We start from the raw sequence: 72089 nt of genomic DNA, 5'->3' as shown, positions 1-72089 counted from the left end.
GTCGTGACCACAAATATCAAATTAAATTAAATCACTCCATTCAATACCCAATATCCCTGGACTATCTAGATTCAAAGATATTCATCTAAGATATTTTCAATATTATTTCCTCAGCCCGATTCAACCACACAAAGTACCCGGCAATCTGATCAACCCTAATTCTTCAACCTATTAACCGCAAGCTTTATCTTAAACCCTCTCACGTCCACTCGAAAACTATTTGTCCAATCCTAAATAATTCGTACCAGAGAGAAAAACATCCAATTCGCTCAACGTCACGTAGCTTGCATTTAAGTTTATCGTGTCCGCGTCCAGGAATTAGTTGCGACATTGATCGATGTCGGTGAGTTTGGGAAAGTCGGTCTAATAGACCGCTTCCCGCGTTTAAGGGTTGAAATACACTCACATAATGTTCAATTAATTAGAGATTAAATTCAATTAGGAATCAAGAAGAGGACACAGTTTGAATCGTAACGTATGATTGTGGAAAACTGATTAATTAATATATTAGGTGATTTCACTCAATTTATTTACCAGCAATAATACATTTAGATACTCCTTTCTATATTAAAACAGTTTAAAGAGCCTAGTCAAAGATATATAGATAGAAGCTTCTGTCCATAATTTTTTTTTGGTATTGACAATCTCAGTTGGTATTGACTTTGCAGTTTAAGATAGCAATGGGCTAATCTGTTAGATGTATGGTAGTTATATTAAACCCAAATTCCTAATCGGTTTCTACGCGACATCATACGCTAAATCGCTTGGCGGTGACTTTGAGTAAGGTGGTAACTAGCGACATCTGAACTCTTCTATTAGGCCAGGACAGATAAAAGTCAGAAATTAAAAATTTCCATAATATCCCCTGCCGAGAATCAAACCCGGGACCTCCCACTTCTAACTACAACGCTCAACAATGCGTCAGGGAGGTCGTTAAAAATATCTTTGACATATCAATAGGTTTTTAATTTTGCCATTCGATTGAAAATTTTTGTCAATAACTGAACCATCATACAAAGAATATTTATTATCAAGTAAAAAGAAAACATCTTTGCTCAAATTTATATAATGCATCTAAAAATAACACTGATTCAGGGTAGTCATTAAAAACAACTTTGACATATATCAATACTATAGATTTTTAATTTTGTCGTCCGTTAGAATACTTTTGTCCAAACTGTACATTCATACCTAGCTATATATATTATCAAGTAAGAAGAAAACATCTTTGCCCAAACGAAAATAATTATAAAGTCAGTTTAAGAAACTTGAAAGCCCATTTCTTTAATTTGTTATTCCCGGCATAAAGTAAATGTCCTTGAAATCCTGACATTAATTTAACTGAAATTAAATTGACCAGAAGTTCACACACTCAAAACATTGCGAATTTCTCATTACACTCTAAAGTACGCGCACACGTTCCCATATTTCCCATGTTTTATAATAATTTATGAGTGCTACCCTATTATATATGTGAGACCATGCACGATCAATTGAGTGTTATAGAAACCATTAAACATCGCTAAATACAAGTCAACACGCCCTGTAGTTTACATTTCAATTTGATTTAAATCACAACCATTCTAAACAACTATAGCTTTTAACTCAAGCGTTTAGGAATCAAAGTTTGTTGCGTGTAAATAATTTTTTTTATCACATTTTATACACGCGTCTTCACAGATGAGTAGATTTGTGTCGTTTGTCATATTTAAAAGTCTAATCTCTGGCGTGAGAAGATTTTTCGTCAATTGTAATTGTTATTTAAATTTGATTTTGTGCATTCATATTTGAATATTAGTTATAACTAGAATTTCCTCCTTTATTTCAAGGCCTTGAAATAATAACTAAGCTTTCAAGCAAAGGTCTGGGTTATAATGGTAAAACCCGGGTTTACCACTTTGACCTTAGAGAAAAGACGCCTGTACCTAGCTGTAGAATATAAATAGGTTGAAGGTGATGCCGATAGAGACAAATATATAAAGTAAATAAATTAAGACACAATTTTTTTTTTAATTTAACTGCCTCTAGGGGTACATAACCTAATAGGAGTCTGGCAGATATATTATACCCCTTTACCCCCTTTTAATTGATAATGTGGTAGCTAGCCAAGCTCAAAGCCTCCCACCAGACCAGGGGCCCGAGTTATTGCAATTATCTCGATAGTAGCTACTAGGTAGAATTGTATTAATAATAAAACTGTAGATGAACTGTCGTTAAAATATATATGCAGCATATATTATATATATTCGTAGAAATTTGTTTAAAGTATGTTTCTTGATAAGCATTGCACGCTTTTTCCTTGAATATTCTATCAGTGAGAAAACTCACGAGTCAAAAGTTGACAAAATTTGATTTGGTACCCACAATACCAAAGGTAATTTGGCAATGATGTTAATTAACTTTTTCCACCTTTTATAGTACTTCTTGTTGATGATCGACGACTGACACACAATTGTAATAGCAGACAATGGGGTTCAGAACAGAGAAAATTCGGATATGAAAAACACCCAAATTTACTCTGCCTGGAATTTATTCCAAGACTACACACATTATTGACCAAAGTGAGGAGGTCGACAAAAATATAAATATAATAATAAAATGAGTTTTTAAAAATCACAACATTTATAACCTAACGAAATATTTTATAAAAGTAATTGTGTCAGTTCTAGTTTCACTCACTACTCTTGTAGACTCACTCTGCCGAAATTATCATGTCAACCAATTACCGGCCCACTACTGGGCACAGGTCTCCTCCCACAATGAGAAGGCTAGGTTTAGTCCAAAACGCTGGCCAAGTGCTGATTGGTGGACTCCACACACCTTTAAGTACATTCAGGCAACTCTCAGGCATGTAGATTTCTTCACGATGTTTTCCTTCACCGTTGAAGCAAGTGGTATTTTAATTGCACGTAACTTAGAAAAGTTAGAGGTGCGTGGTTGAAATCCCAGATTTCAACTCGGCCCCCCGATAGTGAAGCATACCGTATAAGCATGATGGTGCTCGTATATAAATCATAGATATCCTTGGGCATTCACAACACAAGCAGTACATTACAATGCCCAATATTATCACTACATCTGAAACGGATATGACTGAAGACACCTTATACATCAAAGGCATTGATAGATACATACCGACAGAACACTAATTGGATTATTCGACTGCAATATTAGTTCAATATCCTAGCGTTGTCGTACAGTGACCCTTGCACCTTGGACAATCGATGGGTCCCCTCGTCCGAGGCGTATAGTTGTGGGGAAGTGATGAGACGAGCGTGTTGTAAGGGTTAGATTTAGGGGGAATCTATTTATGAAAATATTTATACGTGATTTGTCGGATTCTCTATTTTTATTTAAGGTGAAATTGATAAATATAAACGATATTCTTAAGATCGTTTTATGATCTAACTATATAGAAGCAGACGTTACTTTGCGTAATTCCATGACGTACAATTACAGTTTAAATGTACGGTAGCACGGTTTAATTAATAAGTTTTTCAATCTTTATACTACACAGAAAACAGATCTTCGGAAATAAAGCTTAACTTTTATTGTTTATGATCGTATTTTACGATTTTGATTTATTCTGATATGAAGCAATTATCCGTTTTAATAAGAAAATAAAATGAAACTGCCAAAATAATCTGTAATGTCTACTTACTGTGGTGCATTTTGATTTCATTGAGTTTCAAATTACAACAATACTAATGCCCCTTTTCACTAACGATGGATAAGGCAATACCTAAGTAAGTAACGCCTAATCAAAGAAGATTCCTAAACATTCATTTACCTTGCGCCAATCGATTTTTACTAGGCAACTCATATAAGCTTACTTGTTTATGGTTCTTGCCACAAGGTGTGGTTCTCTGTGTTTGTATTATCATATTTTTAATTCTTCATATGGATTTCAGGTTATTAAAAAAACCCAATTTATATTTATTTAATCTGTCAAGTGTCAGTTTACAAGTCTCATATACTTTACGATCCGCCGACCCAGTTTCGTAACTTTAGAAGGCACCTAACGTTATCATATATATTTTTAATTTAATTTTACACCTATATTTTTGATTTAATTTTACGTCCTCACATTTATTTAATTTCAGATGTACTGATAATATTGCTATAATCCACGTTCATAAAACGATTTTTTCTCTAGGAATCTCCTAAATACTTAGGCATCCGACAAGGCGTTTCCTAGAACCAGTGGAAACGGGCATAAAGAACTCGAATTTCGAAAGTAACTTGATACGTTAGAGGTAGAATTGTAAAATTTGCTCACAATCTGTTCGCATTTGATATAAGACACTCAAAAAGGAACAGTTGGACAAAACACACAAAGTTTTCCCGCGAATGAATGATGAGCCACGCTCACGGATAATGGATCGCTGGGCGCTTGACCGGCGATGTATCGGGCGGAAATTTACATACATCTGCGAAGATTTATGATGCCACCGCTCATGATTTCGAACGGGCAAACGATAAACTGGTAATGGGCAAAGTTGCGAATGGGGTAACGTTTAAGCAATCTAAAGTGGTATTGCAAGCTCAGTCAGTAAGTAGCCTATTGGGTAAGGCTTCGGCTTCACTTCCGGGGGACCAATGAACCCCACGGCTAGACACAGGCATAAGAATATCTAGAAGATTTTAAAAAGATAGAAGAGGCGTTCTTTTCGGAATTCCAAATACACCATTGAACATTAATCTTAACTTGATAAACTTAATCCGCGAAAACCAGGAAAGCCTGAAATCGATACCAGTTCTTATCACTCATTATAGTTTAAGGCCATCAACCCGCATTGCAGCAGCGTGGTGGGTCTGTGCAATAAAACCTTCAGTCTACACCAAACAGATCCTCCAAAATGTTATTCTCTACGCACGTTTCACTCCAACACGGCGCAGGCCGCCCCTGCTGGCGGTGCCGCGCGGACGAACCAACTTGCTCAACAAGGCGCCGCTGACGCGCGCGATTCGCACCCTAAACGACATAGCTGAGAGAACGGATCTGTTTTGTTGTAATCTGACTGAACTCACAAAGGTTGCTTTGTCGTGCACTTGCTACTCTGGTAAAGTTTAGTGTGTAGGTAGGCATCAGTATCTACGCTAGTGCATTAGGAAATTCCTGTAAACTAGTCGTAAGTTGGAAATAAATAAATAAATAAATAAAACACCGGAGCATCCTCGATAGATTTTATATAGTAATAATTGACGGAAAACGCAGGAGCACGTCGTGCAACATCCCTCCATGTGTCCATCAATTTGAGGAGTAGGTGTTAAGCGTCATATGCCTGTAACTACACCAGAAACCATGCCCTTCAGACAGGAACGCAGCGTTGCAACAATGCTGCTTAGCGGCAGAAATAAACATGGCGACAGTACTTCTTCGGACTAATATTACTAAAACTACTTATACGAAAAATCTGACGATGTTTACTATACAATAAACAACTGAAAAGGATATCTACATATCGTAGAATATACTGCTTGTACACCAATTTTATACTTCCGAATGTAGAGTAGCTTTATAACATTACAACTCCTGAGTGACACTTGACGCCTTCAGAAGATACTAGTATCTGTTTAGAAATTTTAATAACCTTCAACCTTCCCAAGTGTCGGCTTTCCATTCTAATTGGCAGATTACCCTGACATCTCACGTTTTGTTTTTTTTTCAAGCAATTCAAACACGGATTCGATCGTGACTCAAGACTGAAAACTCTGGAGATAAGTCTCAAGTAATTGCTCTCGTTTTTTAACGACCTTATCTGATTTTTCTACACCACCATTCATTGTAAAACTTTACAATTTTCAACTCTAAATGATGAAAATACGGTTGAGTTTCGTCAAGCAGTTAAAGGATCTTTTAACAGTATCCAATGTGTGGACATCCATCAGGATGGACTGTGGACAAGCATTTTGTGGAATAGGAAATCGGGCGATGGTCGGAACGTTTTATATCGCAGCGATTTACGGTGATATTAATAGGTGGAAACGGTTTAGAAAGAATTTGTTCATTCGGCGGTCTAAATTCATTGATCTTTTCTTCTTTCTATTTTCCATTTTTTTTCATTCATACTCATACATATCATCTCGAATTTTACCCTTATGTTCCGCGCTCCACGCTTTTGGTTGCCTGAAGCGATAAGCATACATATCGCTACGTAGAGATAATACTCAACAGTCAACTGTATTCTATCTTAGTTGACAGACAATATTTATATTTCCGTTATTTTTGTCTGTGGTGTGCACTAAGAGATTTTTTCAGTCATTCAAAATTTTTTATTATTTTTATTAATAAGTAATTGATAATTGCTTTCATCGATTTTATGAATAACGGAAACTTATTTTTTTCATCTAATGCAGAAGACAACATAGGCTACTGGAATTTGAAATAAAGCTGGAATAATAATAATAAGTTGGCGTACGAAGTTATCACCATCCCCTTACAATTATGTAAACATATATGTATGAACGCTTCATATGTGGCTGTGATAGGCCTACATGAATAAAGAAATTATGAATTTGAATTTGAATAGAGTAGAACTAATTAGTAGATTTGGTTAACAAAGGCGGAGCCGCGGGTTTAGTTAGCTTCTTTCTGAAACATATCAGTTCGTGCACTACGTAAGTTTAGGTTTTATAGGCCCCTCTTTCAAGTCATCCAAAGTACGAGTAAGATGCCATTTTGTACACCTAATATCTTAGAAACCAATGTCTATGGCTGGCGTCATAAACTATAGATTTGTGAGCTCACAGACAAATATTTAAATAATTCATGCCCGAAAAGGGATTCACTGTATGCAATTAATACACATTACAAGTGATCCGTGCAACATGCAGTGTGTTATGTATGACAGCGCCTACATAATGTTGGATTATAAATTATGTATGTTAACACTTTGAAAGCAATTACCAGGTTTCCATTACATAACTCAGCGATATCTTACTTGCTGGTAAATAAGTATGGATACCGACTCAACAAGTAAAACAATCGCATAGTTTTGGAGGTGCTAGTTGCCGTTTCCATGTTTAGTACTGGATGCTTATTTAGAAAACAGTATTGTCAATAGATGGCGCTCATTCAAAGCCGTATAAATCGTAGTTAACTTTCACGTAGATCTGATATTTAAACGAATGTAGAAAAGCTTTATTTCTCAAAAATCTAAATTTCACTCAAACTTGTTTTATTTAAAATAAACTTTTTTATTTTTTTTTGTGTTATTTCTTAAGATTATTAGATTTACATCAGTGATTTTCAATTATATCTACAATTTTTACAAAAACAATATAGTTTCGCAGTGGTTTTAGTACATTATTGAGTTTTACTAACAAAGAGTGCAATTTTTATTTTCGATTTCCTCAATAAAAAGCAGTTTGTTCAGAAAAGTGACCATACTCTATCGAATGCATACATAAAAATAAACAAATTCACAATAGAAAACCCACATAAAGTGATTATTTTTGGTACTTTTCATTAGAATACCCTTTTCAACAACAACAGCTTTTAATTAAAAAAATGTGTTATCTGTCACTTGACGCCTGACCAATGTGCATAAAAGAAAAGATTACAACAGGAATCAGATGTGGCATAGTGAAAAGATAAACCTTTACAAAAGCGTGATTTTAGTTCCTTTGTAGGAGGCTGCTCTTTCACTTCCTGAATTATCACTGACAGACATATTTTATTGTTAAAAATAGTTTTTTAAGTAATACACAGGCTAACCTTACATGTGTAATGTAGTCAACAATACTGTATACATTATACACACTACTACGTATAGTATATATAGCGTGGCGATGCGTCGCCACGGCATGTAGCGCCACGCCAATAATCAGGTTAACCCTCGCGTATAAATGTTTGACATCAAAAGCCGTGTTCATAACGTGCCAGCATCTGAACCTATGTCCACTCCTCTAATAGCGGTCTACTGAATAATAATCAAACTCACATAAAATTTCAATAATGGCGCCGCTAACTGCCTCCGAATGCAAATCCCTGCGAATACGGTGCTAAGTAACGCTGCTCTGTAAGTTTTAATTGTTTTGCGAGGGCTCGTAAATTTTAACACTTCATTTATTTAACATTCATTCGATTGTCGCCGTCCGAAACTAAGTTAGGCACGGTTCTTCCCAGCTTTGGTTTTGTATAATCTCTAGATATTGTTACACTCTAGAGTTCAGGAATTAGATTAACAACACGAATGCTTCCTGGTACCATTTTTTTTTATTTACTAAATAATAAAAAACTACACCACGACAATACACACATCGCCATCTAGTCCCAAAGTAAGCGTAGCTTGTGTTTTGGGTATAAGATAACTGATGAATAGTTTTATGAATACTTATAATATACATATAAAACCCAGACACTGAAAAACATTCATGTTCATCACACAAACACGTTATGGGAATCGAACCCACGGCCTTGGGCTCAGAAAGCAGGGTAGGGCAACTGCGCCAATTGGCCGTCAAGCATTCGGCCGTCTTCATTAAAACTACTTATGCGCTACCACTTTCTAGAATCTCCAAACATAAAGACTTTTACAGTTTCACCACTCCAGTCTCTATTTCTAGTTTCCGCTTTATTGGGATACGAACTGAACTAAGGACTCGCATATATAGATACGGACGTTGATTCGTCCAGAACTAAAGTTTTGTAATAAAAATGTTTTGTTCTAAATTTAAATTGACTATGATACTCTGAGATTTCTCGAAAGATCTGCCAGATACTCCATCTCCGCAGCTCCATTCTTAAATCACCAAGTTTTTATAGTTATTTGCTATTCTAATGTCGACAGGGGCAGATGCCTAAATTATGCTTCTAGTCCACCTAAGTAAACGTTCGGTAATTCAATTATGTACTTTAACTTAAGATTACGTAAAAGTATATTTAACAGGCATGAGTCAAAAATCACTAACTAAGAATAATTAATACTCTGTTCTGAGTTATAGACTCTCATTATCAAAATAAACAACTCGGAATAATGAATGAATAAGAGATTCTGTGTTCGATATACGTGTTGAAAGTTACCCGATATTTATGAATTAAATAAATATAAATATACTACGACAAAAAACACATCGCCATCTTGCCCCAAAATAAGCGTAGCTTGTGTTATCGGTACTAAGATAGCTGAAGAATATTTTTATGAATATAATACACATGAATACTTATAATATACAGATCAACACAAACACATACCGGCTGTCAAATTGTAAAACAGAAACATTCTAAATGAACCAGTAGCACCTTAACTTACGCTTTGCGCGCTGTAATGAGAATAATCTGAAAGTTATTGCTGTTTATTCGGAAATGGCATAGGATCCATACAATGAAATTCATCTAAGCGCTCATTTTGCACGAGAGTCGCATCGAAAACGCATTCCATTTCGCTTCGTGACACATTTAGTCTGAAATAGTTCTGTTGTATGCACAATAATGGCATTTTCACATTATCTGATACGATAACAGGTAGGATGACAATAACGAAGAATCGCTAAAATATATTATTATCTATCATATTATGATTTATGAAAAACGTATTTTTATTTATATTCGAAGTGAGATTATATAATTCATTTTCAGTAAATAAAACTACTAAATCTAGCGATCAAGACAGGTGAAACACCGAATTCAAAATTGTAACATCAACTTGTCATTAGAATTTCTTAATGACAAGGTTGCTTGGAAGCAAGTCGCTCCGCTTTCATATCACACAAGATAGAACAATTGTAAGAAAAATCTCTGGATCCATCTGAATCCGGTGGACCGTTCAATCATTTAATTCCTTTTCTTTTTCGTCACTACGTCACCCGTTCTTGATGCCCGCGCTGACTCGAACTGCCTTTTCCACTTTTGTTTTTCAACTACCCTCTTTTCATTTCCTTTAAATTAAACAAAGCTGGATTGCTTCTAATATTACAGCGCAAGACCAACCTAACACAATGATTGTTAAATTGTAAAATGATGTTAAAAAAAGACCAACTGCTGAGTTTCTTGCCGGCTTCTTCTCGGTAGAATCTGTGTTCGGAACCGGTGGGAAAGTCACTACAAAAAGATACATTTGACCTTTCAAAAGTGTTGATATTAGGCCTACTTGAAATAAATGAATTTTGAAATTTAATTTTAATTACTATTTTGGTTTTAAGTGAAACATGAATATTTTTGTCATTCCCAAACTCCATGTTCGTATTTTAATAGAAAAACTTATGACCTAGCTTATAAGTTCAGTTTATTGCGCAAAATCGTGTGAATCAGCACTAAAACTGTTCGCAGAGGTTCAATTCAAATTAGAAATCTAATTTTCGTGTCCTCCACTAGCAAACAAAGCTGTTTTATTCGTTCGAGACGAGCATTGTCCAAAAACGACACGAAATTTGTAGCTCAAAGTCCAGTTCATAATAATTGTGACCACGTTTTAATCAAATCGTGTACAAAACACAAAGAGACATTCCTTGAGCTCCTAGCTTGATCATAATCCATTCCATATATAATATTACATATTACAAAGCTGCTTTCGACTGTCTGAGGGAAACAAAGACGGCCTTTCGGAATTCTGCCTAAGCATTGTCCACTTTGCTGCGGGCAAGACTGACCTAACCATTTAAACCTGAGCCCTGTCATTCAATTTATTGCCTTCAATAACGTTTTGCTCGCTACGTAAAGTTAGGCACGCCTGATACCAACATAAACTGGGTGCAATCCGGTTTAAACCAGATGTAAGGGGAATGAACTGGTATATTATGGGGTATAGGAGCAGAATGCGGTTTCCGTATATGAAACAGTGACATCTGATACGTGAGGTGTTGTTTGATGTTGTTTAAATGCAAGTAGAGACAAATGTTAAAACATTAATTAAAATTCTTATGTTGTACATTCTGTATAGTGATCATTCGTTATTGGATTTGAAAAATCCAATAACGAATGATCACTAATAATGTTATGTATATGTGCCATGCTATGCACATGGCAGATCAGAACATAGTTGTGACCACCCTCCTCATCCAGAGGTTATCATACGAGGTGACTCTGGTAATAATGACGGTCAAAGGGCAGTAGCGTCCTCTGTGCTACTACTACCACTTACTGCGATCCCCAACCTGTCGCCTGCTGTGATAATGATGAACAAACTCTCTGATATAGACTATTGATGAAAATTGGGAAAATTAAGAGTCTGTGAGCTACGAGTATCAACATTCCGCGGGTTTGAAGTCAGACGTGCGCGGGCCGTTTTCACTGTGGACACAATGCAGTTCATGCTATAATGGTATATGCCTGCATCAGAGTGAATTGAGAACCTCTGGTTAATTCGAACGACTATTCGAAATTCTACATATAAATAGATCCGTCTTATAGTAGTATCCAAGTTTGTTCCAAGAAGGAAATTCTCATGACTTTTAAAATTCACTAGTTTTTTTTATAGTACGTAGAATGTAAGAGTGTACATTTTTGGGTTATTTTCGTGAAACCTCCCTATCGCAACGGTCCCAGGTTCTATTTCCGACAGGGGCAATTTGGGAATTCACAATGTCTGAATTCTCTCTGGCCTGGTCTGGTAGGCGGCTTTGGCCGTGGCTACTTACCACCCTACAGACAAAGACGTGCCGCTAAGCGAATTAGTCTTCCAGTGCGATGACGAGTAGAAACCGATTAGGGGTATACCAAACTCCCTAGCAGGTTAGCCCGCTACCATCTTAGACATCACATTGCATCATTTCTTACCACCAGTTGAGATTGCAAGAGCTAACTTGTAGTGGAATAGAAAAAAATATATTAGAAAAATGGCCAAAAACCAGGGATCTTACTTATAAAGCCACTGCACTCATCACTGCACCAGAGAAGTCAAAATACATAGTACATAATAGTAAAATAGAAACCGTACATAAGCTCAAATCAATACCTAAGTTAGGGTTCAACGCTCATTAGGAGTGAATGCCTATATTGCGGATGGCGACATTTAATTAGATCTGTAACCGGAGGCGAAATGGACAGATCGACCGTGCGACCAGCGATTTGTGTTTGATAAATGTGAATAGTTCAATGGAGATAGACTATGGATGGATTATTTACGAATTACTATTAACGTTTACTTACCTACTTTCAGTGGCGTGCATAGAGGGTATGCATCCAGTACGAGTTACGAAAACTTAAGGGTAGGCTATTATCACATTAAAATCTTTATTTGTGTGATCGCAGGTTAACAAATTTGATTTTATAATAAAACATAACAAGTTCCGTGCTACAATCTGCCATTCTACGTCTTGCAATAATTATAAAATTATTTTTGCATTACATACAAAATGTCAGAAAGTTAAGGTATAAAAACTGTGAAAAAAAATAACAATGTTAACTTTTATGTGTATATATATATATATATATAAATATATAAATATATATATATATATATTATAGGCAGAGATTTTATAACTCTTACAATGCCTTTAGATTTTTATCACTCGTACTGGATTTGTTTTTTTTCTTGTCATCTGCCCGCTTAGCGCATACCATGTGCATACCCTGTATGCACGCCATTGTCTACTTTATACCTACATAGAACGCTATCAAGGAGAGTAATTTTAAATAAATATTAATAATTAATGTATTTTTGATGACCACCGTAGCGCAGCGATGAGCGCTGCGGTTAGAACTTGGATTCTTGGCAGGAGAAATTTTAAATTTATAATATCTTTCGTTATTTAATATCACATCATATATCATTATAAACACAGGGAGGTCTCTTGACGCCGTCTGAGTCTCTTAACAAAACTGATTAAGTGTATCGTAGTATCATATCCTGCGAATTATTGCTCTGTGCAAAGGCGAAAGGTTTCAAATTACCATCAGGTGGGTCTGACAGTAATAACTAAAAAAAAAGACTCCTTGAGAAAACTAAAACCCTGAATTTTCAGACCAACTAAATCACTCTTCACTATAACAAAACTACCTATTTCCCCGTCTGTAACTTGTAACTACATCTGCCTCAATACCCCATAATCCGGGCCTAAATCACTCTTAAGGAGTTCGCACTTTGTCTTCCCGCGATGACAGTTTTATGACCCGGCGCGGTGTGAACACATAAAATATTAATACACAATTTGTCCGAGTGGCCGTCTGTTAATCTACTTTTATAGAGGTTCAGCTCGGATTAATTATGGTGCAAAGAATATACGATAAGCAACGGATTCTGGCATTTTTGTGGCGAGATTGCATTTCGTACACTTTCGTGCGCTTTAGTAAACTTATTTAGATGTTGCTTGATACCGTTACATGTACTTACTGAGTACATGTAACGGTATCAAGCAACAGGTATTTTTTTATAATAATATTCGCTTAAACCTTCTGTTATTGTGTGAGAAAATAATGTCATTTAAGTCCTTGACCGCAATAATTTCTCACTCTAAGTTGGTCTAAAAGCGCATGTCCACCTCTTTGAAGGCCAACCAACGCTGCCTTTGTTACTACAATTGGACACTTGTATACAGCAAACTGCCTCGTTGATCGATTGGTTAGCATATTCAATTACGGATCACGGGGACTTGGATTCGAATCCCTGTTCGAGCCAAAGATTATTAGGTATTGTTTTCTCTGTTAAAAGAATGTTCAGTACCAGCACGCATCTAGCAAATTAGTGGTGTCCGCTCCAGTGCATCGGAGAACATAAAGCCTACCGACCCGCATTGGAGCAGCGTGGTGGGTCTCTGCTCTAAAACCATAAATCCTATGAGGGCCTGTGCCAAGCTATGGGTAAGCTGCCAGTATTGATAACATAGCTATGGGATTAATAAACTGCGGCATGATGATAATATGTCGCCACACTTACATCCATTGATTTAATATTAATATGTTATTATCGCAAAAGATATTAAATATCACATGATTTACCGGCGAAGGAAAATATCGTGAGGAAACTTTCATGTCTGAGAGTTCTCAATAATAATCTCAAATCCGCGAACCCCTCGTATTCAAAGAGGAGACTTGTGTACATGAGACCCAGTAGAAGGTCGGTTATGGCTGATGATGAAGATTGTAAAAGCTCACTGCCATCGTTAAAATGACGACAATCAAGACAAAAACAATGTAACAGCAGATAGAAATAAAGGTCAATGTATTCAATATGTACCTATGCTGTTATGGTTTCCCGCTGACAACAGATGTCACCTCTAATTACGAAGAAGCGACACAGGCATTCCGATTAAATTGCTCTGATCACTGGCCGTAATGTTACTAATTAGATTACTATTCAGTTAGAAACTAACACTGCGTTAAGCTAATTGGGATTATAGGTAGGTAAACCTATTTGCGTTGTCCGGCCTTCTTCGTGCAGCGGTGCGTGCTTTAACTGGGAGTTTGGGGGTCCTTACTTAGCGTGTTTTGCATAGAAAATCATGGATGCCACTGTCGCCAAGTGCCCAGATATTAATATTAAGATAATAAGTAAGATATTAAGTATGTATAGATAATGTATATAGCGAATATTTGAGTTAACCTATCATCATCATCAAATCGACGATTGACGTCCACTGCTGGACATAGCTCTTTTGTAGGGCGTTCCAAACTCCACGATTCTGGGCCGCTTGTATCCAGCGGATCTGCGCGACTCGCTTGATGTCGTCTGTCCACCTGGTTGGGGGTCGACCTAAGCTGCGTTTACCGGTGCGAGGTTGCCACTCCAACATCTTGGAACCCCAACGTCCATCGGTTTTCCGAGCTATGTGCCCGCCCATTGCCACTTCAGCTTCACCACTCGTTGAGCTATGTCGGTAACTTTAGTTCTTCTACGTATCTCCTCATTTCTCCTCATTTGATCATGCAGAGAGACTCCTAATATAGCTCTTTCCATCGCTCGCTGAGTGACTCTGAGCCTTCTTATGAGGCCCACAGTTAGCGACCACGACTCTGTTCCTCAAGTCATCACTGGCAACACGCACTGTTCGAAGACTTTGGTCTTCATGCACTAAGGGGTTTTGGACGAAACGATGTCACGAAGTTTCCCGAACACTGCCCATCCGAGTTGGGTTCGGCGGTTTACCTCTTTCTCGAAATTGTACCTAATCTATAATAAGTCACTAAGGCATATGTGGCGCTTAATCTGGTTATTTACCCTGCGTTAACACCACGTTTGTATATTCTAAGTATCTGAGCGTTATACGTCACAAATATATATAAACATGTGACGCTGAGAAGAGCATAAATAGATGGTTACTTAACCCAAGCCGTTGGTCTTTACTGATTATCTGAGCTATACGTCACATGTTCATACACGTTTGTAAAGAATACGCTCCGAAAGTTCTGGACCGATTCTAACCACCACGGATAGGAAATCCTTCGAGTTGCATCACCTGCGCTTGCTACTCTTAAGGGGGCAAAAAAGATTTTTCGACACTTGTGATTTAATTAGATAGGTACAGAAGTCGTTCGAGTGGAAAATTATTTTAACACGTCTAAACTTAATATTGCATATTTGGGAATTGAGACTAATCCTATCTAAATTGATATTAACGGGAATTCAAATTAACACGTAAACTCCCTCAAATTTGCATGTTTACCACACCGGGCATTATTCGATTTGGCCGGTTAAAGCTGTATTTCCACCAGAAAGCTAAGAAAAAGCGGTGCGAGCGAAGTTGGTTTATAATCCATGGCTCTTCTACAATATCTTTTATCGAAGGTATCGTAGCCTAATAATGGGCCTATTTTGATTGACATTCTCATTTCTGTTTGATAACGACGACATACTCCTACTTCCTAGCATACTCCTTTGTGTTATATAAAATCCTCCTCTGTATATACATCTAATAATATAAAATATGTTTTAGACGCTTCAGCTAAGCTTGGCCGGATAAGAGTTTCATCTCTCGCACCGCTTAGTTGCCCTGGACATAATTTGTAGGCAAGCTTTAGGCCCTTTAGGTCACTTAGCACGATTTGAATGGATCAAACAACTGAAAAATTTATTTGATATATCACGTTTAAATATTCCAAAATTTAAATATGAAACTTGTATTCAGACGCTGCAGCTAAGCTCAAACAACCATATTTAACAATAACACAGCATTGCAAAGCGAAGCTTCTCTATCGCAACGCCTAATTACCCTGGAAAATCATCGGTGGGCAACCAGCTTTAGGCCGTTTAGGTGATAAATACATTGTCACTTAGCACGATTAAAATCGATGAAACATCGGCCGACACTCGCGAATTTATTTTAATGGCATCCATGGCAATAAAGTCGGATTACTGGCAATGCTGTCATAGCTTTTTATTAAGATTGCCCAATTTCCGAAACGAACATTTTTGTCATATTGTATCATAACTTTATTAACATTGACCGTTAGTGCGTTGTTTTTCGGCGTAATTTTTTTGACGGTCTCCCTAGGTCAGCGCGAGGTTACGGGTTGCTCTAGTGGAGGATATTAATCCTAACTAGTATTATATATAACGCTATGTAGACATAAGGCGACCAAATTGTACTCTCTTGCTCTATGTGCATATAAATAAATAAAATAAAAAAAAAAATAAAAAAAATAAAAAAAAATAAAAAAAGATAAATAAAAATAATATAAAAATAAAAAAATATAAATACTCTGTAAATACTTTTTTCTTTGGTGTACAATAAAAGTGTTTTCATTAATTCATTAATACATTATAAATGCTAAAATGTTTGTTTGTCCTTCCTCCACGTCCTTACTGAGCAACAATTAACTAAATTTTGGGCATAGAGTTAGTTGGAAACACGGAGAGTAACGTAGGCTACTTTTTATTTTATTTTATTAAAAAACTTTTAATTCCAGGAAAACAAACGATTCCCACGGAAATTGTGAAAAACAAAGAAAAAGGGTAACAGCTAGTGAATTTATAATTTCTGAATTTTCTCTCGACAAGTCTGCTGCGAGTCTTCAGCTAGTTATGGCCCTCCCAACAAATATGAGCCGCCAAGCGATAAAGCGTTCCGGTATGATGTCGATAAGAAACTGATAAGGGCTATAGGTATAATAGAACTGCCATACCCTCAGGTTAGCCGCTTCTATACCAGACTGCATTATCAGTTTCAGCACTTACTAAAAAAATATTTCTGGATACTTTTTTTTCTTCTCAAGCTTTGTAAGGTAAATTAATTTAGTACTGCGGACGTAAAATTGGTTGCCTGTAAAGTCGGTATACGGGCGAAAGTTTTACGTGACAACGACTTTGAGTGGTAAAATAATTTTAATGTGAATATTCATTCGTATAGTAGGAAGAAGGATGAAATAATAGTAACAATTTAAAACATTTATTTATACAAAGAATTATATTTAAAACATTAATTTATACAAAGAATCTCGCACTGAATTTCATATTAACAAAATTTTATTTTTACCTTTACACATACATACGTATTTATATACAAATATACATACAATAACTTGCAATACATTTGCGTACAATGAAACAGCGTTTACTACAAAGGGACGCGTGCCTTTCACTTTTTATGTCTGTCTCTCTCGCTCTTAGGCGGGCTAACCATGCCCGAGTGGAAGGGACGCGTGCCTCTCACTCGCTCTCATTGTGAGCGCATAACGTGAGCGGAGCGTAACGCAGTTTCTTGAAGTGTCACCCGGCAAACCAATTTATAAGACGTTGTCACGTCAAAACATTTGTTCTCTCAAAATAAGAGTAGACTTTTGTCGCGAACCACGGAAGGTATGTGAACATTAACAATTCAAATGTTGATAAAAGCAGAAATAAACTGTTAAGTACTAAATATAAACTGTTTATATCTTTACCCTCCTAAAGGGGTAAGAGGCAATGAAAAGTTTATGCTAATAGCACCCGATACGTTCGAAGTTTAAGATGACTGCGGTAAAACGCTAAATTATTCTCTTTGACTATACGGTTAAGTGATTTTCACTTATCAAAGCAGTTACTTTTGTAATTATTGAGATAAATATCAAGGTTTTGTAAGGATCATCTTTACTTATATTAATGAAAAATACTAATAAAATTTGATCTCGTGATAGTTGACAGCAACGACAAAAAGAGAAGTCCGTCATTAATATCTATGTTTTATTTGTTGCATTACATAAACCTATTCCCGGCCCACTACAGAGCACGGGTCTACTCCCACAATGAGAAGGAAGAAGAAGAAGAAGAAGAAGAAACACTTTATTGCACGTATAACATACAGGAAAAGAAACAGTAAGGAGTATACAGTACACAATGTAGACATGCAAAGGCGGCCTTATTGCTGCAAGCAATCTCTTACAGGCAACCTTTGTAGATAGGACTTACAGCAAGAGAACGGGATAGTGCCAAGAGTGTTGATAGATATACATAAATACCAAAATGTAAAGATACAAATACATATATAATTTAAATAAATATACGTAATATATAAAATATACATGATATATAAATAGAAAATATACATAGTATATATAAATATATAACAAACATAATATATATAAGTAGATTTTAACACACAGTTAAAAAAAAAAAAGAATATAAAGAACCTACTTCAAATTTCATCACTCAAAGAGAGGTAGTAGTCCTTCAGACGACTCTTAAATATCGGAAGGGAACTACTTCCACGGATTTCAGCAGGCAGATTGTTCCAGAGCATAATTGCTTTAAAGGTGAAAGAATTACTGAAGAACTTCGTTTTACTAAAAGGGAGTACCAGACGGTTACCAAGGCGGGATCGAAGGTTGGAATGAGAAGATGAGTCAGAAATAAAGCGAAAACGATCCCTTAAATAAGAGGGAGATAAATGACTATTAAGAATAGAATAAAAGAAGGAAAGTAGATGATTTAGGAGTTAAGGCCGTAGTCCACACTGGCCTAGTGCTGATTGGTGGACTCCACATACCTTCGAGAACATTATGTAGAACTCTCAGGCATGCAGGTTTCCTCACGATGTTTCCTTCACCTTTGAAGCAAGTGATATTTTAACTTAAACGCACATAACTTACAAAATTCAGAGGTGCTTGCTGGGATTCGAACTCAGCCCCCCGAAAATGAAGTCGAGCTCCCAATGTTCTATCACCGCTTGATAGCGCATCATTAGCTTTATTTGTTTAATTATTATTAATTAGTATTATTTGTAGCATTGAAATAAAGGTGAATTGATGATTTTTGATTACCAGGATTGGTTTAATTTATTGGTTTAATTTTACAATAAATATAAATTAAAACAAACCGCAAAATCCCCCTTTGCAATGTGCGTTAAAATATACAATAAATTAGATGTGTTTCTATGTAAGTGTTTCTATGCAATATCCGAGTATCTGAATTAAAAATGATATTATTTTGACATTATTATGATAACATTAATATTTAAATTATACAGGTAATTTAATAAATAACTTTTCAATGCTTGCTCAACAAGATTATGCAGACATGTGTAATGATTGTTCTTGTTGTGCATTTTACATTTCGCATGCTTAATAGTAGAATATGGAGGAATGTTATATTATAATAAGACCCTATGTAAGCTCATATTCAGCGAATAAATTTCATTTCATTTCATTTCATTTCATTTCATTTCATTTCATTTCATTTCATTTAAAATTTAATATAATTTTATGTATGTTGTAGTACTAGCACACAACCAGACCGACTTTTCAAATAATTTTGGACCGTTGCGTCTGCTAGCTGTTGGATTTATAGCTCTCGGAAACTCTTAGTCTGATTTGATAAAAAAATAGAAAATGGTAAAGAATACGATATCTTTGTTTCCCTGTGAAGAACTAGTTAAATAGATTATTAATAGTGTGTATTCCTTCAATCTCATTTAGCAGCACTTAAGAAGTACACCTTAAGAAGTATTTTATTTTCTATATGATATAACAACCAACAAGCGCGCACTTAAATGTTACTTCAGGGAGCACTATATCTTGTGGAGATTTGAAAACGGCACCAAATGTACCGGCGACAGCATTTGTATGAAATTTACAATGCTTTTAGTTTCACTCCACCGGTCGGCCCGCACGTTTGCAAGCTATACATTTTGGAAAACAAGAACGTTTGAAAATTAGATGTGGCATGTTTAGTTTAAAAAAAAAAAGTCATAGTAAGTTGAAGCGGAGACCTAGTTCCAGCCCGTTTTAATTTTGCTAACCGTTTAAATTGTTTTAAACGGTGAGCGAAAACATCATGAGGAAACCGGCATGCTGCGAGCTCACCATAATGTTCTCAACGACGTGTGAAGTCTACCAATCCGCACTTGACCAGCGTGGTAGACTACGGCCTAAACCCTTCTCATACTGTGCCCGTAAGTGGGTCAGTAATGGGTTGATGATCAATCATATAACTTGGCACAGGATAGCTTGCATCCTGCAGACTGATATGGGATACTTACATCCCAGGAAAGCAAAGAATTCTTACCAGAATAAAAAGTAAACATCGTCGTTACAACTAATAACTTAATATGTTGTTCTTATTTTTTAAACCACTTAAATGAAAAATAAATTGTAAAAGAGAAAGTTTAACATAATTGTCACAGAAAAGAATTCAAACAAAAATAATTTTAAAGGAATTTTCGAAGACATTTACCTGTTTTAATAATGATTTGGTTACTCTTAGATATTGATAGATAGTTTGACACAATACAACTTTATTTACAACGATCTATAACCTTAAAGAATCTCGCTTCATAATATTATTTTCACCTTTAATAAGCTGCTTTTTATAGTAATGAATGCCGCCTCCTTCATTTCATAAGTCCTCGCATCCACGTCATCGGGGGCAAAGGGGAAGACGTAGATTTTCTTATGCCATTAACATGTATATTACCTTTAATTTATAGCAAAACCTTTTTGATGGGACGACAAACGTTTTATTTGCAATTTGTTCGCAAATACTCGAATACCATTTTCTGTTTCCAACGTTCTCTCGGCTCGATTGATACAATAATGGATTCTTAAGTCAGTAGATGCAAGCAATTGAAAACGTTTATGGTGTGTTTGCGATGTTTACATATTGATATATCTTGTCAAATATTTTGTAGGTATGTTAAGATTTGTGACAGAGTCCCTAGCAGCAGGTTTAAAATTTTGAAACTTGAAATGAATTACGAATTAGACATTTATTTATTTATCCATTTTTACCCGCGACCAAAGTTATTGGATTTATTTTGATGCGGATTGCAACATTATTGATATTAGAGTAGGTTCATAGATAAAGTAACATGTTATTGTTGAGAAAATGTATTTTTTTCTGATAAATTTAAATGTATATATTGCATACTTGAAATGGATAATAATGTAGTATTTTTAATGCTTACTCTCTTGTTTTACCTGTATCTCTTTGTGATACTATATTGAGATAACTCGTACTTTTAATAACATGCTCAGGTATTTATTTCCAATTTTGTATTCTTTGCTTTTATGTATTGATTATAATGTTGGTTAAAGTAATGTTCGTGTTATTTCAAATTTCTTTCATAAATCATAATTTGTCATTATTTCTGCTGCATTAACCAGTCTCTTATATTTCACTTACTTATATTTGTCTATTATTACTCCTCACAATGCACGACGTACCAATTTGAACTCAATCATGACAACATTAAGATTCACTTTCAATTTTAAATCATCATTAAGGCTGCAAGCTTTATGCAATCAGTTTTCATTTAGCACAATATTACCTTCAATTTGAAAATGGCGCCGAGCGGAGCAATCAGTAGAAATACGAAATAAACCATTGTGAAACTGTAAGCAACCGTCCAATTTAATTTGAACTTCGACTACTTGTAATAAATTCGCAGATTCTAAAGGTTCTGCATGCGCTGGTTCTTAGACAAGTGTCTAGGTAATGTGGTCGGGTTTTACATAAAATAAGGAAAATGTTCGAAGCATATTTGGAACGAAATCTCGAATATCACTTAGCTGGAGGAGTTATAACAATAAATTCGCGATAACATTTCCATACGGGCGTTTGGTTCGCGAAGGGTGATTCTGTAACGGGTCGCTTAGCACGTTAATGCAGGCTCTTGTAAGGCTTTCCTGTTTTTTTCCTTTCCATTTCTAGCGATTTTCTCCTATAGAAATATGCTCATTTCATACGGTTATTAGTTTTCAAAAGAAGTGTGGTTAGTTTTGTTGAAGTAAGAGGTGTGATCGCTGGAAATACTTTTTCTTTACGGCCTCTCAGTGTTCTGGAGTGGACGCAAACTCATTCTCTCCTTCATCAACTTCCAGGTGATAAAAAATGCTGGCACGGTAGTAAGGATTAATAAGCGAAGGTCTCGGGTTTGATACTCTGCAGAGTCAACCTTGGAATTTATAATTTCTGGTATGCTCTGGTGGAAGGCTTCGGACGTTACTTGAGTAAAAACCGATAAGGAGTATGCTTTAATATTAAAACTGCCATTCACTTAACAGGTTAGCCCGTTACCATCGTAGGCTGCATAATCACTTACTATCAACTGGGATAGTAGACAAGGGCTACTTTGTAGAAGAATAAAATTGAAGAATAAGATATCCATTTAACACCACTCTTTTCAAAAATGTAATATTGTTTTTTTCTAAATTAAATATTCATGCCATATCTATTTTTTTAAATAAACATTATATATATTGTTGTATTTAAATTGTTAGTTTATATATTGTTTTTAAGTAATGAGATATCTTTTATGGGTATATGTATTTATGCACCACCTAACTTTTTTCTGTATTTGTTTTCCTCGCCATTGGTTGCCTGGAAGAAATTGCTATAAAGCGATGTGGCTGCCAATTTGTATACGTTGTTTTGCTATATTTTTCTTTTTTATTTACTTTTTGTGGTGGGCAAAAAGTATATTCATTCCTTCATTCATTCATACATTCTCGGATACAGAGATTTCAAACAAGTTACCGCGTTTTAATCAAGTAACGCTCGTCAAATGACGCCATTCTTAATTTGAACCCCAAACTCAATGCCATCTTTTCGCTGACTTATCACTCGTATAAAGAATGAAACTCGAATGAATATAAATGATATGAACATCCGAACCGCAACGGAAATGACCGGGGGATTTGTCATTGTCAAATTTGAATACAGAACGGATGTGAGAAAAACGAACGTCATTTGAAACAGACTGGTCTGTGGCGAGATTATGTTGTTTGTATTTTGTGGTTGTGGCACAATATATCATCTTGTTTCTTACAGCGGATGCCAAATATGTGTGCTAAGGTTCGAGATTAATTTTGATACAATCAAATATTTGTTTCCATTAATTCTGTAAAACCTGTATTATATTATAAACAGTTAAAAATTAGATTTTCTTTGGCAATGTGATTTTTTAATAACTGCCTATTAGATACCTATAGTAGCCAGTGGGAAGCGGTGATAGCCCAGTGGGTAGAACTGCGACATCACTTTCGGGGAGTTGAGTTCGAATCTCAGGATGCATTTCTAACTTTTCTAAGTTACACATAACTTAGAAAAGTTAGAAATTTAGCAATACAAATCTCACTTGCTTTAACGGTGAAGGAATACATCGTGAGGAAACCTGCATGACTTAGATTTGTTCTCCATAATGTTCTCAAAGGTGTGTGGAGTCCACCAATCCGCACTGGGCCAGCGTGGTGGACTACGGTCTTAGCCCTTTCTCGTTGTGGAAGGAAGCCCGTGCCCTGTAGTGGACGGTAATGTGTTTATATGATGATAAAAAGGTTTTTAGCTAGTAAACTCTGTTACAGTTGAGGATAAATAAATAAATATACTACGACAACACACACATCGCCATCTAGCCCCAAAGTAAGCGTAGCTTGTGTTATGGGTACTGAGATAGCTGATGAATATTTTATGAATAAAATACACATAAATACTTATAATGTACAGATAAACACCCAGACACTGAAAAACTTTCATGTTCATCACACAAACATTTTCCAGTTGTGGGAATCGAACCCACGGCCTTGGACTCAGAAAGCAGGGTCGCTGCCCACCGTCGGATGGTTGATACTTTCGTATCTTAAACCCAAGCAGCATTTAGTTGATATAAGAAAAACAATACTTAAACCATAGAATTAAGTACATACAGAATCCGTGTACACGACTTATATTGAAGCATCAAAAACCACTCCACTTTAGCAGTGTTTCTCGAACAGGCGGTTAGTCGCGTAATTATTTTTGCTATTACTTCTTGATCATCGCCGTAAGGTAGCCAGTCTGTCGGTATTTTATAGGATATACTTTGGAGAGTATGCTCAAGATCTCCTCCCCTCCTCACCATTCTACCATTGCACTGCCAGGCACCGGGCGGGTTTTCATCCCTATGTAGTTAATATCCCAAAAACTCGCACGAAGCGATTTGCATCTTCTTTTCTTTTACGCATGGCTGGGGTTTTCAACACCCTTCCGAGTTTTGTGTTCCCTAATTCTTACAACCTGGGTATCTTTAAAGCAAGAGTGAATTCTTCTTGGCAAGCGCGTCCCATCTACACATTCCATCAGGTGAGATTGTGTTCAAGCGCGTCGTGTTGTGTCTATTATAGCTAGAAATAAAGCTTGTGAGCTAGCAAAATTCCGCGGGTGTATAGTGAGACGTACTCATCTTCTCTGTTTTTGGACACAATGCCACAATGGCTGAATGAGGATTCTAAATGATCTTAACTCTGTGACTTAAACCAAATATAGGTGCAGCGACTAAAAAATTACACAACAAGGAATGTGATATCCTATTTCCCATGATCAATTTTCCTTAAGAAATGGGAACCCATATAATATCTATTGTCATTGTTTTATATCTGAAAGCTTCTATATTACCATAGAGTCAATAATTCAAAATGAGAATGAATTATGTGCGCCTTCATAATTCCTGTAGGATTTTTGCGCGCGGCTCATCCATTATTTAACTGTGTGGAGGCTTTAATGTTAGATTTACAGTTTCCGTTTGCGAACGTGTCGTGATCGAGTGTTTATCATATTTCGAGATATCGTAGTTCTTTTCAGCACCTGTGTTTCTTTGTTTTTAAAAATATTTTGACTGTAATTTTTTTCAATCAAAATATTTTTCAAACGTTTTTTTTTTGTTTGGTAATGTTTTGGTAGAAAATATATCATCATCATCATCATTACATCAACCCATTACCGGCCCACTACAGGGCACGGGTCTCCTCCCACAATGAGAAGGGGTTAAGGCCGCAGTCCAACACGCTGGCCCAGTGCGGATTTGTGGACTCCACACACCTTTAAGAACATTATGTAGAACTAACTCTCAGGCATGCATGATTCATCACGATGTTTTGCTTCACCGTTGAAGCAAGTGATATTTTAATTACTTAAAACGCACATAACTTCGAAAAGTAAGAGGTGCGTGCTGGGATTCGAACTCGGCCCTTCGAACGTGAAGTCGAGCTACCCAATCTGCTATCACCGCTTCAGAAAATATAAAGTAGCTTATATTTTACGATCTGGACATTATCCTTCTAAGAAACTCGCATTTGTAATTAAGAAAGCTAGTTCTGCCAACTGCGATATTTGCGGTACGATGGATGATGTTCAGCATGTACTGGTGGAATGTAGCAGATACAATTTGGAGCGACTAGATGCTATGCGGAAATATGACGTTAAAAGTTTAGACATAGGTGTTGTAACGACATTTTCCTCAAAACTGACAACAAAGGTTTCAGGTCGAAGGCAGCAATAAAAAATTGTATCAGTTACATTTCTTTTATATATGTTATTATTTTAATGATTAAGTTTTTTTTTACCTAAGTTATTTCAGGGATTATGGGGCTGGCATATCTGTGTTGGATAAAAGTGCCTACTAATTAAAGATTAAACAAAAAATGTAGATTCGTTTGGGCTACAAAGATCAATTTTTTTCAAAAAAGAAGCTTCAGGATTGGATTTGTAAAATATTAAATTTTTATAAATTTAGGAGTGTAATTTTCAAGCAATAGTTTTGTCACACAGTTCAAATGATTTAGATCATGGCCAGCCTGATAACAGATGCCTATTTTATCAAGTATCGTTGTTTTTAATTAAATATTTAACCCATTCTGTATATTTTCGGTTGGCACATATCATCTTTTTACTTATTCTGATCATTAAATCTTGCAGTTTATCTAAACTTATGTTTAAAGGCCTATTCATAAGCAAAACATGCGGGCCCATTGTTACTCAATTGCGAGCAAATCAATCAACTCCGCTGCTTTCATTTACATAATTAACGATGTTGCTCCCGTTTTTTAAATTAAGATGGGCATTTTTTATTCGCCTCCTTGACCAAGATTGCATATTTGGGGCGATAGAATTATTACTAAAATGACAGGCATTCTAGGAAATTTAAAAAGTGTAGCTTAATAAGAAGAAAGCAGATTCTATCAATAGAATCCGGAAATAAAGCCGGAAAGAAACTCAGAAATCTATAAAGGTATATCAAGAAATCTCATAATTGAAGAACCTGAAGTGCCTCCATAGACCAACCGGCAAGGCAATAAATAGGTTTAAGTTCATGGCTCGATAGATAGTAGGGTCTATTGTGAATGAATGAAAAAAATCCACTTTAATTGTTTGACTGAAATAAAATCGCAAAATGACATCCAAAAATACTATTATGGCTATAAGGTAAACAAATATTTATGCGCAAAGGTGGCCTTAACACTTGAAGCGATGTTTGGTACGACGTTATAACGTTGTAACGAACGTTATAATTTAGCACAACAAACTTAGCAAGTTTTTTTTTTGTTATCACCATATCATAGTCTAGTTAATGTTGAGCTATGAAGTTAGAGCAATTCATAACCGAGCTTTTTTATCATACATGTAATCCTGTTAAATATTGCTATGAGTAATGTAATGTAACATGAAAATTGATTGAAATGGAAATCCTTTCGAAAAACTTGTCTCCATCAGTTAAGACGATGATGATGCTGAATCGTGTTATTATTGTATTTATTAATCAGTTCGGAGCAGACAAAGAATGGGCTGGATAATAAACAGCGAGCGTCCTATTTACGCGTATAATTTATCAACTATACACATTATACAATAATCCTCATCGGTAACACTACCGTATCACGTACGCGCATTAATCATGCGCTGGATTTTATGTAAATTTGGCTAAGTGCCGCTGATAAATGGATGGTCAAGCTTGGGCGGTGGTACCACGGAACGTGTTGACTTGGGAACAGTCGGGGATACTGTATTATCACATTTACCAACTCGTACTGAAAAATTATCAGTTCTAGAGAAAATTTAGATACTATTAGTCCAGATTATTTTTCTTAACTGTTATATTCTGTTTGGTTTTGTATACATTATCTCATATTTTAAGCTCGTAGTTTGGCTTGACCAATATGTCACAGAATTCGGCTAAAACTGATTGGCGAAGTTATAAATAAATATACTACGACAATTATTTACGATTATTTGGCGTTGATGATACATGAAAATTTTACTATAAATTATTAATTAACTTATTATTAGAAACAATAAAATCCTTGTAGAAATATATCTAATAATCATAGTTAAGTCAAAAAGCAACTTTTGTTTTTTAAAATTAAAGAAGATTACCATCAGAAACATCATCGGAAAGTTCAGAAAGTTCATTACTTTTGTACCGTTGCATTGTTTAAATTCTTATTTAAATAAATAGTTTTATTCAAAAGATTGCGACGAAACTAATAAATAATAAATAAATATATATACTTCGACAATACACACATCGCCATCTAGCCCCAAAGTAAACGTAGTTATAAAGTTGATCGTTTATAAGCTATATCTTTTAAAACCTGTATTCCAGAGCTTTGATTTATATCTTTCTTATTTTATTTTTTTGATGGTTTATGTTAAAAATGTCATATTGAACGCATTAACTGCCCTCAATCCAAATTTTGGAAGGCAAAAAATGTGCATTAGACAGATTTAGGTTAGCTGTCGATGTAAATGTTTCATGAAAAACTAATCCATCTCTTTTATCAACACAGTTTTTTAAATGGTATCTGTGAATATTTTATGTAACATGTCCCGCGTTGCTGTGGTCCTCACTACGCACTGTCCACTTGATTTCATTTTTCATTCTTAAAGCGTTTTGTTTCGCTGACAGGGGTCCGCGGTGTATTGAAAGTGAGTTTTGTTTTTGTATGGGACCCTTCTCAATCAGTTTTATGGGACTTGATGTTGGTTTATGTTTGTTACATCATTAACTCGTGTTATGAAGGTTTTTGTTAGTTTTTTATTTAGAATTGAAAGAAGATTAGAATGAATAATAATAAATATATTACGTCAATACACACACCGCCATCTAGCCCTAAAGTAAGCGTAGCTTGTGTTATGGGTACTAAGATGACTGATGAATATTGTTATGAATAATATAAATATGTACTTAATATACGTATAAACACCCAGACAATGAACAACATTAATGCTCATCACACAAACATTTTCCAGTTGTGGGAAGCGAACCCACGGCCTTGGGCTCAGAAAGCAGGGTCGCTGCGAACTGCGCCAATCGGCAGTCAAATTAATGGATTTAGTTTGCAGATTTAAATTCTAGTGTTTTCTCATATCTTCATTATTGACCCATTACGAGCTACGTCGGTCTCCTATAATGGCCAAGTGTAGATTGGTAGACTTCACACGCCTTTGTATATATATTGGATGAAGTCCAAGCGGGTTTTTCTCTCGATGTTTTCCTTTACCGTTAAATAAAGTATACTTAATTGTGTTCTGCTGGGGGCTCGAACTTAGTCCCTCGAAAGGGAAGCCGAAGCCTAACTCAAATGATAGCCTAGTGAGTCAGGTTCAGTAAAATATATCACCAGCCATAGACTATTAATAGTCTGTGTAACGAATTACACGTTTTGCAAATTGTATTATAGTAAAATGTTCTTATACCTACTTAACATTATAAACGCCAAAGTGTGCATGTTCTTATATTAGTTATCACAACTATCGTGAACCCCTGCACCAATCTTGATGATAATGGGCACATACCTTTAAAGCAGGCATCTTGGAGACGGGTGTAAGATACATTTTATCACAGTAAGACTAACGATTCCTGTAAGAGTTTTTGAATAAAGAGTGTTGGCAACAGTTATATCTTTACATAATATAAATTTATCGAGTAATCATTTAATTCATGTGTTAACCAAGCCAAAACCAGGATTTCTAGAACGATATGACGGCCAACCGTTATTAGAGCGACAGGATAAAATTTTAAGAACTCACAGATGTATATTGAAACAGTTTAAGCTTTACATACTATAAAGTTATCGAGTTATTACTTAATTCATGTTTTTAGCAAGCTAAAGTAAGGATTTATAGAACGGTATGAGAGCCAACCTTTTCTAGGGCTAGAAGATAAAATTTAATGAATTCACAGATGAATATTATATTAATGAAATACATATTTGAGACGGGATAGTTATGTATAGGTACTTCACTAATAAACACATGCTTACTTCTATACCATCGAATCAATTAACTACAAAACATTAGCATTATTCTATTCAGGATCGCGCTTTCGCGAATTTAATACCCGTCTATAAGGCCACCTTTGCATGTCTACATTGTTTACTTTTTCATGAATGTTTCTTTTCCTAAATGTATATGTGCAATAAAGAGTTTCTTCTTCTTCTTATTAGAAACGGGTTCGTATATATTCCAACTCCACTTATATACACATACAAATCTCTAGGCCACGGAATTAGTTAACTAAGTACAAAACATTAGCATAATATTCTATTCCTATCCCACCGTATTTCATAATAATGAAGGCCCAAACAAACCCGATCTCCATCACTATGATAACTCACTCTATCACTGACCAATACAAATGATACAGAACGAATAGTACGAAATTGTCTAACCGCACGCATCTCAATCATAACTTGCTTGGTTAAAATGCTATAGGGATGCCGATACTTCAGTTCTATCGTGCCTTATGAACTGCGAACAAAATGAATTTAAGTTTTAGGTAGTAGTTGCACTCGTACTATATAATTCGATGGTTTATGTGAATGGATAAACTATCAATTAAATAATCACCATCGAGAAAATAAACTGCTATCGACTGCATAATTGTCTGCGAAGCGGTGATAGCTCAGTGGGTAGGACTTCGACTTTACTTTTGGGGGAGCCGCTATACTTATTTCTGCGGCCAAGTAGCATTGCTGATTTCTGCAGGGTGATTACGTTTTCCGCGAAAGACTTGCAACAGGCGTACATCTCGCGATATTTGCTGTCAAACGTCACGTACAATAAAAAATACAAAAGTGACAGCAAAGATCACTAGATTTAAGCCGTGAGATATATAATCACCCTACCGGTCTGAAGGACGTGGTTGCAGACATATGAAGCTTAACACCCGTGCCATATTTTGTTGGGTGGCATATTGTAGAAACTTCCATACCCTGCGAAGTGTTGCTCCGTTTATAAGCGATGGTTTATAGGACCACTTTAAAAAACCTTTTCTCATTTAAATATGACTTTCTTAATTTCACCATAACTTCTAAATGCATTAACAAATTTTAATGTATGAGGTACCTATTGTAAGATTCCTAACATCATCCCTAGTAACAATCGCTGTAAAGTTTTTGGAAAAATTCAACACGACGGGTGTATGGCGCCATTCTTTAATCTTAAAACTCGTAGAAACAGCCACTCCTAGTACAATCTGGTGACAGACGGACAGACAGACAGACTGAGAGAGACGGACAGACAGACAGACTGAGAGAGACGGACAGACAGACAGACTGAGAGAGACAGACAGACTAGACGGGCGGACAGCTGAATCGTAGTAATAGGGTCCCGTTTAACCCTTTGGGTACGACACTCTAATAATGCTTCACTCATTGTACCGGATTTTGATGATATTTTCTCTCTTGCCTCGAAGACCACAATCGTTGCTGGTAACTATCACTCAGGATCATCATCCAGTTTCGTGCAACATTTGTGTGGGCTCATGGATTATCATAAAATAAAGCCATTTAATTCATTCACAGTCCCCAAGTCCCGTATTGTTTAGCAACATCATCCTATGTTATTAAAGTAATAAAGTATGGTAGACATTGCTAACAATTTTCTATTTAATTTCGCGGTCCCTTTAAATATTATGACATATTTTAATTACGCGCCGCCATTTTAATTTTAAAAGTAATCCGCTTACGACACTTCGTTGTAATGCCGATTTTAAATTATCTTGTAGTTATGCACACGAAGATTAAATTTAAATATCGATAGAAGTTTTCATCCTAAAAATTCTCAGCGTTTTTATTGAACTATCATTAAATTTATATTATAAGGGGTTTGCCCCTAATAATAAAAATGATTGAATACGTTTTGATTATGTATTAAAGTATATTTTTGTGGGTTTGATCCAACGGCGAGTACATGCCTAATTAATAATAATAAACTTTAACGACTTAAGTTATTAAGTATTATGGCTGATGTTATGCATATTGTCAAAAAGGTCGACCAATCTCTTATTTCATGAAGGCATATCTGTATGATGCGGATTGGTGGACGCCACGCACCTTTGATAACATTACGTAGAACTCTCAGGCATGCAGGTTTCTTCACGATATTTTCCTCCACCGTTGAAGCAAGTGATATTTTAAATACTTAAAACGCCGATCTCTAAATTCGAGCTCCTAACCAATGCGCTATTACCGATTTTACAGTATTTTTGATCAAATAGGTACGTACTCATTATTTTTCACTGGCGGAATCGTCTTTAAAACCTGTAGGTCAAAGAGCCACACTTCATAGTCACTAAATTATATCTTGCGAAAAAAAAAAATCATATCGATATAGATAGCCATCACATCACTAGCACGAAGCGGTAAACTGCAATTAACACTGCCTAATCCCACCGCGACAGGTTTCTTATTAACACCATTTGTCAGAGCGCGGGATTATAAGTTATCAGCACATCTCTATTTGTTAGAAATGGGGGAGTTATAATCTCTGTTTCGGATTATGAATTGTGTAATTAGCAAACTGTAGAAGCATCACTAGTGGACTCAGTTTGCAATTTGACTTCCGTCATTAACGCCGTAATGAGTGAGTGAGTCAGTGCACTTAATTTGAAATAGGCCAATCATACATATTACAGACGCCAAGCCACCTCACTAGTTTGTTTTCAAAATAAGTAAATACTGACACAATTTTAGACATAAAAATCCACGTCTAGTTCAATATTAATAAAATCCACAGTATATTATGAAAATTAGGCTAAATTTTCTATACTCCGCGAGAAGCAGGAGAATCTATATGGTGTAATTTATAATTTCTTCAATCCTTTTACTCCACACAAAACAGATCTTCGACCTTGTACCCTCTACGCACGTTTTATGGTATCTATGCGTTAGACATTGACTATATTATGTGAACTATTAAATACTAAATAATGCTTATTCAACATTCATTTTTAAATAACATTTTTAGTAGAATATAATAAAATACAGTTACACTATTCCATCCTGCAAAAGAATTAGTTTTACTCCGCATAATAGGTAATTGTGTGAAATTTATTAAAAGCTATATATTTTGAATCCTATTAAAGCGTAGCGTAAAAACCTTAGGACCTAGAACAGCAAAGAACTACTCTGACATTTAATAAATATTATAAAAATCTTCAGACTCCTTTTTACTACTCGGTGTATCAAATGTATCAACCGTAGATACCACGATAATAAGTAAAATATGTGGTCAATTAATCATACAAAATCATCAAAGGGAAACTTGTTATTTCGACTATTAACTTCTGTGCAGTATCTCAATACGCATTATATCTTCTCGTACTCATTGTAAATGCGAAATTTGACGAAGCTTTTTAATATTGAACTTTATTTTAAAGAGCTTAGAGTTCGGTATTGTTGTGCTATGAACACCCACTTGAACTGCTGACAGCCTAAATAAGATCCACACAATGCATTATTAATAGTAGTAATTTATATTTGTCCTTATTGTTGCTAAAATTGTGTTTACTAAAATAGGGATAGGTGTTATACATACAATCTATGTTTGGTTCGTACTCGATGATTAGGTAAATCGAAATAACCAAATTCTAAAACTAAAATAATAGGTATGAAAATAAGAAAATAATTTATCTATTTATTTAGATTTAGAAGTTGTTGTAACGAGAATATGGAGTAAATTCATTTTTATTCAATGCTGATGTTCTGCACTAGTAATTGCTATTTTATTTAAGAAGGCGTATTAAAACTATTCAATTAGAATGCAAAACTCATTTAAGTTAAAAATGGTACCTTGAATTTTGTGCTTAACTAATATACTTTACTGAAATTTTGCTATTATATTTTATAAGGCACCTATGACAACTTACTAAAAGTAAAGACCCTGTTCTTTATCTAATTTCCTCACTTAGATTCCATCTTCGAAAGAAAATTTCAAAATTCGAATCCTAAACAACCAACATTTAATAGCAATATAAGTACCGCATATCTACCAAATATAACATTTACATAAACGATAATTATATCCATTATGATAACAATCTGAACTCATATTAAAACGGACATGAGTAGTAGAGTATAATAATCCTTTATGGATTAATAAGGAAACGGCAAAATTGACGGGGTCAAGTTTCAATAGCGGCCAAAAACCGAAAACACCACCCCAAGGACCGCTTTGCATAAATACAGACAAACATAAAATCTTACGACAATACTAAACAATTTAAAACATCTTCACAAACTAATTGTCAATGAAATATCAAACCTAAACCTATAAAAATAAGAGCTAATAACAAAAATATGAAACGCAAAATAAACTTTGTCGGACTTTAATAAAATCATTACAGCATTGCTCCTGAATGGAACTAAACACCGTCCTATTTTCAAAAGCGCCTCAATAATATCGCAGTACATACCATCCATAGCTGGTTTCCCGTGCATAATTTTAAATAAACAGTCAACTAAAGCTGCAATGTACGTGAATCGTGTAAATAGCCCGATCGATCTATTGTTCGGATACAATCAATTGTGAGAATACTCCCGGTTTAAATTAAACGGGACAATGGTCAACGGCGGCCGTAACTACGCTGATCCTAAGTTATGTGAAGATTAGCTGTATCTTCATATCTGGTGCATTAACAAGGGTTAGAATACGAGTGATACGAGTGATTGAGTTAATGAAACGGTCGGGTGATTCTGAGAATTTATGGCTTGACTGGTCAAATGGCTATCAAAGTTTAGCTACAGCCAGCCGAAGTACGCAGGGGTGTGCGTAAGTGACAATTGTTAAGCGCAAAGAATTAAGAACATACAGAATCCTCATTCACCCATTATTGTATGCACATTGTGTCTAAAACAGTGACAACGCCCCGCCAACGTCTCACTTTACATCCGCGGAATGTTGCTAGCTCACAAGCTTTTCTGATTTTTCACTTCATGACAATTGCTACATGGTATGAAGTGACTAAACTTTTGTTCGAGAAACACTACTTAAGTGGAGGTGTTTGATGCTTCAATATTAGTCGTGTACACGGTTTCTGTATGTTACTTATTCTGTGGTTATGCTATGGCAACCAGTCATAAAAGCCACTTTGTCATGTCGATGTCTACTGCTGGAAATAGGTATTTTGTAGGAAGTATTGCCTAAGTCAGTGACTCTGGTTATTCTACTGAACACCTTCTCTCATTTTTTGATCACATAGAGATACTCCGAGCATAGCTCTCTTCATCACCCTCTGAGGGACTCTGAGCTTTCTTATCGTACATAGTTTCTTATCTTCATCGACAACGTTTCAGAGCAAGTCATCACTTTTTGCAAAATCTGTTGCGTAGTTTAAAATGTATAAGCGTACTAACAGCGGGTGCGAATTTGTTTAATAAGACTTTAAAAATACGTCTTATAAATATTTTCATTTCATTTTTTTTCCATATTCTCCCAGCGTTTAAACCTTTTAAATATTTCAAGAACTTTATCAGCCAAATTAGTCCAGCCGTTTTCGAGTTTTAGCGAGACTAACAAACAGAAATTATTTTTTAAATATATAGATTTAGATGCATCCATAAACTGCACACATAATGCTTTTAATGAACTGTCAACTACACAGAACACACACGCGTTCACAGTTGTGTAACAATATTGTTAATCAAGCGATATTATCTAGCTTAATTAGCGTCCGATACCAGTCGCTTAATTGCTCCTAATTAACCAGTCTTATCTTGTAAATCTCTGTTATCTACAATAATGTTATAATATTCTGGCAATAAATAAAAATATGGGGTGAGTTTCCTAACTGTAGATGATTTCCATCAGTTAGATTTAGAAGATTCAACCAATCATTAAAAAATTGACTGAAAAAAAAACAACATTACCCATCTTAGTATTGACCGCGCCTGACGTTGCTTAACTTCGGTGATCGCACGAGAACCGGTGTGTTCAACGTGGTATGGACGTTGGCGATATAAGATCTGAAACTGAAGAAAAGAAAACAGTACACGCAAATGAACAGATAAAACAAAAAGCCAACATCACGCGGTGTTCCCAGGCGGTCACCCATCCAAGTACTGACCGCGCCCGACATTGCTTAACTTCGGTGATCGGACGAGAACCGGTGTGTTCAACGTGGTATGGACGTTGGCTATTTTAATCCTGAAAATAAAGCAAACAAAACAGTGCATGCAAATGAACGGGTAAAACAAAAAGCCAACATCACGCGGTGTTCCCAGGCGGTCACCCATCCAAGTAATGACAGCACCCGACGCTGCTTAACTTCGGTAATCGGACGAGAACCGGTGCGTTCAACGTGGTATGGACGTTGGCCATTTCAGTCCTGAACATAAAGAAATCAAAACAGTACATGCAAATGAACGGGTAAAACAAAAAGCCAACATCACGCGGTGTTCCCAGGCGGTCACCCATCCAAGTACTGACCGCGCCCGACATTGCTTAACTTCGGTGATCGGACGAGAACCGGTGTGTTCAACGTGGTATGGACGTTGGCTATTTTAGTCCTGAAAATAAAGCAAACAAAACAATGCATGCAAATGAACGGGTAAAACAAAAAGCCAACATCGCGCGGTGTTCCCAGGCGGTCACCCATCCAAGTAATGACAGCACCCGACGCTCCTTAACTTCGGTAATCGGACGAGAACCGGTGCGTTCAACGTGGTATGGACGTTGGCGATATCACTCCTGAAAATAAAGAAAAGAAAACAGTACACGCAAATGAACAAATAAAACAAAAAGCCAACATCACGCGGTGTTCCCAGGCGGTCACCCATCCAAGTACTGACCGCGCCCGACATTGCTTAACTTCGGTGATCGGACGAGAACCGGTGTGTTCAACGTGGTATGGACGTTGGCCATTTCAGTCCTGAACATAATGAAATCAAAACAGTACATGCAAATGAACGGGTAAAACAAAAAGCCAACATCACGCGGTGTTCCCAGGCGGTCACCCATCCAAGTACTGAAAGCGCCCGGCATTGCTTAACTTCGGTGATCGGACGAGAACCGGTGTGTTCAACGTGGTATGGACGTTGGCGATATCACTCCTGAAAATAAAGAAAAGAAAACAGTGCATGCAAATGAACAGATAAAACAAAAAGCCAACATCACGCGGTGTTCCCAGGCGGTCACCCATCCAAGTACTGACCGCGCCCGACATTGCTTAACTTCGGTGATCGGACGAGAACCGGTGTGTTCAACGTGGTATGGACGTTGGCGATATCACTCCTGAAAGTAAAGAAAAGAAAACAGTGCATGCAAATGAACAGATAAAACAAAAAGCCAACATCACGCGGTGTTCCCAGGCGGTCACCCATCCAAGTACTGACCGCGCCCGACGTTGCTTAACTTCGGTGATCGGACGACAACCGGTGTGTTCAACGTGGTATGGATGTTGGCGATATCACTCCTGAAAATAAAGAAAAGAAAACAGTGCATGCAAATGAACGGGTAAAACAAAAAGCCAACATCACGCGGTGTTCCCAGGCGGTCACCCATCCAAGTACTGACCGCGCCCGACATTGCTTAACTTCGGTGATCGGACGAGAACCGGTGTGTTCAACGTGGTATGGACGTTGGCGATATCACTCCTGAAAGTAAAGAAAAGAAAACAGTGCATGCAAATGAACAGATAAAACAAAAAGCCAACATCACGCGGTGTTCCCAGGCGGTCACCCATCCAAGTACTGACCGCGCCCGACATTGCTTAACTTCGGTGATCGGACGAGAACCGGTGTGTTCAACGTGGTATGGACGTCGGCGATATCACTCCTGAAAGTAAAGAAAAGAAAACAGTGCATGCAAATGAACAGATAAAACAAAAAGCCAACATCACGCGGTGTTCCCAGGCGGTCACCCATCCAAGTACTGACCGCGCCCGACGTTGCTTAACTTCGGTGATCGGACGAGAACCGGTGTGTTCAACGTGGTATGGACGTTGGCGATATCACTCCTGAAAATAAAGAAAAGAAAACAGTGCATGCAAATGAACAGATAAAACAAACAGCCAACATCACGCGGTGTTCCCAGGCGGTCACCCATCCAAGTAATGACCGCGCCCGACATTGCTTAACTTCGGTGATCGGACGAGAACCGGTGTATTCAACGTGGTATGGACGTTGGCCATTTCAGTCCTGAACATAAAGAAATCAAAACAGTACATGCAAATGAACGGGTAAAACAAAAAGCCAACATCACGCGGTGTTCCCAGGCGGTCACCCATCCAAGTACTGACCGCGCCCGACATTGCTTAACTTCGGTGATCGGACGAGAACCGGTGTGTTCAACGTGGTATGGACGTTGGCCATTTCAGTCCTGAACATAAAGAAATCAAAACAGTACATGCAAATGAACGGGTAAAACAAAAAGCCAACATCACGCGGTGTTCCCAGGCGGTCACCCATCCAAGTACTGACCGCGCCCGACATTGCTTAACTTCGGTGATCGGACGAGAACCGGTGTGTTCAACGTGGTATGGACGTTGGCGATATCACTCCTGAAAGTAAAGAAAAGAAAACAGTGCATGCAAATGAACAGATAAAACAAAAAGCCAACATCACGCGGTGTTCCCAGGCGGTCACCCATCCAAGTACTGACCGCGCCCGACGTTGCTTAACTTCGGTGATCGGACGAGAACCGGTGTGTTCAACGTGGTATGGACGTTGGCGATATCACTCCTGAAAGTAAAGAAAAGAAAACAGTCCATGCAAATGAACAGATAAAACAAAAAGCCAACATCACGCGGTGTTCCCAGGCGGTCACCCATCCAAGTACTGACCGCGCCCGACGAGAACCGGTGTGTTCAACGTGGTATGGACGTTGGCGATATCACTCCTGAAAATAAAGAAAAGAAAACACCGATAACACTACTGAAAATAAATCAATGCACGATCTTCACTTCATTTTAAAAAAAAGTATTTAGTATTTCGAATCTCTTGACTTACTAGATTCGTTGTGCGTGATTTCTCACTCAAATATATCGAATGCGTAAATTATAGGTAGGTACTTACTGTTGTAATCGGTAAGTGAGATTCTTATACACGGCTTCGTCGCGTCGGTTGTCGCACGTGCAATTCATACATGCACAAAAGCAATGCCTACCCTAAAATTGATATATAAGTTGTATAGGAGGAGGATTTTTGCCATTTGATGCAATCTTCTTGCTGCATGCTGCATGCGTACCTTCGTAGCGTTAGTATAGCATGATAACGAATGTAGCAATCATATCAATCTTTCTTTTTTTTAAATTCCTCTTAAGTTGGCCCTTGACTGCAATCTTACCTTTTGGTAAGTGTTGATACAGTCTAAGATGGTAACGGGCTAATTTGTTAAGGGTAAAGCAGTTATTCTAAATCTTTACCCCTAATCGATCTTTACGCGATATAGGCACGTCTTTGTCGGTAGGGTAGCAAGCCGCGACCGAAGCCTCCCACCGGACCAGAGCAAAGAAAATTCAGAAATTCCTAACTTGGGGCAAGTTAGGAATTTCTCGCGGGATCGAACTTGGTACTTCCAACTTAAAACCACAGCGCTGGACGCTGAGTCAGGGAGGTCGGAATTAATAAAAACCCCCAGAATCCAATGTCAAATTGTTTATCATATAACTAATTGGAAATAATCGCACACTAACTTCATTACAGTGCGATTGTCGAAAGCGATATTGGGTCTGACAATTTTCAAATTGGAATCCGTAATGTATTCACCCTCTGACGGCTCCGAAATGTTCAGGACAGGGAGTTAGGTATGTTTTTGTAGAAATTTAATGTTTTATTACGATATATTAAAAAAAAAGTTGGAAGTACTTTTAGGCTCAAAATATAAAATCACTGTGTATTTAGGACCCTATGAACTCAGAATACTTCTGTTTCACTTCTCAAGGCTAAGTGTTAGCGGACTAAAACACAATTGTATGCACATTTGCATAAAGTTTATAGTTATAATTGACTTTTCATCTTTGGATACTAATTTTTTTGATTATAAAGCCTTACTTTCGTGTAAAGTTTTTTTTTGATCCAAAGAGTATTTAAACACTTATTTTTAATTTTCTTTTTTATCTAGTTCATTAAAATGTTTTCGTCATTTGCTGGTAAATATTAATGTATCCCTTGAGGTCTTATTAATTTACATATCTACCAGCATCTGGCAGCAAAGACAAAAAATAAAAACGAAGGTTGATTCCGTCCATTATAACTTGAATAAAATGCATTGTTTTATGCCCTTGTAACATAATCATCTAATATAAGTACTAGCTTTAAATTTGTTTCAAGTTCGTTCAAGTGAATTCACGAATAGACACTGGCTAAACAGCTCAGTTGAAGCTTCTCCGATCATCACTAGCAACGCATCAAAGGGTGGTCATCAATGGCAACGGTGGTGACGTAAAAATCACCACCCGCGCTCTAGATAATACTCCCACATGACGTGACAGCGACCTCATCGGGGACTCAGTCACGAGAAACGTGTCCAAAGACTAGTTAGTCTCTAGGACATGAAGTCCTATTGCTTTAGATACAGCGATAAATATCTATTACAGCGATAAAACTGTTCAAGCTTCTGGATATGCCCTCCCAATTATATAGGACAATCAAAGTCACTAGATTAATTCAAAATTGTAGAAGGCCCTTTAACTGGCTCTATAAAATCAAGACGTCTATCAGTAGTTTATTCTTAGGCTATCGTTACATCTGTGACACTTATGGACTTATGTACTTATGTAACTTTAACGTATACGGACTTATGTACTTATGTAACTATAACTTATGGACTTATGTAAGACTAGATGTGTCTTGAGGCTTCGCACGCGTTATTTTAGGAGGCAGCGTAGTGCTACATAGTCTACACCTATAGTCATATATATGAGATTTTGAGATTTTTTTATCTTACGTAATTTTTTTTTTCAATGAAAAGTAAAAGTACTATGTTATTTCTAATACCTTCAAGAATATGTATAAAAAGTTTCATGAAGATCGGTTAAGTAGTTTTCGCGTGAAAGCGTAACAAACAAACTTACATTGACATTTATAATATTAGTAGGGATAGGGATCTCTTACATATAAAATGATAAAATCCCTTTACACCTTAAAGCCACTTAACGTAACACTTATGTAATTAGAGGGTTACTCTAAGAAAATTGTAAGTTAAGTTAACTTTTTGTTTGAAATCAGGCCGTAAATGACCATGAAAATTAGGCCACTTATAAAAAAGCCCCATTTTTCTTTTGTCAGTATCGTTCACCTTAGTAAGGCAAGGAGGCGATTTTTGTCGTATTAATGACGCTCTTAAAAGACCTGCACTACAATTATTTCGTGCGATTATAACATCAGTATCCAGAGGCGAAACATTTTAAGAAGTTAGAAGTTTAATTCTTGAGTAAAGTAATAAACTTATAACTAATTTGCAACTACATTTGCACCATAAAAATCCATAGTGCAAGTGAAGGTTCCGACCGACGAAAGATTAGCGCGCAAAGTGCAAACGCGAACGTAGAATAATTATATTTAGAAATGTACTAAATTAAGTTCGGGTGACAGTATGCAATTTTAAAAATTAATCTTTTATTATGTTTTAAATTAAAATAGCTCCGTAGTAAAACTATTCTAATGAAATAATTATTGAATATCTTTCGATTTGTTTCCATTGTACAAGCATTTCATCCCGCGACATGTTTTAGTTATCAACGATACCTCGAATTTCAAATGGGGTTCGGAAAAACGACACCAATTTGGACCGCTTATTTTGGTAAAGTGAAGTGCTCGTATTATGTTTCTAATTAGATTACGTTTAAAAGGGAAATAAAAATGTTGAGGATTTGGTTTGGCACCCCTATAATGTTTATATAAAAAGAAGTGCAATATTGTTATACGAAGGTGGGTTTTTCATTAGAATGCTGAGTTGCACAAATCTGAGATAACTATTAATAATCGCACCGATAGCTTTTATAGTAGGCCCTTCATCTGAGAATAATCTATTTCTTCATAGCGAAAAGAGGATAAGTTCATTGAACTAAGAACATACAGGATCCTCATTCAGCCATTATTGTATGCACTGCATTGTGTCCAATAACAGTGTAATATTGCTAGCTCACCATTTTTTTCTTATTTTCCCATTTTCTGGAACATTTAGATCATAGGTAAAGTAATTACTGTCTGGTAAATTGTATAAAGTGACTAGCCGTTTGTTCGGGAAACCATTCTAAAGTGCAGTGGTTTTTTGATGTTTCAATATTAGTCGTGTACACGGTTTCTGTTTGTTCCTTATTCTGTGGATATGTTATTCTTGACCATAATTCTGACGGTCCAATTTTGAAGATTCTGTTAACTTTTCTTTTTATTGACCCACTATTTTTATATTTTGTCCGATACAAAATAAATGAAGAACGAGTAAAGTACCTACCCTTTGAGAGTATACTACGAAAATCGTTTAGTTTTAATAAAAAATAAAAAATTCAAACAAATAAAATTTGTATGTTCTTTGTGAATGAGAGTACCAAACAAAACCTTTAAATAATTTTATATAAATTAGAGAACCTCAATAAAACCGTTTAAATTCCAAAAAGTCAGTAATTTCCACATAATTTATTATTTCAAAGTTCTAAACTTATTGACGGAGAGCTGAACTCGCTAAAAGCCACATAAATCAAAAGGAGAGTAAGAAAATACAAAAACAAAATCTGAGAGAGATTTACTTTCAACTTTTAATTCACGTACAAATGCTCAAACCAAAAATTATAGAAGAAAATAAACCTCAACTTAAACGATGCTCTTAAGAACTCCTTCTGAGTGCCAAGTGTGAGATTATATATTTACGTTTACACATTCGATGCGTGAAAGTTTACTACGATTTATATGGTATCGAAGGCGCGCCGCCGCCACCTAGTTAAAATACTGGGAAGCCGTACAATCACTAGATGGCGCTGTCTCGATACCATATAAATCGTAGCGATCTTATAAGTAAACATAGGTAGAAAATTTCACAGTAGGCACTCCGTTCTTACTACGTTTTGAATTTAACAAATTATTTTGTTTTGGTTCAATACCACTAAGTTGTGTGTCTTTTGGATTGGACCTGGCACAGCCATGAGCGCTGTGGTTTGAAATGAGTGGTCCCAAGTTCGAACCCCGGAACCCCAAATTTGGAAATTGCTTATTTCTAAACCTTCTCCTAAGCGATGTTAGCCTAGTGGGAAGGAACTCGACTTCACTTTCGGAGGGCCGAGTTCGAATCCCATCACGCACCTTCAACTTTTCTAAGTTATGTGCGTTTTAAGTAATTCAAATATCCCTTGCTTCAACGGTGAAGGAAAAAATCGTGAGGAAACCTGCATGACTGAATGTTCTCAAAGGTGTGTCCACCATTCCGCACTGGGCCAGCGTGGTGGACTACGGCCTTAACCCCTTCTCATTGTGGGAGGAGCCCCGTGACCTGTAGTGGGCCGGTAATGGGTTGATACGATGACTCTGGTGTCGTCTGCTGCGAGGTTTAGGCCGTGGCTAGTTACCACCCTACCGACAAAGACGTGCCAAGAGATTAAGTGTTTAGGTACGACGTTGCGTTGTATGGGTTTATTATAACTGCTTACAAGTTAGCGTTACCATCTTGGCCTGCATAGACGCTCAGATTAAAGCCAATGGATAACGTGCAATTGAATAAATAAAATATGTTTAGCTTGAGAAAGCTTCCAGATGGAGCCTTGTAAGATAATTACATACCGCATGTCCTGGTTTGTATACTCAGAATTCACACCAGACCATGTTCTGTTTCAATCGGGCGTACGTGTTTCGACTAGGGCCTGATACAAGTACAAATCTTAATTAGTCAAGTTGGTACATTATTTACCTTCAGTAAAGCTACGCTAGCAGTGAAATAGGGATTTATATAAGAGCTTAAATGTTATTATTTGCTAAACTAATAAATAAAAACTAAAAACTAGTTTAAAGCATTTGCTTCAAGGTTTTAGTCTGAACCCTTTAAAACTTTTTGTGCAAAAAATAAATGAGAAAGGAAAAGAGCAAGAGCAGGCAATTTTGTTATAGCGATCGCGATAACACTACACCACTAAATAATAACACAAACTGTGTTATGATCCTTTTTCCCACTTTGAACGGTCAGATTTATTTCAAACTTTGTAGACATATCGAGGACCGATAAGAATACACTAATCTGAGAAGATTATTCCAGTTTTCAATATAAAAAATAAGATTTTTAGTTTTTTCGAACTATTAATTACAATTACTACAGCGCCATCTAGACCCAAATGTAAATAAAGCGTTTAAAAACCTATGGCGTTACCAACAGATGGCGCTTTCACAGTGAGGTGCTTTTTAAGATATTATCAACATAATAATCACTCTACTCATATCTATCAATAAAATATTTATAACTATTGACACCATCGCTTTTTTACAATAAAATATTTTTTTTTTATTCACACTATTTATTATTAATTTAAATTTATTAAAATTTATTTAAAGTAATAATAATGATTGTTGATCGTAGATGTTTACAAAACTTTGAAGCATTATGCCAGTTACACTCTTCACGTTTCTGTATAAGAAAACAATGGGCAGTTGTGATTTGTGCAGACAATCCCGTAGTACGGGAGCTAGGTAGTTATAATTACTAAAACACCTTGCTAGTTTAAAGATTGGTTTTACTTTGATACAAACGAACCTCAATCGAAGAAAGTGCAGCAGTTCAACTTGATTGTGAATGTGGTTTCATGTATAAATTACTGATCTGTTTGTATCTCAGTATTTTCTTGTTTTATTCCAAAATTCTTTTTCTAGCAGCGTACTTGGCTGCACAAAATCGTCAAGTTTACCAACCCAAATAGAAAGAGATTTTTTTCTTGGTAAAGATGACCGAACTTGACGGTTCGCTCATCTTTACTGAGAAAAAAATCAAGAAATAGGTATGTTTACTGTAGCTTCGTAATATATTTATAACAATTTTCAAACTTTGATCTTTATAAAAAAAAAGTGGATATAAACAATCGACATACTAGAAACGGTCATTAATTAGTGATATCAGCATACCTACCTATCGTCTTAGGAAAGTACAGAAATCCTTTGTCGGGTAGATTATATACCAATAATTTATATATAATTGTTATATGAGGAGGATTTTTGCCATTTTATGCAATTTTCCTGCTTTATGCATACCCTGGTAAGAAACCCAGTGCACGCCATTGACATCTAAGGTAAATAAATAAATATATTACGACAATACACACATCGCCATCTAGCCCCAAAGTAAGCGTAGCTTGTGTTGTGGGTACTAAGATCACTAATGAATATTTTTTAATCAATAATATATACATAAATACTTATAATATACATATAAACACCCAGACAAACAGGTAATATTAGATATACCATTACATAAGTTTAAATCCCTATCCCTACTAATATTATAAATGTCAATGTAAGTTTGTTTGTTACGCTTTCACGCAAAAACTGCTTAACCGATCCTTATAAAACTTTGTACACATATTTTTGGAAGTGTTAGAAGTAATATAGGATACTTTTTATCCCGACATTAAGCTCGGTTCCTTTGAGAGAGGGGATGAAAGTGTTTGACGATTTTACAACGAAACTCAGATTAAAATAATTATTTTTGTACTATAAAGGTTATAATATGTTTTTAATTATGCCCAAACTGTATAGATGAATGTGATTGAAGATAGAGGACATAACTCCTAAGCGGACAGCAGCAAACCCCTTATTTAAGGCTTAGCGATCCTGAATACTTTAATTTTTTTTAGAATTACAACAAAATTGATTGCCACATCAAAAAACAAAATAAAACGCAGACGAAGTCGCGGGCAACAGCTAGTAATGTATAAAAACACATTTAATATATCGAGGTTACTATACTATTGACGATTTTTTTAATGACATTGTTGCCTGGAAGCAAGCCGCTTCACTTTCACCTCACACAAGACAGAGCAATGTTTGTTAAATTGTAAAATGATGTTGGAAAAGAGCAACTGCAGATTTTCTTGCCGGCTTCTTTGCGGTAGAATGTGCCTTACGAACCGGTCGCGGCGGTGGTACAGTCACTACAAACAGACATACTTGACGTTTCAAAAGTGCTTATAGTAGGCCAACTTGAAATAATTGAATTTTGAATTTGAATATCGAATTATCAGTGTAGGTTTTGTGTTTTTTTACCTTATTCTTTTGATTTTTCTTCAGAACCTGATAATTGCCAATAGTCAGGATTTGGCTAACTTTATTAATTATCTCATCCCTTGTAATGAAATACTTCCAGTTTTTAACCCTAACATAATTCGCTGGTTACTTCTTTGATATAATTCCTCGTATTAATTATCGAGATTGTTCACGCGTTCCTGGATACGACGCGTCGGCCTAACGTATTCACCCCTTTCAGCTAGTTGACTGAATATTAATAATCCAAGGGTAATCTTCAACGATTAATGTTTTGTGTCATATATGGATGAGCTGTGTCGAAATATTAAGGCCCTTTTTGCTGTATGACAATATTGTTATGTACCTATTCTTGGCAATTATATCAGCAAGTGATTTTTGTTATTTGAAACATTTTTTCATATTTGTGTGTTTAAGCTAGTCGATTGAATAATAATAATCCAAGGGTTTTCTTCGATGGTTAATGTTTTGTGTCATATATGGATGAGCTGTGTAGAAATATTAAGGCCTTTTTGCTTTTATGACAATATTCCTATGTTAGGTACATAGGATAATTCTTCGCAGTTATTATATGAGTGTGTTTCAGGCAGTTAATGGAATATTAATAATCCAAAGGTATTATTCGACGATTAATGTTCTGTGTCATAGTTGTATGGATGAGTTGTGTTGAAATATTAAGGTATTTTGCTGTATGGTTTTTGTTATTTTTTGACACGTAGTCTAAATCAGAATGCTAATTGTATATTAATTTTATTATTGTGTTAATTCAGCTGTCCAAGAAAAAATTATTGGTTATCTTAAAACTTCTTTATTATATTTTCAAAATTATAACTAATATTTAATTTATTCAAATACAAATACAAATACAATAATACTGGGTCATTCACATACAAGTATAAAACAGAAAGTATTATTTTCATCTTATTTTCTAATACAAAAGGAAACATATTACGTCCTAGTTTACGACCTCCATTAACGCACTACATACTGGCTCAGAAAGCGCAATCAAATAAAATATCGAAGATAGATCTTCAATATTCATGAAGACATCCACGAGTTATCCGGGACCTGTATACGAGAGCAATATTTTTCTCAATCACCATTAGTGCGTATCTGGCTGCCTACCGACCTTTACATTGCTAGTGATATCGCGGTACAGACACGCTGTCACCCCAAAATCTTTCATCAATCTCCTCAAATGTCACACAAATCTATAGCTTATCTTTTCAAATATAGAGTTCAGTTTAGTTTTCGCATCTAGCATCAGCTTGGTCAATCATCCTACCAGTAATTTCGCAGTAGAATGCGGAATATGTCGACACTTCACTTTTATTGTATCAAATAATAGGGGTGTTCTTATGACCGTTATCACGTGTTTGATCTAAAATGATACTTGCTTCGTTCGCTTCGAGGGGTGTATTTTCTATAGGATTCGGTGCCAAAATTTAACCGATATCAAAAATTGAATCGCCCAAATAAATACGGTTGTTAATCCAAGGTTGTGGATTGTGGTCCTTTGTTGGTGATTCCACAATGCAAGAGCCGTCAGTGAGTATGAAATCTTTTTAATAAAAAACTTTTCATAGGGGAGTCTTTTATCAGTATTAAAATATATATACATACAATTCGTGAAGTATACAATTGCTAAATGCATCGAAAGCTTAATTCATATTCTTGTATTTTTTTACAAAAAAAATAGTTAGTTTCTTTAACTTTAAGAAAATAGCTAATTTAGCTTGATATCGCGTCCACTCTTATTATCAAAGGTTGTGATAAAATTAATAATTAATAATAAATAATATGTAGTTTTAAAGTAGCATTTTGCTCAGAAATGCACTTTTAGGAATGCGTGCATTGATAAAACTAGCTGACCCGTGCAACTTCGTTGCACCAAATCGGTTATTACCGGAAAAAACAAATAAAATTACATTTTGTAAAAATGAATCCTAGCTAGATCGATTTATCGCCCTATGGAAATCGTTGGAGCCGATTCCGAGATTCCAATTATATACTTATATACAAGAATTGCTCGTTTATAGATATAAGATTATTGTTGATCAATAAAATAGAACTTTTATGTTGGCAGTAACAATGTTAACGAATTATTGTTACACTATGCATTTTTATATTGATCATAATAAAAAAATCAATAAATTGTTCTTACTCGATTATTGCTTTACTTTAACGGAGAGAAATAAACGATTTAATATATTATGAGACTTAAATAAAACATAACTATAACCTAAAATAAACTATTTAAAAACTAAATAAAATCTAAAACGTCCTCGAAACCACCGCAGCGAGGCACAGTTCCTAAGATGCTGGCAGCATTTCCCCTCTGGATGGCCAAACTAATTCGTTGGCCAAGGTAACTGCCCGCTCTAGGATCACCGGTAGACTCGATAACCCTTTTCGATAATTCTTTGAAAAGGGCTCTTGCCTCCGGACCTCACGGTCCCAAAGTCTCTACACCAAAAGGCACAAAAATGAAGCTGCTATCCAGGTTTTCATATTTACGCCTCTTGGCCTGCTCGGCACTGGAAGCAGCCGCACCTACCATTGACGAAGTGGCCTGGATGTGTGATGCAGCTAGGGTATCAACACAAGTTGCATCCCACAGAAGTGACCTTCCAAGCCTCCAAGGTATGAGCGTCATACCATCAACTAATCTAATCTTTTACTTTAATTAATTTTATTTTACCTATTTTTAGTTTTATAACTAATCCTATTCTTTTATATACCTAATCCTACAAATATAAAAATAAAATTGCGATGTGTTATAAGGCGTTTGTTGCAAAAATTTATTATTATCACCAGGACATAATAAAATTAGATTGTAACTATTACCAAAGATTAAGGATTAATAATAGATAGAACGGTAAGTGTGGAGCAAGAAGAGCCCATACCGTCATCAGAAGTATATAGAAAGCTAGGTATCTTGATGATTTACAGTGACAAACTTATAAAAAACACTTGAAAACGTTTCTTCAATAACTCTTGATACATCAAGTTTCTTACATTTAGGAATAAACCTATCTAAAGTACCAATGCAGTTAAAACCCCTAGATTTGGCAACGCTTGAATACCGATACAAAGACAATAAACTGACTTAACGTAGCGATAACACCCAGCCATTTGGACATTTCAAAACTTCGTCGTAGATCTCAGGACATAACCATTTCCTATTCTCATACGAGTGCCATCCATCGAACATTACTAGTCTGCAGTGACGTGTACAATCAAAACACAATACGTTATAAATGATACACATTATATCACTAAAACTTTATATTTACCGTTAGTTTCATCATCTGCTTCTTTAATATGACCTCTTTAAATATTAACTATAAGAACGTTGGAAACAGTTTCGGAAACGCAAAGTTAATTTGGTAAAGAATCTGTTTTATTTCCATCAGGTATTTTCCCTGCTTCTGTAATATGATCTTTATTATTATTAGTAGTAAGTGCTGAATAAAGTTTATGGAGACGCAAAAAAGCGTTGGTTATAGGATGTTTTAGCTTCTCAACTTTGGCCCATAACCATCCCGCTGTGATAGGTAAAGAGAAGCAATGGTTTTCGATAAATTTTGCTGCCTTTATTTATAACGGTAGTTTACATCTCAGACTGTTTGACGTTTGTGATACGTCATACATAATTTAATTCGGGTGAGGCACTAAAATACCCTTGCTGAATATTTTGTTATAGTAGGTATTTGTTTTTTTTAGCCTTTTACCTATTTAATTCTATTTTGTGTTTGTCTGGACAGTCCGCTGGCTGAAAAGGGTTTCATCCTTGCCGCTAAGTGTCTTTTACATTTGTGGTAGGATGTTGCTTATACACCGAATTAGAAAATATTTTGTTGAAGTTTTTATTTATTTTTACCAATGAATAATTTATAGCCTGTGTCACCAATTTGAGACAAAAGTTACCGTGTTCCTACGTATTTAACTTGTTTGTATGTTTACGTGTCATAAATTGGTTCCGTAGTTAAATTAAGTACCTGACTATAACAAATTGTTACACGACATAAGTAGGTAATCGTATTGTATTTATTCTTGTTTATAAAGTTTTGGGCTGAAACCAACTCTACTACATACAAATTGAAACTCATTTTTCTTTGTTGATCTTAATCAATCAAATATTAAATCGAATTCGTAATTTAGGAAATGTTTTTCTTTTTTGTTTTGTTAAAACAGTTTGGTTGGATTTCATTTAATTGAATATTTAAACCTGTAGGTACGCACCTACGAGTAAATGGATTGAATTAAGTTGTGTGCACTATGTATTACGAGTATAAAACCTAGGTTTGATTACCTGTCGGCCAAAAATAAAAACACATCTGGGTAAGTTACTTATTGATTGAATGCTTGAGTGCAGGTATGTCAGTTAAAAATAAAAAACAGTGATTGCATACTCGGTTTAAGTTTCAGTTGAAAAGTTTTTGTTCTCAGATAGTTGTGTAATCCATTTTATATAAAAAAACAAATGTTATTATTTAAACACATAAGGTCTGGAAGCTGTAAAAAAAAATTACTTCTTTTTAGCATAGTCAATATAAAGCATAGACGTGAGATAGGCCAGCATATAATGTGTATCTACCTAGTAAAACTTTAGAACCTAGGCAAACCTGATTCGATGGGTGTTTTTTTTGTAGTGCTTAAATACACTTAATTTTCATGGGTAGACCCCAAAATTAATTTATGAGAGTTGCTTGTTTAAATATATTAGATGAAGAGGAGTGCAGAAAGTCATAGAGTATGCTACAATCGGCCGAATTTTGAACACTTTGCTGCCCTAAATAAAAATAATGTCTACTCAGTAGGTAAGTATTTATAATATTCTATATCGAAACATTATCAATATTATGAAAGAGATAGCTATAGTAGTGGGGATCACATGCTATAGAGATTGTACAGTATTTTCGCCGCTTACCGTACCGCTCCGATAGCCGTGATCGTCTAGTGGTTAGGACCCTACGTTGTGGCCGTAGTAACCCAGGTTCGAATCCTGGTCACGGCAGTGAATGTCACTGTTACGGCGGAGTATATTTTGCTTTTTTTTTTGTTTTATGGGTGTTTTTATACTTTTTAAAATAAACAGTGACAAATTTATTGTCCCTATAGTATCTTGATAACATTTAGTTCAGAGTGATATACACAAAGTGCAGATAAAGTGTGCTTACTACATCGTTAAGAGCAGTCAAAATAATTTTTATTTAAAATTTTCATATTATGTTTTACGAATGTAACACCATCTTGGTACCCTTATAATAATTCAAAAACAAGTATGGGTACAGTAATGAAATAATACTGTTTTAAGCTATGGTGGTGTAATTCGACTAGCCATCCGCCCTGGCTTCGTACGGGTATGAATTCGAAAAAAGATTTAGTTACTGGTTTTGTTTACGTTTTTTTTATATGCAAAGTTAGCCGCTGACTTTGCGTTGCATAATGTGAATAAACCACGCAGCTGAGCGATTTGGGTCTTTGAATTATTTTTTCGGTGGCTTAAGCCTATGATTTCATAGATATTTCTTTTTTTTTTTGTTACTAACGATAGGGCAACGATCTTTTCCTACACCGTTGAAGCAAGTGATATATTAATTGCCATACCTTAGAAAAGTTAGAGGTGCGTGCTGGGATTCGAACTCGGCCCCCGAAAGTTAAGTCGAAGTCCTATCCACTGGGCTATCACCGTTTAATTTTTGATATTGTAAGTAACTATAATATTAATAATAATCTCTTTATTTCAGGCTGAGCTAAGCTAACATTTAAAATTACAAAATGAGAGAAAAGAAAATTAATAATATACAATATCGAATTAAAATTAAAAATGCAAAAGGTAATTGCTATTTTTCGAATATTAATCATAATACAAAAGGTCATTTTCATTTCGGTGTAAAGAAATGAAAGAAATTTACATCAATTTTGCGTAGAGTAAAATCATTAAATATTATTTTTCTATTCCACTACAAGTTAGCCCTTCCCTACAATGTCACCTGGTGGTGTGTGATGATGCAGTCGTAGAGGGTAGCGGGCTAATCAGTTAGGTAATATGGCAGTTATATTTACCATACCCCGAATCGTTTTCTACGCACATCGTACCGGAACCCTACATAACTTTGCTGCGAGTCTTTGTCGGTAGGGTGGTAAGAAGCCACGGCCGAGGCCCGGGACCTCAAAATTTAAACAGCACAGTACTCACAGCTGCACAAGGGAGCCTGTCACATTAATTACCATGCATTTTATTTATTTAAAACTAATCAATTTTGTACATTATTTTATATTCTGTACTATCAGTTGCCCGCGACTTCGTCTGCGTTTGATTTTGTTTTTTGTTGTGGCATTTAATTTAGTTGTTGTCTAAAAAAATTTAAAGTATTCAGTATCGCTAAGCCTTAAATGAGGGGTTTGCTGCTGTGGGCTGAGGAGTTCTGTCCTCTATCTCCAACCACAGTTTGGGCAAAATTAAACACATATTATAACCTCTATAGTACAAAAATAATTATTTAAATCGGTTATAATTTGTCGGAGTTATGGTGTAAAATCGTCAAACACTTTCATCCCCTCTCCCAAAGGAATCGAGCTTAATGTCGGGATAAAAAGTACAAAGTTTCATGAGGATCGGTTAAGTAGTTTTTGCGTGAAAGCGTAACAAACAAACTTACATTGATATTTATAATATTAGTAGGGAAGTAGGGATTAGTGCTTAAAACTTAAATTCAATGTTTTATATGCACTGACCTAATATCTTTATATATATATATATATATTTCTTGTTTGCGTCTGTATGTCACAGGTCACTGAACTCCTAATCGGCTGGACCGATTTGAATGGTATGGTAAAATTTTTTGGTATCCGTTTGGGTGGCACCCTGGATGGTTTAGATTCAAACATCAGCCTGACAGATGGCGCTGGGGTCCGCTAGTATCTGATAAAAATAAGCTGTTCATACCTATAATAGCAGTAAGGAAAATATTAATTAAAATATATGACTTAATTTTGACAACTTCGTCGCCAACGTCCATACCATGTTGAATACACCGGTTCTCGTCCGATCACCGAATTTTAATAGATGTCCATCAATTGATTGATAGATATTTCTTTTGTTATTTTCGTCAGTGGTTTTAACTTATATTTAGTATTATTATTTTTTTGCCACAGTATTTGTATTTCGATTTATTATATCGACCTTTCAGAGAGTTGTTTATTTTTACCATGCGTACATATTATTATATATGTATATCTTCTTATTATAAAGCCAAGGGGTTTGTTTTTGCTATGTCTGTTAGAACGCATTAATCTCAGAAAGCATAAGCCGGATGTGAAAATTCTTTTGATAGCTTTTAACAGTACGTTATGACCAATTGGACATGATGGGTCGTAGAATGAAAGTTTTTATGAGACTAATTATTTTATTCACTTATCAAAAGTTTAAGGACGAAGTTACGGGGAACCGATAGCTCTAAATAAACCCCAAAAAGCCTAATTAATTAACGGGGCATAACGTCAGAACAGTTATGCAGTGTTTAGTCACACCACCTTTCAAACACAACACAAACACTTGTTATCTTATACGATGTTATGTCAGGTTTATTAACCAAGTCTGGTGGGAGTCCTCAGAGATGTTGCGTTACCATCCTACCGAAAAAGACGTGCCGCTAAGCGATTCAGCGTTCCGATACGATGTCGAGTAGAAAACGTATGGTTTAAATACAACTGGCACACTCCCTACCAGGTTAGCCCACTTCCATCACCTACTATACGGTGAGATTGCCGTCAAGGGCTATCTTGTAGTGGAATAAAAAAATAAAAGGGATCAAAAGGTTTTTTTTTTATATATATACACAAGAGCTTGACTGCAATCACACCTGATGGTAAGTTATGATGCAGCCTAAGATGAAGCGCGCTTGCCTAGAAGATGCCTATTCACTCTAGATTTGAAGGTACTCAGAATATAGGTATCGGGGAAAACGGACGATGGGAGGGCCAGGCCTTTGCGGTGCGGATCAGAAAGGAAGAAGCAAAACGCTTCGTACGTGTTGATGGTATTTCAACAACGTAACGGTGCAGATTCTTTCGGTACCTCGCAGTTCGATAGTAGAAAGGAGATGGTTTAACCAAATCCAATAGCTCCTGAGAACATTCTCCGAAATGTATCTTGTAGAATACAACTGGACAGGCAACCTTGCGCCGGTGTTCAAGGCTTTGAAGTCTACTACTGAAGTTATAAAATTAACCCCTTTTTTCTCATAAAATACGATTGTTATGTCCTTGGGCTTTATTCGCAGCACTCTGCGCAGTAATCTCGTCTTGGCTATGCGGTTTAATGAGCAAAGCATGCGGGCCTATTATATCCCAATAGCAAGCATGTCAGACAAATTCACTCTACTCAATTTAGCTAATTTGCATAATTATGTACTAGTACTATACTTGTAATAATCTATAGTAAGTTATATAAATGCGAAAGTGCGTCTGTTATTTTGTTACCTGTATTAAGATTTTTTTGAAGTTATACTTCTTTTGGCGTAGCTATAGTTACGTACTAGTGGAATCTTTTTAATGAAATTTGGCACACTTGTAGCTTTAATCCTTAATCCATAATTCATCACTGGCAACCGCACTCTACTTTGACCTATTTATTTAATTAATAGTATGCGATACATAACCGTAATAAAATAAAGGTTTTAAACTAAGATTTTCGTGGTTAATTAACATTTCTTAAATATAGTTCAACGTTTACATACCACGTCCCGTTGTGACCACGATCCATGCAACTGGGTCGAAATATCGACAAATTCAAAATATTGTCGTGGTTGTAAAAAGACCAATGGACCAAAACAGTATAATTTTTTTTTGTTTCAATCAGAAAAAGAATTTCGTGATATTTGCCGAGACTCTCCAACGTAAATTTAGATGAGAATTGACTCGACCCCCTCCCCCCTTAAACATCTCACGTATTTTATGAACACCCCCTTGCTCCTTTGAAATTGAAGGTACTGTGCCCAGCATTGGGATTGGTTGAGGTGATGATGGTGCGTCATTGTTAGAATGTAGTGATAGTGTTAATATGTAAAATTGCTACATTACAATAGCCAGGCGCGTTTTATGTAGAAAATGATGCAAAACAATAAAAAGGTCTTACCAATGAATAAAATGAACTCTCATTGTAAAATAACATCATTTTGTTATACTCATACGATTTCTTAAAGAACAAGTTTTCAAAAGAATCCCCTGAAAACTTATTCGGGATTAAACGTACAATTTGGTTGTTTAAAGTGTAGGTAAATCATAATCGGTACCAATAAATAGATAAAAGTTTGTTATATGTATATATTTGTAAATCTGCACCGATCGAGCTGAAATTTTAGCATAATATATAATCCGCATCAAGGATTGTTTTTATCTATTTTTTGCATCAGTCACATATCCGCGACCGCGAAACTACAATTTTCTTTTTTCGTTCGATGTACCAGTGACCGCTCCATCTGCCGAAAGCGAGAAAACACTCGCTGACATATCTAATGCGTATTCTTCCGCGTAGAAACTTATTAGGGGTATGACTACCATACTCCCTAACAGGTTAGCCCGCTACCACCTTAGACGGCATTATCACTTACCACCAGGTGAGATTGCAATCAAGGGCTAACCTATAGTGGAAATAAAAAAAAGTATATATATACCTTTACTGTAAAAAAAATTACTCAGTTTACTTCAGCTTCTTTTTTAATTATAAGTTATGTTTATCTTTCAACTGGAGCAAAAGAAGCGACGTTATATTTTATATCGAAGGTAGTTATTATTGTATAGTAGACGGCGTAATTATTTGGTTGAAAAAAATGACATTTTTTTTCCTTAATAACAGAAAAGTTTCTATCAAATTACAGTTATAATTCCCTTCTTTTGACGAAGTGATGCGCGAATCCCGTTAATTAATGGCGACTTAACCCTTCGTCTGCTGGGCCATATAAATCACCCAGTCAACAATGGTTCTCAAACTTCTATTTATTTAGGATAGCCCTAAAAAATAAGTTTGAGAAGTTTTATTTTTTATATATTTGTCGATATTTTCAACGAATTCTGAATCCCTAAGGAACAGTTATTTTTTCTGTACGAAAATTATGAACTGCTGTACCCCTCATACAGCCAATACAAATTTCATAATGATAAGGAGTAATTACGGCTTTTAAAAGTAACCAATAAGCCAAATCACATTCGTATTAATAATATTAGTAATAATAATAATAATAAATATACTACGACAATACACAGACCGACATCTAGTCCCAAAGTAAGCGTAGCTTGAGTTATCGGTACTAAGATAACTGATGGTAGAGTCACACAAACATACATACTTGACGTTTCAAAAGTGCTTATAAAGTAGGCCTACTTGAAATAAATGAATTTGAATTTGAATTTGATGAATAATTTTTATGAATAATATACATAAATACTCATAACAAATAGATAAACACCCAGAAACTTTAAAACATTCATGTTAATCACACAAACATTGACCAGTTGTGGGAATCGAACCCACGGCCTTGGACTCAGAAAGCAGGGTCGCTGCCAATCGGCCGTCAAAGTAAGGAATAAGAATTAGGTATCTTAAATAAATAATAAAATGAAATCCTTTTTTTCCTTAACTTAAAGCTCACGGTGTAAAAGAAGTGGGTATAAAAACAGCCTAACCAGCTTGAGATTTTAACGTAGTATAAGCATCATTAGGGAAAGATGGCAAGTCTTCGAGGAGGCCTTCACCGACGAGGGTTCCTGATACATAAAAATTATACATAAAGTAATAATAGTTGAATAATAGATTCAGTAGTACATAATTCACTGTAGTTGTATAAATTAAGTATAGGAAAGTTACTAGGCTTAAATAAATAAATAAATAAATAAACATCATTAGTCTGAGATCTAGAGTCATATTTTCTAAATCTATTATATTTCCCTCACACGAGAAAGACAGCTTGTGCTCAATAGAGAGTCAGGCATTATTTAAGTTGAAGATAATTTATCTTTTCATTGATATGAAAAATTAAATAATCTCTCCCAATCTCATAAAAACCTAGCAGTTTGCGTTAAGCTAAGACTAAAACATATGTGAAAGAAACTTGCGACGAGCTGTAAAGCTGAAACACCGCCCAGTGCTCACCATGACTGAAGATGATGATGCAATTTATAAAGAATGAAATAAATAGAAAAGCAAAAACTTTGAACACCTATTTACCCTGGCATTGCCACTGATTCATCTTAACCCGTCACCGCTGATGGATCAAGATATTAATACCGAATGCGTGGCGAATCTGGCCAACGATAACCCTTTCTATGCATATTAATTGTACCCCAACACGTGACTGATGGCTGTGATTCTTTTTGAAAGGTTGCAGTAATTAACGACTTCGAATAGCTTTAAAGTATAGACAAAGTAACTTATACTTAGATGAATAAAAAAAATTAAATAGAATGCGAAAGTTTGTAAGGATGGATGGATGGATGTTTGTTACTCTTTCACGCAAAAGCTACTAAAATAATTTGATTAAAATTCGGAATGGAGTAAAATAATTGTTAATACATACTATAGGCTACTAAAATGTACAGTTCTCGCGGGATTTATGAAAAATTAAAATGCGTGAGAAGCCCCGGGCAATAGCTAAAATAAATAAAAGCACATATTTTTCATAGGTTAAAAAGCAACCAAAATTATACTGTGTTGTTTTCAGATATAATGGATAAATGCTAGAAATACTGCAAGAATAAATTGGCAATCCTACATACAGTAAAGATTGCCTACGTTAAAGCGGAATTTTTTTTTTTTTTTTTTTTGCCTAATTAATGTTGGCACACTGAATGGCATAGTCTTGTTATCTCATCAATTAAAGCTATATTGCTCACAGCGCTCCAATGTGGGTTCAAACTAAAGCACTGATTTAAATAATGTTCATCATGAGATGATTTTCCAAGATGGTTTTCGGGGACTTTTAAACTTTTTTTGCGTTATACACGGTTTTTTAAAACATTCATCGTTATACTACGTATTATTTATATTATAAATATAATTTCTTACATCTGTAATTCTATGATGATTATAAATCTTGTTATCTATTTCGTTATGTTTTGGTGTACAATAAATTATATTTTTAAATCGAGTTTATTTTTATTACTTTTTTAGATATTTAATCCTGTTTTATTTCTATATGATCCGATGTTAGAATGGCAATGTAATTTGGTATCTAAATGCGGCTCCTCGGTATTATTTTGATTGTCTGAACATTTGCAAAGTTATTATGTAGTTATTGGTTAAACCACTCAAAAAGTATAGCGATCGTCACATTCTCGCTGTCACTCTACGACAGCCCATCATCTGATGAATAAAATGCAAGTAACCAATACGTCCCCAAAACCTTTTCATATCAAGTGCCATCAATCGTAAAACATCATCAAATTCAAAATAATCCAGAATCTCGGTAACAATACTCGACGGCATGAAATTGTACCCACCCACATAGATTAATGACATACCAACCAACAATGGCCGTTTTTTGTGCGATCCCTTTTCGATTTAGCAGCAATTAAAAAGTTCTACAAAGCATCTAAAGGGTTAACTTCATTTGCGTATAATTGGTCGTGTTCATTGGCGGGAATTAACTTTTAAATATTCACGAGAAGATTCCGATACGATCAAAAGCATTATTATCTTTTTCTTTTATGCACACGAAACGAGGTTTTCTTGTATTTTTGTGTATTTTCTCATAGCTATACTGTATAATAGCCCTGGTTACATTAAGTATTTGTCTTCCAAGGATCAAAAGGCGATTCACTTCCAAAACACAGAACAAATTAGGTGAAGTTGAGAATTGGAGAATTACGGCATTATGGTCCTAGCTGTTGATCTTATTAATTTTTTCACTGTTAGACAGCGGATGTGTTTTCGGTGACCAAGCAATAGTATAGTAGGGATCAAAAGGTTATACCTTCAAGGAAAAATGAGTAGAAAATTCTACGTTCTCGACATCTTAAATTATTCTCAAAATATACGTACTTCACCATTATGACTGCACTGTCCACCCAAGAAAAAGTGAACGTCATATGTAACTGTGGTACAGCCAAAATTGTTCTATTGTTTGTTGGTTGCAATCAGGAATAAAAAATAATAACTTAAATCAAATGGTATTAAAATATAAATATTATGAAACTATTTGGGAGTATATTTAAATATCCTTTAAATGTGTATATATATATATATTATATAGACAATGGATATCCATAGGTCGCTGGTTCAAATCCGGCTCGAAGGAAACTTTTTATTAAAAACTAAAATAATTTTAGATCCACTACATATCGCGCTACGATTATACAATATGATATGGCGGATGTCTCTAGGAAATTGATTTAATATATATATATTACATATTTAAACGTGAACACTAAAAACCCCACAAACCATACAACATCTTTTTACTTTTTAAATCAATTTCCTAGAGACATCCGCCATAATGGGGTCTCTCGTATTTTCCTGTAATTGATTCACACGGTTCCGAGATTCAGAAATGTCATTGCATTTGGAGGGTTAAGATCTTTGCGTCTGTTGTATTCAATATTGGATAATTGAATTGTGGTTTCTTCTTTTCGTGGAAGAATGTAGACGATATTCAGATTTGAATAACATTAAGGGATTTTTACAGATGATTGAATAAAGACTTTATTGCAGTTTTAACACGTATTGTTTGTGCTTGCGTAAGGAAGAGTAAATGCATTCGTAATATTAATATTCTGCAACGGACACAGTTTAATCGTAGCGCGATATGTAATGGATCTAAAATTATTGTAGTTTTCAATAAAAAGTTTCCTTCGAGCCGGATTTGAACCAGCGACCTATGGATATCCATTGTTTACCAACTACAGTCCACCGCTCTACCAACTGAGCTATCGAAGGCTTGTAGGTAACGCCTAAATAAAGAGGCACTTTCTTTAAGTTGTGATAACGGGTGCGTTTCACTTGAGGTCGTTTACGCAATACCACGGATCTTGCGTACATAATTATTTATTATCTGAACTGTGATAAAGTTGTTTTACTTTTGGAATTTACACTTTGTAACAACGCTTAAAGTTTTAATGCATTAATAAATATCAATAAATTGTGTAACTATATTTATATCTAATAACTACCTACCTATAATTTAACAAGAGATAACCTACTTAGTTTCACTGAATAGTTGGAGTGAAATAGTTTAAAAATTCGTTTTGTATTTTAAAATTGCGTTATAAACATACCGCGTTGCCCATACAGTTTCATGTCCGTTTGTCCGTCCATCTATTTGTACTTGTCTATCTTTGGTACTTTGGTATTTGTCTATTTTATTATTTGATTTGATTTGTGAGAATTTTTTGCGGGTAGTTAGATTCTAACCGTGACATCTAGCTTGACGTTCCTCCGCAGTCCCGTCGTGACCACGATCCATGCAACTGGGTCGAAATATCGACAAATCTCAAAATATTATCGTAGTATTTAGTTATCCTTTTAAATATTTTTAGTAACGTTGATTAACCACGAATAAGCTGTAAAATGTTTAGTGCTTTTTATTTTTCTCTTTATTTAATTTACTTTTGTTCTAAGCCATACAGCCTTTTTTTGACGTCGTGATTTAACATTATAATTATAAAATTATGAATTAGTGCTTTCGAAAGTGTGTTATTTGAAAGTAGCATTCTTGCACTAGGTACTCGTGCGTCCTTGCATAAAATGTATTTCGATATAAGGCTCGTTTTGCGAAATATGAAGCTCCAAAAAGCCAATATGTTTTAGTGCAGTTTTATTTCTCGAAAGACTGAAAAAAAAAACAGCGAAAGCTGTTTTAAACGGAATATGTCTTCATTTGTTAGAGCATCTAGATGCAGATCTTGATGAGACTCGTTCGAAATCCTGCCAGCGCCGTTATGGTGTTGACTGTTGATAATTATGATTAAATTACAAAAAAGAGCTGACAGATCATTACAGGAAATCGGTCCGATTAGGAAAACAGGTAGAAACAAAATGGCGACCATCAAGATAACAACATCAGGCCGCAATCAGGGGTCCGCGGGAGCGCGTATATTTCATCGCGAGAGAACCACTAAATTATCTAAATGGAGATCGCTCCCCAATCACAAGAATCAACGGTTCTAGAGTTAAAGTTGTCTAGAACAGGTCTCCATATTGTTTTACTTAACTTACAGTGGCCAGTTTCAGCCCACAAGCAAGTTAAGCAATTGCTTAGGGCATCCCATCTGGGGGAACAATGAACTGAAAAAAAATCCTAGCACATAAAAAGTTGTTTAAAAACTATTTAATCCAAAATAGACTAGGCTTCGGCCTCACTTTCGGGGGACCGAGTTCGATCCGTGGCGTGGATATGTGCGGTTATAAGGAATAAAATATCACATGCTTTGACGTTCATGGAAAATATTGTGAGACAAACTGCATGCCCGTAATGTTCTCAAAGGTGTTTGAAGTCTACCTACCGCACTTGGCTAGCGTGGTAGATTACGCCCTTCCTATTCTGAGAGGAGACCCGAGCCTTGTGGAGGGCCGACAATAATGATGATAATATAAATATGATGTTTTTTATTGCCTACTTCACGTATCTTTTTTGTATATATTCTTAGTTAAATATATAGTAACTACACCGCTGTAATAAATATATGGAAAAAACATTTAAAGAATGACTGGTAGTTAATAATAGTGGTGAGCATTTCAGTACCTATACCGTTTATTTTCGCTAATTAGGCTGGTGACTTATTTTTTTACATCTCTACAAGAGATCCCCTGGCGGTTAAATTATGCTAGATGTTTACAGGATAGAATGTAAGGGGTATGGCAGTTATAGTTAGAGACAATGACTAATGAAAAGTCCATTGTTTTCAGATCATGTCACTTCCAGTTTTCATTAGCAACACAAATTTCAGATTCGCCGGAAGTGTCGCGTTCAGCGTAGCAGCAGCAAAGATGGCTGGCGGAAACACGTCGCGCCTACTGTCATGGCCGCCGGAAGTCCTCTTGCCATTTGATAAATAGTTGTTCTTCAACAGTTTTTCTCATGCAAATGAGGGGTCGGATGACGGATGGCGTTTGTCACAATTTTCTGGGATGGATTTAATTTGGGATGCGATTGCAGTGGGGCGACTAATCTAGGCGGGATCGCTGATTGCGCGTTTTGTGTTTTGCATATTTGCGGGTACGGGTAGGCAAGTAAGGAGAGGCTGCAATTGGAACGTACCTACCTTTTCGTTTAAATTTGGAGTAAGGCAATTAAAGGACTATTGATGTGAACTCCCAGATAAGAAGTGTGAGAACTAGAATGAGAACTTATAACTTTAACTGCAGTGGAGCGACTCATCTAGGCGGGATCGCTGATTGCGCGTTTTGTGTTTAACATTTTTGCAGGTAAGTATGGAGAACTTACCTTTTCGTTTAAATTTGGTGTCAAGACTATTCGACGCCCGATTGGGGCAATAGGCAGGGACCCTTCTTTCTGAGTCTCAGGCGATTTTGACGTTCGAGGTGCGATTTCCACATTTGGAAAATGTTTGTGTGATGAATATGAATTTTTAACAGTGTCTGGGTGTTTATCAATGAATTATAAGTACATATTTATGTATTTTATTCATAAATATATTCACTAGTCATCTTAGTACCGATAACACAAGCTTACTTTGGGGCTAGATTGCGATTTGTGTATTGTCGTATATACTTATTTATTTATTATTTATTTTATGGATGGGAACTACCAGATAAGGAGTATTAAATCTAAAATATGATCTTATAACTTTGTTTGCAATGGAGCGAGCAATCTAGACTTGATCGCTCATTGCGTGTTTTGTGTTTTGTGTTTTGCGTATTTGTGTAAGTAATCTCTCCCAGGTTCAAATTGGAACGTACCTTTTTGTTTACGGGTCAACCATTTCTTATTATAACACTTTAGCTGATATAGGAATATTGACCTTGGTTTAGTTTTAGTTTTATTCTTATATTGTATTTATAGAAACTATATTTTTTGTACTAAATGAAATGTTTGTACATATTCTTTCAACTTTTTAGTGGGTTCTTGTTTTTTGTAAAACAGAATAAAAATACAGAAGTATTATCACAAAAAATCTATACTTATAATAAATGTCCATTGGCATGAAATCATTTAAAGACAATTTACGTGAACTCCCAGATAAGGCGTAGATATGAAACCTATAATGTGAACTTATTAATTACCTTCAAGGAAATAACTTCGCAATTTGTGGACAACCAAACTCTTACGTAGTAGTGAGCGCTGTGGTCTACAAGTGGGAGGTCCTGGGTTCGAATTACAGCCCGGAAAATTTGGGAATACATATATGATTTCTAAATGTTCTCTGGTGGCTAGATATCATCCCACCGACAAAGAAGTGCCGCGAATTCTCGTTCCTTTAAATTGTCCGAGAATAAAAATGAGATTTTACTAAGTAAAAGACGTTCTGCAAAACGGAATGACAGTTAGTAGGTCTGTAATTATAATTTTGCCAATTACTTTAGCCATGTTTTTGCCCACATAACGCGTGCCATTTATAATCGCAAGGTGTGGCGTGGACCGGTCAAGCGGGTAAAGGTTACGGCAGATGTTTACGATACGGTAAAGTCACACGTAATGCACGAGTGAACCTGCTTTTCTATGACGGTTTTTCTTCGTTATCGAATTGTTAGTTCAGAGGAGTTTCGGTTTATCATCAAATTAATATAATTTCGTACCGCGGATATATTTTTTTTTGATGAATGTTATATTTTAATACCTATTATCCTACTCCGGTCTAGAGAAATCCAAAAAATCAAATATCATAAAAATTGGTCTAGCCTTTCTTGAGTTATAAATGGTGTAACTAATACAACTTTCTTTTATATACGAGCTGTACCCTGCCACGCTTCGTTGTGGCACATAGTGATTGAATGGTTAAGAAAAATAGATAAAAACAATCCTTGATGCGTATTATATATCATGCTAAAATTTCAGCTCGATCTGTGCAGAACTCTATGAGTTTTTGAAGCGTACACAAACCAACATAACATTTTCATATATATTATATAGATTAATATTCCATCACATCATTCAACATGCTACCCACCCTGTACAACGTATAAATAAAAACCAATATATTACTTCACAGGCCTTAGAGGTACATTATTTACTGTCTCTGTGACTTCTGTGAAACCAGAAGCAATACATTTTAAGTAAACCACCGCCATCGTTTTTACTGAAAGAAATCAGATACAGCCCTAACATCACATGCAAAATTAAAATCAAGTAGGTATCACTTTATGATGCTATACTTTATTATGCGCATAGTACCTACTATACTATACGCGTTGCGTAGAGTAGGTACTATGCGCGTGTTGATCCTTTATATTCTTCTTCTGTAGGTGCCTCTCCAACTAGTAAAGGTTGGCCGTCAGTTTTCGATAATTTTCCTATTCTCTCGCAAGACTAAACAGCTGGGCGGCACTCGCGATCCCAGTCCACTCCCTAATATTGCGCAACCATGACTTCCTCTTGCGGCCGATGCGTCTCTTTCCAGCAACTTTGCCCATCGTTATCAGTTGCAGTAGCCTGTATCTATCATGCCGAAGAACATGCCCTAGATAAGCGACTTTTAACCTAATGAACCTTTATCTTCATTAGGTTTTTTATAAGTAAACAGTTCTAAAGTTTTGAATTAGTTTGTATCGAAAAATAAATATGTTTCTTTTGCTTTAACATTTTTGCAGGGTGATTCCTTATGAAATATAGGTACTTAGTTTCAATAGTATGTCGTAATTCGGTTACACGTTGTATAATAAGTAGGTATAATAATTGCGACGCACAGATTAATTAAACAACCATTTATATTTCCTTAATAAAAAAAAAAATTGGTTGCCTGTAAAGTCGGTATACGGGCGAAAGTTTTACGTGACAACGACTTTGAGTGGTAAAATAATTTTAATGTGAATATTCATTCGTATAGTAGGAAGAAGGATGAAATAATAGTAACAATTTAAAACATTTATTTATGCAAAGAATTATATTTAAAACATTAATTTATACAAAGAATCTCGCACTGAATTTCATATTAACAAAATTTTATTTTTACCTTTACACATACATACGTATTTATATACAAATATACATACAATAACTTGCAATACATTTGCGTACAATGAAACAGCGTTTACTACAAAGGGACGCGTGCCTTTCACTTTTTATGTCTGTCTCTCTCGCTCTTAGGCGGGCGCGTGCCTCTCACTCGCTCTCATTGTGAGCGCATAACGTGAGCGGAGCGTAACGCAGTTTCTTGAAGTGTCACCCGGCAAACCAATTTATAAGACGTTGTCACGTCAAAATAGTTACTTATCTAACGTCCATTCAAGTGCCGTTCTTCACACCTGTCAATTTCTATGATGTCGATAACATTCAAAAACATACTTAATAATTTACAAATAAAGTCTAAAATCGCAGTCGGAATGTAAATGCTATAGACAAAACTTTGTTTATTAAAAATATACTAAAAATATATGTACTTAAGGTCTAAAGCTCAATGGTTACGAAAATAGGGTGACCAGGTGCTTTCACGGTCGGTAAGACACAGCAAAGGGTGCATACTATTGTTATGACTCATGCCTTATTCTTAAGGTCAGGACGGCACGTGGTCAACTTTTTGTTAACCAATGTAGCGTGAAAAAAACGACTTTTATATCCCTGTTACCTACTGCGAAAATGCAAAAGTATGTTCCTATGTAGGTATCTTTTTTATCTTATATGAAAATTAAGCTTAAATAAAAATAAAGATAAAAGATTGGATAGAAGCAGGCGTTACTTTGCGGAAAGTACTCCGCGAAAAGTAGGAGGATCTGTATTGTGTAATTTATAATTTCTTCAATTTTTATACTCCACACCAAACAGATCTTCGACAATGTTCCCTCTAAGCACATTTCACTCCAGGAGCATCCTCAGATGTTGACTTCACAATGAACTGATTATTCATTGTAAAGTGAACATCTTCAATCAGTCAAGAAATTATAAATTACACCATACAGATTCTCCGACTTTTCGCAGAGTATAGCCAATTAAGCTTGAGTTTCATAATATATTATAGAATTCCGCAAAGTAACGTCTGCTTCTATCCAATCTTTTATCTTTATTTTTATTCCTTTAGGTACCAGCGGACCTGGCAAACATCGGCCTGCCCGAAAAACAGTGCCGTTTTAAATATGGTATTTAAATCAAATCTGATAACATCCCGATAGAAGCAAAACCTACCGGGTCAGATACAAAATATTCTACGGGTTTATTTAGATAGTGATAACTTAAAATAAAGTACGAAAATCTTTTTCTCGTGAGTGTAGGTCCCGTTATTCTCCCCTAATCATCATTTATAGGTATAAATAAATAAATAAATAAATATACTACGACAATACACACATCGCCCTTTAGCCCCAATTTAAGAGTAACGTGTGTTATGGGTACTAAGATGACTGATGAATATTTTTATATATACTATACATAAATACTTCTACATCCCACTACTGGAAAAATGTTTGTGTGATAAACGTGAATGTTTTTCAGTGTTTGGGTGTTCATCTGTATATTATAAGTATTTATGTGTATTATATTCATAAAAGTATTTATCAGCTATCATAGTACCCAAAACACAAGCTACGCTTATTTTGGGGCTAGATGGCGATGTGTATTGTCGTAGTATATAAAAAAAAAGTATATAATTTACGTCTGATGGACGTCCATAACCTCCTCCGCCGGGTTCATTTTGTATTTATCCTGTAATTTGATACAATAATCATGTCTTTTTGATCTTAATAGATCATAAATACACTAAAATAACCTCTATTTCTAGAGACACAAGTATAATTATAAATAATAAATAGAGGGGTTATACTTATCCAGAGATGACCGAACTCCCAAGATAAACGGCCTAATCCCAGAATAAACTTTTTTGATAATTAGTAAGACAATATAAGAGGATGATAGAAAGAAAAGAGCAACTGCTGAGTTTCTTGCCGGCTTCTTCTCGGTAGAGTCTGCCTTCCGAACCGGTGGTAGAGTCACTACAAACGGACAGACTTGACGTTTCAAAAGTGCTTGTATTAGGCCTACTTGAAATAAATGAATTTTGAATTTTGAATTTTTTTGAAAATAGTGAAAATTGTTCTAAAATTTTTTTTCAAAGGGAACGAACATTAAGAAAGAACTTTTGTTTCTGGACGAAGCAAAATACACTCCAAGATAAAATCACACCTCCGAATTTAAATCGCACAATCACCATCACATACTATACACCACATAAGATGGAATCTCAACGTAAGTGATGATGAAATCTTAGATCTAATCGTATGACAGTTATAATAAACCCACCCAAACCGACGTTGCGTTAGTGGCGGTACTAAGTTACTAGTGGGTGGTAACTTGCCACTGCTGAGCATCCCACCAGACCACACCAGAGAAAATCGAAAAGACCTTCCACTTATAAGACGACAGCACACCTCACTGTGCCAGGAAGGAACACCAAAGAAAAAAAGTAGTTACAGAGATATAAATTCATATCAAGAGAGTACAATTTGGTGGCCTTATCGCTACTTAGCGATTTCTTCCAGGCAACCAATGGCGTAAAAGGAAAAAACATAGAAAAGAGGTAGGTGGTGCAATAAATAATAATTAAAATTAAACAAAGGTGATTCGAATTCTACAGGAGATTGACAAACGATGCAGTCTCTTGAAACAAGTAGTGTGAGACCGTGTTTTGTAGAAAGCACCGTGTTGTGTCGCTCTCAGTATATTTTTAGAGTATTAATTGATCGACCAAGCAGATGGCCCACTTGATGGCTAGTGGAAAACCATCCCCTATCAACAGAGCAGCCCTTCGTAGGGCATACGCGTTCCGGTGCTTAGGTGATTAGAGAATTTGGTGGTTAGGTGGTTATGGACTTACTATAACTGCCATACCCTTAACAGGTTAGCCCGTTACCATCTTCAAGGGCTGGACCTGTAGTGGAATAAAAAGATTAAAAAAAATTCAACGGCATCCACGCCCAGACCAGTAACACAGAATTGCTGTTTTACAGCTCTGTCACTAAAAGCTCTACTGCTAATAAGTATAGCCTATGACCACCAGTGGATGTCAATCCGCTGAGACACTTTAAATATTTAATTTTTGAGTTAGACCCCTTTTGGGTGCATTAAGTCCTACAATGTATTAAGGCGTGGCGAGTCAATACGCTAATCTACATAATAAAAGGAATGTTTAAAATATGCGGCGTGCGCTCTCTTAATTGCTCTTTGCTGGCTATCAATTGCGAAATAGGAAAAAACTGTCCACTCCATTGGTTGTTGTGAATGAGTTTTAGGAATTTTCAACAGAAAAAACCATAGAGTAGCTTTTAAATTATTGCTAAAAAAGAATTAATAAATTGTTCATATTATAAAAAAAAGAGTTTTAACTTTTAACAGTTTAGAAATCTGTTAATTTTTAACAATTAATTTTAGTCGTAAGAGTGTTTTTTTTTGTAGTATTCGACTACAAGTTAGCCCTTGACTTCAATCTCATCTGGTGGTTTTGACGCAGTCTAAGATGGTAGCGAATTAATCTGTGGCTGTTATATTAAATTCATAGGTCCCTCCCACCAGTCCAGACCTGAAAAATTAAGAAGTCCCTTATTGCCCCTCCCGCGGTTAACCCGGGACTTCCATTCATTAATTCGCTTTACAGGTAATTTTTCGTAATAAAAAAATATTTTTCAATTAATCTTCCATTCAACCATGACTTATTAGGAAACTAAAATTTGAATATGTTTTTAATTATTAAAGAAAATTACATTTCAGCGACTCCATGCCATCCAAACTGGTCTCAATAAAGGGGTGTGCGCCGTCCATCTCTTTGTCCCACCCAAATGACCCCAAATAATAATCATCTATTCACCGTCCACTTTCCCATAGCTCCCGTGGCTCGAAGATACGGGCATTTTGATTTGCGACCCGATTTGAATGCGATCATTTTGAATTACACTTAATTAGTGAACAGAAATTGCCGGACTGTCTGTCAGCTTGCTCTCATTAGGTGGTATTTGCCCGTGTTTGATTTCAGGCATTTGTGTTTTCGGTATTTAATTACGGATGGCTTTTATTGGAACCACGTCAAAGGCTTTCACACATGATTGCTATTATTAAAGTTATGTGTGAAAATTCTATTTGCCGATTCACTAGGAATTACTTTAGCTATTCATTATTATAATAATATAATGAAGAAGGAGTACCTACTACCATCTATTACGATTTCTGTCCAGCCCAGTTAGCCCATAGTTATTATGAGCAAATTTTTCCGTTGGGAGAATTTGCTCATAATAATCGTTGGGCATTTAGTCGAACAGTGGATTGTTATAGGAAGTCGATGATTGATGGTGCAAAATGATTCTAAAAATTTGATTGACGGACTTCAAACTGATTGACACCTCATAGCCTAAACCAGTTCACTAAAATATTAAGAATAATTGGCATTAATTATTTAAAGGAATGTTTCTTTAGGTGCTCAAGAAATGTTTTCAGGTTTATTACTGTAGAGGTGCATTAAGGAGAACTTTCTTGTAACTCAGCTTAAAAAATATGCAAGTTTCTAAGTGTGAATATCCTGTATATCTGTGTAAACACATTTAAAAATAAAAGTGTCAAATCTTGTATTCAAGTTTATAATAATAAAATAATGATAATACCTTATGGTATGACGCTCATTTCCTGGAGGCTGGGAAGGTACTTGTGTGGGATGCAATTTGTGTCGATACCCCAGCTGCATCACAAATCCAGGCCACCTCATCAATGGGTGCGGCTGCTACCAGTGCCGAGCAGGCCAATAGGCGTCAAGTCTACCGGGGATCCCCGAGCGGACAGTTACCATGGCCAAACAATTAGTTTGGCCATCCAAAAGGGAAATGCTGCCAGCATCTCAGGAACTGCGCCTCGCTGCGGTGGTTTCGTAGACGTTTTATATTTTATTTAGTTTTACATAATTTATTTTCGGTTATATTTATAAAATAATTTTATAAATTTAAATATGCATTTTGAATTTGTAAAATTGATAATTCCTCCAAGTGTTTAGTTAAAAACACTGAAAAAAAATAAACATAAAAATCTTTTTAGAAAATCCACCTTTATAAATTAATGAATGTACCATACCTATTATATTGAGTTAGCCCGCGTTCTTCGTCCGCGTTTATTACACGTTTTTACAAATCCCGTAGGTACAGTTAAAAGTGGCTCTTGGGATAAAAAGTAGTCTATTTCGCTCTCCTTTTTTTCAACTATTTTATGCCAAAAATCACATTGATTGCTTGATAAGTTGTAAACGAAGGGCAAACAAACAAACACATCGCAATGTTAGTAAACTTGGAGTAGTATACTGAAAGTACTAAGAAAAATGTCAATGTTAAATGGGAAACCAGAAATTCCAAGCCGCGAGCAATATCATTAATAAACAAACAAAGAAAATACTCAATAAACTACCACTATTTATAACAAAACCGATGTCGTTACGTTTAATGCACACAGGGGTATTGTTGAGCATAATAGTGTAGATTAATAAACCTAGGTTCCCTAACCTATAAACCTTTTACGATCCGCGCGTCGGGCATTCGTAAAAATATTTCGGAAACACTCTCATGACGTCCTCATCCCTCTGACGTTTATTGGACGATCGTACTGTACGCTTTACGTTTTATCGATAGTCGTAATTCACGCAACACTGCCCTACTGTCGAGGTGATTTCGAGTAGCTTTTAATAAGTACACTAGTTCAATATTATGTTATCCGAGTACTCACTACGATATATAAATATTAAAATGTTCGAAGTTTTTGAATTAAAACATCTAGGATTCATTTTTCGACGTTTTGGTGGACTTCGTTACATGAGAGAGAAGGAACATAATATAAATTGGACAAAATGAGAGATAGCTAAATTACCACGCATTTTAAATAAAATTAAATGATGTGATGAGTGCTAAATATTGTAAAGTGTATTATGACAATGATTTTTAATAGAGTTTACATTTTACAAAAAAAAATCACTTCTATCATGTTCACCGCTGCGCCAGGGAAGTTATCAAAGCTAGGTATCCAACTCAGTCTCCCCTAAAGGACGTTAACCATTAGCTATATCTCTACAGGGCACGGGTCTCCTCCCACAATGAAGTTAAGGTTTATAACTACGCTGGTCCAGTACGGATTGGTACTTCACACACCGTTGAGAACATTATGGAGAACTCTCAGGCATGCAGGTTTCCTCACAATGTTTTCCTTCGCCGATGAAGAAAGTTATATTTTTATAATCTGTTATATACAATTGCATTAAACATAATATACATTATACATGTATGATAATTTTCAAAACACCGCTTCTCCGACAATTACAATCTCCCTACCGTCATAACATCCGCGTATAAGCAATAAATGTCTGCGAGAACGTTCGTCGGACGCGAGTTTACGGTTTACGATTATTTCCCAGTGCTGATTGAATGGTCGTGGTCACCCTACTGTGACTGATAATTGCGTGCTCTGCTTATAACGGTTATTGTGATGATTTTCGTTGATTACACAATTAGATCATATTTTACACTATCGAAACATGGATTCAAGCATATCGATTATGTTTTTCTACTACCGATGCGAGGAAATAAAGTAAACAGTAGTTTATACTATAACTCGCTGTATAGTTATAGCGACTAATATTATAAGTCTAAAAAAACGGCGACGTAAAATTAGCGAAATTGAAAAAAAAAACACCGAAATTTGTTGCTTTTTTGTTGCTAATTAGTTGCTAAAAAATTAATTTTTTTGCTCTAACCGATCGCATAAAATCGGCAATAACGCTAACTTTACATTAAGATAGCGTGGGAATCACTGAATGTCGACTGATCAATCAAGCAAATAAGGGTCAATTTGTTGCTAATTTGTTGCTGGAAGATGCTTAGAAAAAAAAATAAAAAATAAAAAATCTTAATGTAAAGTTAGCGTTATTGCCGATTTTATGCGATCGGTTAGAGCAAAAAAATTATTTTTTTAGCAACTAAATTAGCAACAAAAAAGCAACAAATTTCGGTGGTTTTTTTTTTCAATTTCGCTAATTTTACGTCGCCATTTTTTTAGGGGTTAATGTTATTATCTACAGTTCCATCCAATTTTATTTCGCATTTTTGATGATTACACAGTTAGATCATGTTTCATACTGCCGATTTTAACGGATTCTAACATACAAACACTGCAGTAGTTTATAATATTAGTAGCAGTGTAACTACAGAGAGAAATTATAAATAGTTTTTGAATTAATTTGTTATTAAATTTACGTAAACTGAGTGCAACTTCTTTTTCGAAATGTATCTAGTCACGTCTTTGTATCTTCTAGGCTACTAATGTTATAAATGCGAAAGTTTGTATGGATGGATGGATGGATGGATGTTAGTTACTCTTCCACGCAGGAACTGCTGAACCAATTTGACTGAGTT

At 35.6% G+C, this 72089-nt stretch overlaps 15 non-coding genes and 2 pseudogenes across 15 annotated transcripts; 1 reads left to right on the top strand and 16 right to left on the bottom strand.

Annotated features, from left to right (window-relative positions):
- Positions 1 to 35399: 35399 nt before the first annotated feature.
- On the bottom strand, positions 35400 to 35518 carry LOC120634005. The gene has a single exon (XR_005659216.1). It is a non-coding gene; the product is annotated as a 5S ribosomal RNA (ribosomal RNA).
- A 62-nt stretch (positions 35519 to 35580) lies between these two features.
- Positions 35581 to 35699, bottom strand: LOC120634014 (annotated as a pseudogene).
- A 62-nt stretch (positions 35700 to 35761) lies between these two features.
- Positions 35762 to 35880, bottom strand: LOC120634004. Its single transcript, XR_005659215.1, has one exon. It is a non-coding gene; the product is annotated as a 5S ribosomal RNA (ribosomal RNA).
- Positions 35881 to 35942: 62 nt separating this feature from the next.
- LOC120634016 lies at positions 35943 to 36061 on the bottom strand (annotated as a pseudogene).
- Positions 36062 to 36123: 62 nt separating this feature from the next.
- Positions 36124 to 36242, bottom strand: LOC120634003. The gene has a single exon (XR_005659214.1). It is a non-coding gene; the product is annotated as a 5S ribosomal RNA (ribosomal RNA).
- Positions 36243 to 36304: 62 nt separating this feature from the next.
- LOC120634011 lies at positions 36305 to 36423 on the bottom strand. Its single transcript, XR_005659222.1, has one exon. It is a non-coding gene; the product is annotated as a 5S ribosomal RNA (ribosomal RNA).
- A 62-nt stretch (positions 36424 to 36485) lies between these two features.
- LOC120634002 lies at positions 36486 to 36604 on the bottom strand. Its single transcript, XR_005659213.1, has one exon. It is a non-coding gene; the product is annotated as a 5S ribosomal RNA (ribosomal RNA).
- Positions 36605 to 36666: 62 nt separating this feature from the next.
- LOC120634009 lies at positions 36667 to 36785 on the bottom strand. Its single transcript, XR_005659220.1, has one exon. It is a non-coding gene; the product is annotated as a 5S ribosomal RNA (ribosomal RNA).
- Positions 36786 to 36847: 62 nt separating this feature from the next.
- LOC120634001 lies at positions 36848 to 36966 on the bottom strand. The gene has a single exon (XR_005659212.1). It is a non-coding gene; the product is annotated as a 5S ribosomal RNA (ribosomal RNA).
- A 62-nt stretch (positions 36967 to 37028) lies between these two features.
- On the bottom strand, positions 37029 to 37147 carry LOC120634007. The gene has a single exon (XR_005659218.1). It is a non-coding gene; the product is annotated as a 5S ribosomal RNA (ribosomal RNA).
- A 62-nt stretch (positions 37148 to 37209) lies between these two features.
- Positions 37210 to 37328, bottom strand: LOC120634010. Its single transcript, XR_005659221.1, has one exon. It is a non-coding gene; the product is annotated as a 5S ribosomal RNA (ribosomal RNA).
- Positions 37329 to 37390: 62 nt separating this feature from the next.
- LOC120634008 lies at positions 37391 to 37509 on the bottom strand. Its single transcript, XR_005659219.1, has one exon. It is a non-coding gene; the product is annotated as a 5S ribosomal RNA (ribosomal RNA).
- A 62-nt stretch (positions 37510 to 37571) lies between these two features.
- LOC120634000 lies at positions 37572 to 37690 on the bottom strand. Its single transcript, XR_005659211.1, has one exon. It is a non-coding gene; the product is annotated as a 5S ribosomal RNA (ribosomal RNA).
- A 62-nt stretch (positions 37691 to 37752) lies between these two features.
- LOC120634024 lies at positions 37753 to 37871 on the bottom strand. The gene has a single exon (XR_005659230.1). It is a non-coding gene; the product is annotated as a 5S ribosomal RNA (ribosomal RNA).
- Positions 37872 to 37933: 62 nt separating this feature from the next.
- LOC120633998 lies at positions 37934 to 38052 on the bottom strand. The gene has a single exon (XR_005659210.1). It is a non-coding gene; the product is annotated as a 5S ribosomal RNA (ribosomal RNA).
- Positions 38053 to 50501: 12449 nt separating this feature from the next.
- Trnah-gug lies at positions 50502 to 50573 on the top strand. The gene has a single exon. It is a non-coding gene; the product is annotated as a tRNA-His (tRNA).
- An 8830-nt stretch (positions 50574 to 59403) lies between these two features.
- Positions 59404 to 59492, bottom strand: Trnay-gua. Its single transcript is given in 2 exon segments — positions 59404 to 59439; positions 59456 to 59492. It is a non-coding gene; the product is annotated as a tRNA-Tyr (tRNA).
- Between the last annotated feature and the right edge of the window lie 12597 nt (positions 59493 to 72089).

Source organism: Pararge aegeria, chromosome 22 (genome assembly GCF_905163445.1).
Source record: "Pararge aegeria chromosome 22, ilParAegt1.1, whole genome shotgun sequence".
Lineage (NCBI taxonomy): Eukaryota > Metazoa > Arthropoda > Insecta > Lepidoptera > Nymphalidae > Pararge > Pararge aegeria.
Note: the sequence above shows the minus strand (reverse complement) of the source record. Positions and strands in the feature narration are given on the sequence as shown.